Raw genomic sequence first — 72,089 nt, forward strand, 5'->3', positions numbered from 1 at the left:
TTTCTTTGGATGGTGCGTTATTTCCTGTTTCTTTTCTTTCTTTTTCTTTGTAATCTTTCATTTCACATTGTACATTTAAATATATTCATGTCTTAACTCTGGGAGTAATTAGTTCCTGATGCAGTCTATTCCTTAAGTTTGTATCCAGATACTGATAGAAGAGAGATTTATTTGATATTTGAGTACCAGGAACTAACAAAAGCAAAGCAATACAGAGTGTGCCTCTTAATTTTAAGAAAGGGCAATTTGCAATTTTCCTGTAGAACTTTAAAGCATAAAGAGTGAATATTATGGTTATATTTGTGCAAGTCTATTTCTGGATTCTTTTCCATTCCATTTTCCTATGTGGCTATTCTTCACCAATACCATGCTTTGTTATTATTGTACATTTACTCATTTCATGAAGTCACATAATGTCTACTCTAAATTTGTTTTCTCCAGGATTGTGCTGTTTCTTCTAGGTCTTTTGCCTTTTCATATAAACTTGTGAATCAGTTTGGTGATGTACAAAAAATACTTTTCTGGGAATTTTTTTTGTGGTTACACTAAATCTATAAAAGAATTGACATCTTAACAATATTGCATCTCCAAGTCCATGAAACAGAATAGCTCTCCATTTCTTTGCATCTTCTTTGACTTTTTGTCTGAGAAGTTAGTTACCTTCATATAGACCCTGAATAGATTATGTTAGATTTATACCTAAGTACTTTATTGTCTATGGTACTATTATGAATGGTATTGAACTTTTAAATCAAATTCCTTTTAGTTGCTCATTAAATTAAAGCAATTGACTTTTGTATATTAATCATGTATCCATTTGATATTTCTATAATCACCTATTAGAAACATAGGCTCTAGTGTTTTTTAAATCATGGAGTATTCTCTACAGATAAACATGTTCTCTGCAAACAAAGATGGATTTATTTTTTTCCTTCTGGTCTGTATACTTTTTGTTGTCTTTTTGAATGACTAGGATATCCTGTATGGTGCTGAATAGGAGTAGTGTAATGGAACATCTTGACTTGTTCCTGATCTTAGGGGTAAAGCATCTAGTTTGTTACAATTAAGTATGATGTTAGCTGTAGGTTTTTTGTACATATTCTTGATTAATTTGTGGAAGTGACCCTAGTTTTCTGAGAGTTTAAATCATGAATGAGTTTTGGGATTTGTCAAATACCCCTTCTTCATCAAAGAATATGGTCATATGATTTTTCTTTATTAACTTATTGATGTGGTGGAATACATTAATTGATTTTGGAATAATAAATCAACCTTGCATATCTGAAATATAAACTTCTTGTTCTTCACTTATACAACTTCAGTAAAATGTTGGAATTGATTTGTTAATATTTTGTTGAGGATTTCTCCACCATTTTCATGTTATATATTTGTCTGTAGATATTGGTTTACTTTTATTTTAATATACCCATCTGGTTTTAGTATTCTGGCAATTCTGGCCTCATAGAAGGAATTAGGAATTGTTCTTTCTGATTCTATTCTCTGGAAGTCATTTTAGAGAATGGGTATCATTTTTTTCTAACTTTTAAATTATATTTGCCTTTTTAAAAAAGATACATAGATAAAAAACATAAGAGGTTCCCATATACCCCACCTCCCACACCACTCCTCCCACATCAACAACCTCTTTCATCATTGTGGCATATTCATTGTATTTGGTGAATACATTTTAGACCACTGCTGCACCGCATGGATTTTAGTTTACATTGCAGTTTACACTTTCCTCCAGTACATTCAGTGGGTTATGGCAGGATATATAATGTCTGGCATCTGTCCCTGCATTATCATTTAGGACAACTCCAAGTCTCCAAAATGTCCCCACATCATATCTCTTCTTCTCTCTCCCTAGCTGTGGCCACTGTCTCCACATCAGTGATACAGTTTCTTCATAGTGTAAATATTTTGTAGAATTCACCATGAAATTACCTGGGCCTGCTGTTTTATTTTTTTGGAAGGTTAACTATTGATTAAATTTCCTTAAATGGATATCAACCTGTTTATTTTAAATATTTCTCATTGTGTGAATTTTTGTAGATTCTTTCTTTCAAAGAATTCATACATTTCATTTAAGTTATCTAATTTATGGGAACAGAGTTACTACTAATATTCCTTATTATTCTTTTGATGTCCATGACATCAGTAGTAAGCTTTCTTTCATTACTTAGATTGGTAATTTTTGTCTTCTGTTTTTCATGGTTAGCCTGGCTAGAGGTTTATCAATTTTACTGGTTTCTTCAAAGAAGCAGTTTTTGCCTATTTTTATTTTCTCTATTGTTTTACTGTCTTCAATTTCATGTTCTACTTTAATTTTTACCATTTCATTTTTCTCCTTCATCTAGGCATAACTTGTCCTTATTTATCAAGTTTCCAAAGGATGAAGTTTAGATTATTGATTTTAGGTCTTTATTCTTTTCTAATATATGCATTTAGTACTATAAGCACTGCTTTTGCTGTGCCCCAGAATTATTAAATGATTTTCCACTTTCATTTAGTTAAAAAAAATGCTTTTAAATTACTCTTAAGACTTCTTTGGCCTGTGTGATATTTACTCATGTGTTATTTAATCTCCCAATATTTCAGCATGCTAAAGCTCTCTTTCTGTTATTAATTCTATCACCTAATAACACACTTTGTAAAGTTTATATTACTGTAAATTTGTTTGGGTTTCTTTTATGTCCCACATTCTTGTTTATACTGGTGAAATTTCCATGTGTGCTGGAGAAGAATGTGCATTCTGCTATTTTAGGATAATGTATACTACAATGGCAATTAGATCAAATAGATTGTATTGTTCTGCTCAACTACACCTTGCTGATTTTCTGCCTTATTAAAATTTTTTTAAAAAATATTTTAATGACTCAATTATTTTGAACATTGATTTTGAAGGGAAACCATTGAATCATGTGGAGGGTTAAATATAAACATTTATATAAACACATTTTAGGCGCCCCAGTTAGACATTTGCCTCCTTTCAATATTGTCTCAGAAAAAGAAATATCCCTATGATTTCTTTCCTGGGCTTGCTTCTACAGTTGTATTTTTTAAATTTTTCTTTTAATTTTTAAAGAAGCTTTATATTACATAAATGTTACATATAAAATATGAGATTCCCATATATTCCATCCTCTCCCTTCCCACGTTTTCCCAGGTTAATATCTTTCATTAGTGCGATACATTTGTTACCATTGAACACATACGAAGCATTGCTACTAACCATTGACTATAGTTTACATTATAGTTTATACTCTGCCCTGCACAATTTTACCAGTTATGACAAAATGTATAATGGCCTCTATCCGTCATTGCAATGTCATGTAGGACAATTCCAATGTCCCCAAAATGCCCCTATAGTACACCTTTTCTGCCCTCTCCATTACCTGAAAACCTCTGGTGGCCACTGCCTTTATATGAATAAGAGTTCTTCCATTGCTAGAAAATTAATAATACATTTATAATAGGATAATAATGTCTACTTTGGTACACTGTTCATTCCCAAATCTTGAGAATTTTGATGGTGATTCTCACTCTGTTTCTAATTGAGAGGGGATTAGATCCCATGGGGCAGATGGATGGAACACTCTCTGTTCCTTGGTATGGGCATTGTCCATCATCATCTCCATGTTAGTTGCCCTGGGTGAGCCGAATGAACTGGAGAGTAGGTATTGCAACTCTGCTAAGCTTCAGAGCTCAACTGGCACATGAATGGACCAAAGATTTAAGTCTCTGGGACATATATTTAACAAATATAGTGCTAATTATATGTTCAAATAAAAGGGGAAGAAGAGCCATGTGTAGGAAAATTATAATAGAATCTAACTCTATTACACTAGGGACCATAAATTCCAAAGTAAGGCCCACTTACAGGGTGACAAATTCCTGAGCTTGTATGGCGCTGCTTATATTGTCTATATGCCTCTAGAGTCCTCAGGAACACCCCTGCTTGAGGCACTGTTTACTGTGGCAGTCACTGAGATACTCCTGAGACATGCATAAGCATAACCTTTGGAATGACCTCCCAACTCACATTGAAATCTCTTGGCCATAAAAACTCATTTGTATTTAATATTTCCACCTTTTGGTCAAGGTCTTTCTCCAGATGCAATACTAGTTGGCACTTGGTAATAAACCCTCAGTGCCAGGGAGTCTCATCCCTGGAAGTCATGTCCAACACTGGGGAAATGGTAGTGCATTTATCTGGTTAGTTTGGGTTAGGGAGAGGTCACATTTTCACAAGGAGGCTTTCAGGGCACAATATGTAATATTAGACTAAGTTTCAATTTCACAAGCAAAGGTTCAAAATTACAATCACCTGGCCAACTAACAAGATGGGACAGAGTAAGGAGCTCCTGGGGTCAGCTCATGCTACAGGGCAGTTAGTAATCATCCAGAGTTATCTAAAGCATCTCTTTATTTTTTTTTATTTATTGACTTTGTAATAATATTACATTAAAAATATATATGTGAAGTCCCATTCAACCCCACCCCCCCACCCCACCTCTCCCCCCCCCCCAGCAACACTTATTCCCATCATCATGACACATCCATTGGATTTGGTAAGTACATCTTTGGGCACCTCAGATAACACCTGAAGAGTATCCTGCAACATCCTTAAAAGAGTGGAAGAAAGAGAATGCCAATCTGCAGAGAAGATCTGTGAGTTGAGCACTCCACACTGTAGAGGCTGGTACCCATATGCCATTGGTGGCACAAGCTGCCTTGGGAGCTATTCCATGGCTGGAAGTAGAAGCTCCACTTCCCAAAGAACAGGGGAAGAAAAGACAATTGGGAACCAACTTTAGCTACTAATTAGTAAATTCAGCTGGCTAAGATATAATCCAAAGAACAGCTAAAGTTTGAACCTGTACAAATCAGAAAGAGGCTGGTAGCTGCCATTTTAACTCTGCCCCTGGCATGAGGGGAAGCCAGGGTGATTGAAAACCACAGTGATGGTAGGGGCCAGCTTCTTACCACCCAGGTTGGATTGCAGGCCTAGCCTAGGCTTCAGCCCCACCTCTGGCAGAGAGGAAGATGGTGGACCTTCACCAGCCTCTCCAGGTAACTGCAGGTACATTTGACTGGCAAAGACTGAATAGTTGGAAGTCTACTGGGGCAACTGCAGTCATTTTGGATTGAGCAACATATATTACTGCCCACACCTGCAACTCCATCCCTGCCCTAGGCAGGGAGGAAGGGGAGTGAAGCTTCATCAGTCTCTCTGGGCAACTTCAGTCTAGGCCTCCATGACTTGGATTATTACTCAGAGCTGTGGCTCTGTCCCTACCCCTAGCAAAAGAGAAAGCTGGGAGAAGCATCCTTGGTCCCTGGCATAATGCAGGCAGCTTTAGCCTCCACAGCTTATAGCACCAACTACATCTTCACCTCCTCCTACGTGATAAGCAAAGGAAAGGGCAAGAAAGACCTAAACTAAAGAGAGAAACTGCACCCAGAATAAATACATCTAGTAAGTCAGATGTAAAGACACCAACAAAAAACTACAATCCATGACCAAGAAGCAGGAAGATATGGCCCAGTTAAAGGAATAAGATAACCCTCCAGGTGACATAAAGGAGTTGAGACAACTAATCATAGATGTCCAAATAAATCTCCTTAATAAATTCTATGAGATGGCTAAAGAGATAGAGGATATTAAGAGGATATTGGATGAGCTCTTTCTTGCTGGCTGTGTAGTAGGAGCCAAGGATGCAGTTGGCACTGCAAACTGTGAAGGCTCAAGCTGCCTGCATTGCCCCAGGGGCCAATGAAGCTACTCCCAGTTTTCTCCTTTGCTAGGGGTAGGGACAGAGGCACAGCTGTGTGTAATAATCCAAGTTGTTCAGGCCTAGACCATAGTTTCCCAGAGAGACTGATGAAGCTTCACCTCCCTTTCTTCCCTACCTGGGACAGGGATAGAGCTGTATGTGTGGGCAGCAATCTATGCCATGCAGGTCCAAAATGACTGAAGTTGCCTTTTAGATTTCTGACTATTGCCAGCCAAATATTCCTGCAGTTACCCAGAGAGGCTGGTGCAGGGCTCACCAGCTTCCCCCCTACTAGAAGTGTGATTGAAGCTTAGGCTGCAGGCCTATCTGGATGAAACAAATGGGTCTCTACCATCACTGTGATTTTCAGTCAGCCCAGCTTCACCTCGGGCTAGAGGCAGAGTCAAAATGGTGGCTACTGGCCTCTTTCCAACTTGAACAATTTCAAACTTTTCCTGTTCTTAGGGTTACACTTTAGCCAGCCAAATTTACTAATCAGTAGCTGAAGTCAGTGGCCAACCACCCTTCCCTCCTCTGTTTTTAGGAAATGGAGCTTCCAATTACAGTCACAGAACAGCTTCCAGGGCGGCTTGCTCTACCAGAGTAGGATGATCCACAGCATGGCCTGTATTTTCCTGGAGAGGCTGGTGCAGGTCCTGCCAGCTTCCTCACTGCCAGGTGGGGCTGGGACTTACGCTAGAGCTGCAGTCTGATCTGGATGGAAAGAAGCCAGTATCTACCAGCATTGTGATTTTTAGTCCATCCTACTTCCCCTTGTGCCCAGGGCAGAGTTAAGATGGTGGCTACCAGCCTTTTTCTGACTTGGACAGGTTCAAATTTTAGCTGTTCTTAGGATTACACTTTACCCTGCCCAATTTACTAATCAGTAGCTGAAATTGGTGCCCAACCATCTCTTTCTCCCCCGTTTCCAGTAAGTGGAACTTCCAATTCCATCTGCAGAATATCTCCTGAGGTGCCTTGTGCTACCATTGGAAGATGGGCTTTGGCTTCCATTGTGTGGAGTGTTCTATTTACTAATCTTCCTGCAGATGGGCAGTCTCATCCTTCCATTTCTTCAAGAATGTTGCAGGATGCTCTTCTGGTCTCCTGGAGCCCCCAAACAAGTGGTTTAGATAGCTCTGTGTGATTACTTACTGCACTGTAGCAGGTGCTGAACCTGGGAGCTCTTTAATCTGCTGCCATCTTACTGGATGTCCTCATGCAGCTTTTGGATGGCAAATTTTGTCTACTGCATCCTCTGATTTCCAACATTCTGAACCTGGTGCACCTGTTCCTTTTATTCACCCCACTGATGAGCTAAGGATAGCCTGCCTTACTGACTTGGAGTGGCTAATGCCATCAGAAGGGAGTGGAAATCTTTCCTCCTTGGGAAAAGAGAGGGTGTGCTCAGTGATGAGACAGCTTCAGATTAGCAAGTTTGAATTGCCAGGCACAGTTCTGAATATCCTGCCCAGAAGGCATTCTTTCCCATATATTGCATCATCACCACCCACCAAGACACGTTTCCAGGGAACTCATTCCACCTAACATTTGAGCAGAAAGGTTTGCTGAAGATTGTCATCTGCTGGCAGGCCAGGAAAGTGCACCTCTGGGAATAATAATTACACCCTTTGGAATCTCCTGTGATTCTGTGATTCTGGACTTTTGTTAATATATTCTATCAATTTTCCATGGTCTGTGAAGACGTTGAACTCACCTTCATTTTTTTTGTGAGGCACTGAGGAATCAACCCATGGCATTCAATCACTGAGATACCTCTGCTTCTCAAAGAAAGTTTGTTTTCTTTGATTTGTGTGTTTTCTTTATTTTTAGGAGCTACTGGGGATCAAACCTGGGATCTCATACATGGGAAGCAGGTGCACAACCACTTGAGCTACATCTGCTCCCTTTACCCTCGTTTTTGAAGGACAGTTTTGCCAGATACAGAATTCTTGGCTGGTAGTTTTTCTCTTTCAGTACCTTAAATACCTCTTCTTGCTTCCATGGTTTCAGATGAGAGGTCAGCACTTAATCATATCGAGGTTGACTTGTATGTAATGCTTTGCTTTTCTCTTGCTTCCAGAACCCTTTCTTTTTCTCTGATATTTGTCATTCTGAATATGTGTCTACAGGTAGGTCTATTTGTATGTATTCTGCTTGGGGTATGTTTTCCTTCTTGGATATTGATATTTATCTCTTTCATAAGGGATGGGAAGGTTTTGGTCATTATTTTACCCAATGTTCTTTCTACTCCATTCTTCTCTCCTTCTGGGACACCAATAATGCATATGTTTGTGCTTCTCACATTGTCATGCAATTCGCCAAGACCCTGCTCCATTTGTTCTACTCTCTTCTCTTTCTGTTCTCTTGTCTTTTCCAGTTCAGTTATTCTGTCTTTGAAATACTAATTCTGTTTTCAAGCAACTCAAATATGCCATGTGCTTCTAGTGTATTTTTAACCTCATCCATCATGTCTTTCATTCCCATAAGGCCTGTTACTTTTCTTTACAGGCCTTCAAATTGTTTTTATATTCACCCATTGTCTTCTTAATATCCTTTATCATTTTTGAAATATTTTCTTTCAATCTTTGAGTTGGTTTAGGATAGTTCTGTGATTATCATTAATTGTCTTAAATCCAGTTTCTCTTCAGGGTACTTAGTTTATATTTAGCCATCACTTCCTGTTTCCTAGAATGGCTTGTAATTTTTGGCTGATGTCTAGACATCTGAATATGTTGGTGAATTTATGCTGATGGCCAATTTCTCTCTCATGTCTGTTGTTTTTATTCACAGCTCTTCTTAGATATTAGGTTCAACTTATTTTAAGACTTTAAAAATACCCAGCTTATGTTATCAAAATTGGGGCAAGGACATAATAAAGTGGCACAGATATTCTCCCAGGAATTAGGTTATAGGGAGACACAAAAGCAGTTTTTGTCCATGCAATTTTCAGACTGGCCAGCAGATGGCTTTGGTCAGCACACCTTTCCAAGAAGGTGTATCTCTCTCCATTTTCCTGTGTTTTGGTCTGGCCAGAGCCAAGATTCGAAGAGGGCTGTGCTGGCCAAATTCACTGAAGAGAAGCCCTTTCCCTTTCCTCTTGTAACAGCTGATGTTGAGGAAGACTTCTGTTCCCCTCTCAGTTGACTGCAGTTAGCTAGTGGTTTTACCCCCACTTAATATCTTGGGGGTGGGGAAGGGGAGTCCTTCCCAGCCACCATGAGGGTTTGATAACACATTTGTTATTTCAGGTTCTTCATTGCTCTGTCCCTAACCTCTTGGGAATGGTGTAGCACTGTTCTCTTCTGCTGACCACCAAAGCAGTTCCCTCAGACAGTTTTTGGCTCTTTCTCCATTGTTTTTATGTGAGTCAGGTCCTGCCTGCCTACTCTGATGCTATATTCCCATAACTCCTTTAATGTATTTTTAATTTCATCCATTGTCTTTGATCTACATAACCTATGTTATTTTTGTATTCAAGCTTTCAATTTCTTCTTTATGCTCACCCAGTGTTTCTTAATGTCTTTTTTCCCTTTATCAATAGTTTTCTTCAACTCCGTGAGTTGATTCAGGAGATTTGTTTGACCATCTTTGATTCATTGTCTGAACTACTTTGTCTCAACTGGCATTTTGATTGGTACCTTTTTCAGGGTCATACCTTCCGTTTTCTTAGTATGAATTATAATTTTTTACTGATTTCTAGGCATCTGATTAAGATGGTGAGTTTACTCTGATGATCCATTCATTTTGCTTGGCTAGGGCTTTATTTCTCTGTGGCTTTGTGTTACAGCTCTTCTCTGATTATTTCAACTTATTCTAGCTCTTTAGAATTTCTGCTATTTAACTTATCAAAATAGGACCAGGAACTCACTAATTGGGTATAGTCAGTTTCTAAGGGCCTTGGGGGGCGGGTACAGTGAAGAAACCTGAAAGCCCATTTAGTATCTCCTGTAAAAGGAAAACACAAGAGCAAAAGACTTGAAGAGTGTACAAATGAAGATTACTAAGAATGGTAAATTAAAGGTTAAAAAGACAAGCAATAATACAATATGAAACAGAAACCAAAGAACCTAATGGATGAAGAAAGTAATGCCTATACATTAATAACATTGACTGTTAATGACTCGAATTCCCCAATCAAAAGGCATAGAATGATAGAATGGATTAAAAAAATATATCAGCCTCTTTCATCAGGGTGGCACATTCATTGCATTTGATGAGTACATTTTGGAGCACTGCTACACTGCATGGATTATAGTTTACATTGTGATTTACCCTTTCCCCCAGTCCAGTCAGTGGGTTATGGCAGGATATATAATGTCCTGCATCTGTCCCTGCAATATCATTCAGGACAACTCCAAGTCCTGAAAATGTCCCCACATCACACCTCTTCTTCCCTCTCCCTGTCCTCAGCAACTCCCATGGCCAATTTTTCCACATTAAAGTTACAATGTCTTGCTTTGCTTGAGTCACAATAATTCTCTAAAAGAATATCAGTAAGTACACTCTAATCCATATTTTATTCTTCCATCCTGAGGACCCTGAGATGGCGATGTTCACTCCACCTCTAAATTGAGAGGGAGCTTAGATCCCACATGGCTGATGGATGAGATTCTTCTGCTTACAGCTGTAGATTCTCTTTGTTCCCTGGTGTGGTTGTTGAGCATCCTCAACTCCCTGTTAGCTGACCTGGGTAAGTCAATAATGATTTTGTGCAATCTACTCATGTGCAATCTGAGGTGGAAATCAGGGGGAAAAAATCCATTTATAATAGTGACTTAAAAATTAAAATATTTAGGAAGGAACTTAACCAAGGATATAAAGGACCTCTATTTAGAAAACTCAAAACATTACTGAAAGATACAGACAAGAATAAATGAAAGAACATTCCATGTTCATTGACTGGGACACTAAATATCATTAAGATGTCAATTCCCTGGCGTGACAGAGTTCGACTCAGGTTAGATTTGTCTACATATGTAACTTCTGTCCCCTTTATTTAAACTTATGTTTGGTGCTGGAGTTGGTAGGTGTACATACAAGAGTCTTGAATATCTGGGCATTCCAAGTACCAGTTGGGTCCTGAGCTTCAGTAGAGTTGCAACACCTACTCTCCAGTTCATTGGACTCACCCAGGACTACTAAGAAGGAGGTGAGGATGAACAACCACCACACCAAGAACCGAGAGGGTCTACAACTGCAAGCAAGAGACTCCCATCCATCAGCCAGATAGGACTAAATTCACCCCCTCAATTGGAGGTGGAGTGTGCATCACCATTCCAGAATCCTCAGAACTGGGAAATAAGATAAGGGCTAGAGTGGACTTACTGGTATTCTACTGTAGACATTGTGATTCTAGCATTAGAGGAAATCATATCATTGATGTGGAGACAGTGGCCACTGGAGGTGCTGAAGTCAGGGAGAGGGACAAAGAGGTATAATACATGGGCAATTTTAGGACTCTGAATTGTCCTGAGTGACATTGCAATAGTAGAAACAGGTCATTGTATACACGGCCATAACCTACAGAATTGAGTGGGATAGAGTGTAAACTACAATGTAAGCTATCATTCATGATTGGTGGCAATTTTCAAAAATGTGTTCATCAATTGCAATGAATGTACTACTCTAAGAAAGAAGTTGTTGAGGTGGGAAAGGGTGGGAGGCGTTGGGAGTGGAGCATATGTGAATCCCTTATACTTTTCATGTACATTTTTTATAGTCTAAGTATCTTTTAAAAATAAATAAAAATATTTTTAAAAGATGTCCGTTCTACCCAGATTGATTTACAGATTCAATGCAATCCCAAGAAAAACCCCAACTACTTTTTTTCAAAAACGAATTATCAAATTTATTTGAAAGGGTAAGGGGCCCTGAATAGCCACAAATGTCTTAAAAAAGAAGAACAAAGTTGGAATAATCTCACTTCCTGACTTTAAAGCATATTATTTAGCCACAATGGTTTAAAAACAAACAAACAAACAATAATACTGGCAAAAAGACAGACAGATTGACCAATGGAACCAAATCAAGAACTCAGAAATAGACCCTCACATCTACACTCAAGTGATTTTTGACAAGACTGTCAAGCCCTCCCAACTGTGCCAGAATAGTTTATTCAACAAATGGTGCTGGGAGAATTGGTTATCTGTATCCAAAAGAAAGAAAGAGTACGTCTATCTCACACCATGTACAAAAATTAACTAAAAATGAATTGAGGATCTAAAGATAAAAGTGTCAACCTTAAAATTCCTAGGAGAAATGTAGAAACACATCTTCAAGGTCTTGTCTTAAATGGTAGTTTCTTAAACCTTATACCCAAAGCATGAGCAACAAAAGAACAATTAGATAAAAGGGACCTCATTAAAATGAAATACTTTTGTGCCTCGAAGTAATTTTTCAAAAGCGTGAAATGGCAGCTTACTTAATGGGAGAAAATATTTGGCAATCACATATCAGCAAGTGTTTAATATTCCTAATATATAAAGAAATCATACAACTCAATGAAAAGACAATCTCCCCAATTAAAAATGGGCAAACATCTTGAAAAAAAAGAGTGAAGAAAAAGACAAATGGTGAAGAAACACATGAAAATATGTTCAATATCACCAGCAATTAGGGATATTGAAATTAAAAATACAATGAGATATCATTTCACACCTATTAGACTGACCACTATTAAAAAGTCATAAGATGAGATGGGGAGGCATTTTAAGGACTTGGAGTTGTCCTGGGTGGTGCTTCACGGACAACTACGGGACATTGTACATCCCCCCAGGGCCCACTGGATGGAACGTGGGAGAGTGTGGGCTATGATGTGGACCATTGACTATGAGGTGCAGCGAAGCCCAGAGATGTACTTACCAGGTGCAATGGATGTGTCATGATGGTTGGAGAGTGTTGCTGTGGGGGGAGTGGGGGGTGGGGGCGGTGGGGTTAAATGGGACTTCATATTTTTTGAATGTAATATTTTTTTTAAAAATGAATAAAAAATTAAAAATAATAAAATAAAAAGTCATAAAACTGTAAATGTTGGAGAGGATGTGGAAGATAGGGATGCTTATTCACTGTTGATGAGCTTTGGAAGACTATTTGGCACTTCATTACTAGGTATATACCAAGAAGAATTGAGAACAGTGACATGAATAGACATCTGCACACTGATTTTCATAGCAGCATTATTCATGATTGTCAAAAGTCAGAAACAACCCACACGTCCATGAACAGAGGAATGGATAAACAAATTGTGGTGCATACACATGATGGAATATTATGCAGCAGTAAGAATAAATGAAGTAGTGAAGCATATGATGACATGAGTGAACTTTGAGGACATTCTGTTCAGTGAAGCAAGCCAGACACAAAATGACAAATACTGCATCATTGCATTATTATGAACTAAATATATTATGTAAACTCAAGGTATTAATAATTAGAATATAGGGCATGAAAAAATAGAATGAGAGTAGAGAATGGAAAGCTGAGGGTTAATCTATAAGGAACTGGTTAAAAGATGATTTACGAATATTTGTAAATGAATGAAAATGGGTAAAGCACATCATGGTGTTTGTGACTAGCAGAGCTGTTATTTGAGTATGATAGAGGTTGAAAGGGAAAGTCTAAAGACATGAATATTACTAGAAGGAAACCTAAAAAATGAAACATAAGTCTGTATAACATAGTGAAACCTCATGTAAAATACGATTATGAGTGATATTGCATATATAAGACTGTTTTACGAATATAAATACAAATAGAGTGAAGAGAAGGAAACAGAATAACAGCTATGTATGGAAGGGGAAGCACGGAGCAATTGAGAGCTGGTGAGTTTTATTTGTTTGGTTTGTTGGTTTTGGCATTTTATTATTATCATTATTACTGGAATAAGGAAGATGGCCTAAAATTATTGAAGTGATGAATGCACAACTATGGGATTATACCAAATGCCTTTGATTGTACACTTTGGATTTATGCTTTACTATTATGTATCAACAAAATTTATTTTTAAAAATAAAGTAGAAATAGTGAAAAAATGCATTAGAGGCATACAACAACAGGTTTGAAATGGCAGTAGAAAGAAAAATCCTATTAGAAGACAAAGCAGCTGAAATTGACATTACAGAACACATAGATAAGGGAATGGGAAAATTCATCACGACCTCAGGGAATTGAATCATAGCATGAAGCACACCAAAATACGTGTATTAGTCAGTCAAAAGGGTGCTGGTGCAAAGTACCAGAACTCTGTTGGTTTTTATAAAGTTCATTTATTTGGAGTAGAAGTTTACAGTCACAAGGCCATAAAGAGTAAGTTACTTCCCTTACTTCTTTTGGCATGTGTTGGAGACAGATGGCTGCTGATCTCTTTGAGAGTACAGCCTTTCTCTTCCTCTGACGGTTCTGTGGTCTCAGCTTCTTCCAGTCTCAGCTGTAGGCTGGGATAAGGGTTGCCTCTCTGCCTGGAGCTTGTTTCTCTCTGGGCTCAGCTGCAGCTGTAGGCTATCAGGCTCATCTCTCTTCCAGAGGACTCTGCTTTGTCTATGGAGTTGTCTCTACTTCTCTGGTTCTTCTCCTGTGTGTCTACTTCCATGTGAGAGTCTGTTTTATCAGCCCAAATAGGCTAGGACTCAGTGCCGAGTTTCTCCCTAGTGATGTGGCTGGATCAAAGCCCTGATCTTAACATAATTTAATCAGACATTTCAGCTGAATTTAATACATTCAAAGGATATCATGCCTAAAGAAACAGATCAGTTTACAAATATAATATGTCTTTGGAATTCATAAATAATATCGAACTGCCACAATATATGTCACAGGAGTTCCAGATGGAGAAGAAAAGGGGAAAGAGACAGAATATTTGAGGAAATAATGGCTGAAAATTACCCAAACACTTATGAAACTCATATCCCAGAAGCTCAATGTACTCCAAATAGTATAAATTCCAATAGACATACTCTGAGAAACATACTATTAGGAAAGCCAAATTCCGGGGTAAGGGGTGAATTCTGAAAGAAGCAAGAGAAAAGTGATCCATTACATACAAGGATGTTCTGTAAGACTTAGTGTGTAAGACTTAGTGTGTAATTCCCAACAGAAACCATGAAGCCAAGAAGACAGTGGAATGATATATTTAACACTGAAAGAGAAAAACTGTGATCCAATAATATCTTATCCAGCAAAATTGTCCTTCAAAAAGAAGGATGAGTTTAAAATATTCACAGAGAAAAAGAAACTAATAGAATTCATGAACAAGAGACTGGCTTTACAAGAAATACAAAAGGGATTTCTGCAGCTTTAAAAGAAAAGACAGGAGAGAGGCTTGGAGGGAAGTGCAGGAATGAAGATTTTTAGAAAGGGAAACCAAAAGGGTAAAAACACAGACAAAAATAAGATATGACATCAGAAAGCCAAAGGATAAAAGAGTAAAAGAAAGTACTGCCTAGAGAGTAAGAGCATTGAACATTAAGGGATTAAACACCCCAATTTAAAAAAAACAGGTGACAGAAAGGAAAAAAAATATGTGAGCCATCCATACGTTGTCTGTGAGAGACTCACATTAGACCCATGGATACAAAATGACTGAAAGTGAAAAGTTGAAAAGCTATTTCATGCAAACAATAACCAAAAATACTTATAGCAATATCAGAAAAAAAAACCCACTTTAAATGCAAAAAGGTTATAAGTGATGCAGAAGGCAATTATATATTAATAAAAAGGGCAACCCACCAGGAAGAAATACCAATCACAAATATCTATGAACCTAACCAGAATGCTCCAAAATATGTGAGGCAAATCCTGGCAAAATTGAAGGGAGAAATAGATATCATTAGAAAAAGCATTGGAGACTTCAATAGGTGGAGACTTCAATAAATCATAACAACAGATAGAAAAACTAAATGGAGTTTCAACAAGGGAACACAGAAATTGTACAAAATGATAAACAACCTAGACCTAACAATATTCTGTGCATATAAAGAATGTTGCACCCCAAATTAACTGGATATACATTCTCCTCAGGTGCTCATGGACCTTTCTCCAGGATAGACCACATGTTGGGTCACAAAACAGGTCTCAATAAATTTAAACATATTGAAATCATATAAAAGCGCCTTCTCTGATCTTAATGGAATGAAGATGGAAATCAATAATAGACAGGAAAGTGGTGAATTCACACATGTATGGAGGCTAAATAACATACTCTTGAAGAATCAGCAGACCAAAGAAGGAATTACAAGAGAAATTAGTGTATAGCTTTCTTGAGAGGAATGAAAACTAGAATATAACCTATCAAAACTTAGCAGATAGAGTGAAGGCAGTGCCTAAAAGTCTGTATTAAAAGGCAGGCCCTAAATGCCTATATTGTAAGGGAAGAAAGAACTAAAATCAAAGTACCAACTGTTCACATGGAGGAACTAGAAAGAGAACAGCAAACTAATCCCAAAATGAGAAGAAGGAAAGAAATGAAGATTAGAGCTGAAATAAATGAAATTAAGGACTAAAAAACGATAGAGAAAATGAACAAAACTAAAACCAGGTTTTTTGAGAAGATCAATAAAATTGACAAACCTAAGCTAGACTGACAAAGGGAAAAAGAGAAATGGTGCAAATAAGTAAAAGAAAGGGTGAACATTACTGACACCAAAGAAATATAAAAGATTATAAGAGGGTAAGCGTCTGTGGTTCAATCAGTTGGGCTCCTGTCTCCCATATGGGAGGCCGTGGGTTCACGTCTCAGGGCCTCCTTGTGAAGGCAGGCTTGCCCATATGCTACAGAGAGCTGCCCAGCCTGCAAGCACCTTGGAGCACTGCCTGGCCCTCAGAAGCCATGGAGTGCCACCTGGCCTGCAAGCACCTTGGAGAGCCGACTCAGCAAGGTGATGCAACAAAAAAAAGGGAGAAAGCAAAAACAAAAACAAAAACCGAAGAGCATACATCAAATGGACACAGAGAGCAGACAGCAAGCCAGCCACAAGGGGGGAGGGGAAATAAAATAAATAGAGACAGAGAAGAACGCACAGTGAGTAGACACAGAGAACAGATAGCACACAAAAAAGCCAGAAGGAAGGGAATTTTAAAAGAAAGATCATAAGAAGATATGGAAAATTTATGCCAAAAATTAGACAACCTAGGTAAAATTGACAAATTCCTAGAAATGCATAAACAACCTACATTGATTATAGAAAAAATACAAGGCTTCAACAAACCATTCCCAAGTAAGGAGATTAAAACAGCCATCAAAACACTCCCAACATTATGGGGGGAGGAGTGGGGTGAGAGGGGTGAGGAGTATATGGGGACCTCGTATTTTTTAAATGTAACATTTTTAAAAATAAAGACAAAAAGAAAAAACACTCCTAACAAAAAGATCTCGAAGACCTGGCATTATGTTTGGTTTCTTAAACCTTACACCAAAACCTCAAGCAACAAAAGAAAACATGGATAAATGGGACCTTCTCAAATATTAGCACTTTTGTGATTCAAAGGACTTTGTCAAGGAGTCCTTTGAAAAAGCAGCCTACTCAAAAGGAGAAAATATTTGGAAACCACATATCCAATAAGGGTTTGATTTCCATTCTATACGAAGAGTTCATACAACTCGACAACAAAGGAGTAAGCAATCCAATTTTAAAAATGGTCAAAAGACTTAAATAGACATTTCTCCAAAGAAGAAATACAAATGGCCAAAAACCACATGAAAAAATGTTCATTATCATTAGCTATTAGGGAAATGCAAATCACCACATAGAATGTCCATTAGTAAAAGCAACTACAACAACAACAACAAAAACAGAAAGCAGCAAGTGCTAAAGAGGATGTGGAGAAATAGGAACACTTCTTCACTGTGGGTGGAAATTTAAAATGTTGCTGCCTCTGTGGAAGACAGTTTTGCTTTCCTCAGGAAACTAAATATAGAATTGCCATATGATCCAGCAATTCCTCTACTAGGAATATAGCCAGAACAACTGAAAACTGTGATGCAGATATTTGCACACCAATGTTCGGAGCAGCATTATTCACAATTGCCAAAAATGGAAACTACCTAAGAGACCATCAACCAATAAATGGATAAACAAAATGCTATATATATATATATATACACACACACAATGGAATACTATGCTGTAGTAAGAAGAAATGAAACTGGGACAAATAGGACAATGTGGATGAATCTGGAAGACATTATGCTAAGTGAAATAAGGCAGACACAAAAGTACAAATACTGCATGGACTGACTAATATGAACTAAATATGAAGAATAAACACACGAAGTTAAAAGAGTATAGGTTATTAGGAGATAAGAGGAGGGCTGAGAAAGGGTACTAATGCTTAATGAAGGTAGAAGTTTTAATTAACCTGAATGCAAAAGTGTGGAAATGGATAGAGTTGATGGCAACACAATATAATGAGTAAAACTAAAGCAGATGTTTATAAATGGGATTGCGTATGAAAAGGGAAGCCTAGACACTTCCGGCAAGATGGTGGCTGAGTGAGCTTGCCTTGCCGTCTCTCCTGGGAAGAGGCAGCTGGGCACCGCTGGAGGTTCTCCGGGACCAGGCTTTTTCAGGATTTTTTCAGGGCAGGAAGTGTCTGGACATCGATTTGGTGGGAAGGTAACGGAAAGGACTGGTCTATAAGATATAAGATATAATTTGGGACTTTTCAGGAGGGGGAGGCAAGATGGCAGCTGAGTGAACTTCCCGGTTACTAGCTCCTGGGGGGAATCGGCTGGGAGGCGTCGGAGACTCTTTGGGACCGGCTGTTTCGGGATTTTTCCTGGTCCGGAGGTGTCTGGACATCGATTTGGAGGGAAGGTAACAGAGAGGATCCATCTGTGAAATATACACGGAGATCCCAGCTACGTGTGGAGGACTCCCTCCTTGGGTAGGCGGAGCCGAGGCAGCTAGCACCGCGGCGGGTGGCGGGCGGGAGAGCCGAGCCGCGCTGTGCCGCGGCGGGCGGCGGGCGAAGGAGACAAGCTTTTTCAGGATTTTTTCAGGGCAGGAAGTGTCTGGACATCGATTTGGTGGGAAGGTAATGGAAAGGACTGGTCTATAAGATATAATTTGGGACTTTTCAGGAGGGGGAGGCAAGATGGCGGCTGAGTGAACTTCCCGGTTACTAGCTCCTGGGGGGAATCGGCTGGGAGGCGTCGGAGACTCTTTGGGACCGGCTGTTTCGGGATTTTTCCTGGTCCGGAGGTGTCTGGACATCGATTTGGAGGGAAGGTAACAGAGAGGATCCATCTGTGAAATATACACGGAGATCCCAGCTCCGTGTGGAGGACTCCCTCCTTGGGTAGGCGGAGCCGAGGCAGCTAGCACCGCGGCGGGTGGCGGGCGGGAGAGCCGAGCCGTGCTGAGCCGCGGCGGCGGGCGGTGGGCGGGGAAGCCGAGTCCGGCCGAGCCCGGCTGAGCCGCAGCGGGCGGGGGGGCCCAAGCCCAGCCACGCCGCCCCGGGCGGCGGGCGGGAAAGCCGAGCTCAGCCGAGCCCAGCCAAGCCGCGGCGGGCGGCGGGCGGGGGACCGGAGCCCAGCTGAGCCCAGCCGAGCCTGGCGGCGGGGTTTCTGTTCTTTGTTTTTTTTTTTTTTTATTTTATTTTTATTTTTTATTTTTTGTTGTTGTTGTTGTTCTTGTTGTTCTTTTTTTTTTTTTCAATCCTCTCTTTCTTGTCCCCAATATTCTTCTTATACTATTTTACCTTAACAATACAATAGGTCCTACAGGAAATACCTCACATTTGCTGGGTTTCCTCACCCTCCACTGCCGCATTGCTCTGTGAATAGATTTAGCCTATCTACACTATCCCCTTTCCCCTACAACTTGATATCCTCCACCATCTGCTATCTCTCCTATATTCCATCTCCCTTTCTTTGATCCACGAAGTGTCTAACTCTTAATTTCTAATACCTTTGTTTAGTTTTCCATCTGGTATTCGTCCCTGAAACTATTACCTTTCTTTTCTCTTTCCCTCTCTCACGAAAACAATAGCCTCTTAGTACGTACCACATTCCTCCCATATTCAGTCATCTACCTCATTATAGGTACTTTCCTACTACTATAACTCTACACAATTTACATGATCTAACCTCCATCCTCCCAGAACTCATATTGTTGCTTTGTAAACATATATCACCAATACTACTTCACACTTTTTCCTTCCTTACACAATTGACTTTCCCCAGCACTAATACTTTCCTTTAAAGTGAGCTTAACTAGCAATAAGAAGAACAAAGTGACAAAGAGAAGATATAACACTTACGCAAAAACAACAGCTAATTAATCTCCAAGACTAGACAAAGAAGCTAAGGAACTGATTAAACCCGTCAAGAAAAAATGTTGACAAGACAGCAACAAAAATCTACAAACCAAACCAGTAATCCGGAAAACATGGCTGAATCCAATCAACAAACTGAATATCAGGAAGGGGGGCAGGACTTCGCACAAGCAATGAAAGATCTCAGAACATTTATCACCGACAAATTTGATGAAGTAATGAAAGAGGTTAACAGCGTGAAGACAACACTTGGAGGGGAAATTGCAGACATGCGCAAAAAAATAACAGATATGATGGAAATGAACACCACGATTCAAGAAATCAAAAATACACTTGCAGCAAATATCAGCAGACTAGAAGAGGCAGAGCAGAGAATTAGTGATGTGGAAGACAGTGCATTGGAAATCAAACAGATAGTAGAAGTGGACAATAAAAAGGTAGAAAAAATCCAGATAGGACTTAGGGACCTGAATGATAAGGCAAAACGCTCAAACATACGTATTATAGGCATTCCAGAAGGAGAAGAGAAGGGAAAGGGGTCAGAAGGAGTGTTGCAGGAAATAATGAATGAAAACTTCCCAAATCTACTGAAAGAGACAGATGTACATATCCAAGAAGCACAGCGCACTCCACTGGTCATAAACCCCAACAGGCCCACCCCAAGACATATACTTGTCAAATTATCCAATGCTCAAGACAAAGAAAAAATTCTAAAAGCAGCAAGAGAAAAGAAAACCATCACATACAAGGGAAACTCCATAAGATTAAGTGCTGATTTCTCATCTGAAACGATGGAGGCAAGAAGGCAGTGGTATGATATAGTCAAGGTACTAAAGGAAAAAAATCTCCAACCAAGAATACTCTATCCAGCTAAACTAGCATTCAAAAATGATGGAGAGTTCAAAATATTCACAGATAAACAGAAACTAAAAGAGTATATCAACAAGAAACCTCCCCTTCAAGAAATTCTTAAGGGAATTCTGCAGGAAGAAAGGAAAAAACAGGACAGTCAGAGATGGAGGAGAGTGTAAAAGCAACAAGAAAGACAAAAATAGAAGGGGAAAATAAAATAATACAAACAAAATATAACAAACACAAATCCAACCAAAATATGGCTACCATAAATAACTCTCTAAACGTAATAACACTGAATGTCACGGATTAAACTCACCTATCAAAAGATTCAGACTGGGACACTGGATAAGGAAATACGACCCATCTATATGCTGCCTACAAGAGACACATCTTAGACCCAGAGACTCATGGAGGTTGAAAGTGAATGGCTGGAAAACAATCATACAAGCAAACAACAACCAAAAAAAGGCAGGAGTAGCTATATTAATATCAGACAAAATAGACTTTAAATGCGAAACAATTGTGAGAGACAAAGAAGGATACTATATTTTAGTGAAAGGGACAATTTGTCAAGAAGATCGAACAATCATAAATATTTATGCTCCTAACAAGGGCGCCTCTAAATATGTGAGGCAAACGCTGGAAAAACTAAGTGAAAGAATAGATGCATCTACAATTATAGTGGGGGATTTTAATACACCACTATCAACTCTGGACAGAACATCTCAAAAGAGAATCACTAAAGAAACAAAACATTTGAACAGTATATTAGAAGAGCTGGATCTAATAGACATATATAGATCATTACACCCAAACACAGCAGGATATACATTTTTCTCAAGCGCACATGGAATATTCTCCAAGATTGACCATATGCTAGGCCACAAAGAAAGGCTTAATGAATTCAGAAAGATCGAAATCATACAAAACAATATCTCTGACCACAGTGGAGTCAAGCTGGAAATTTGCAAGGGACAGAGACCCAGACTTCACACGACAATTTGGAAATTAAACAGCACACTCTTAGAAAAACAGTGGGTCAAAGAGGAAATCTCAAAAGAAATCAATGACTACCTTGAAACAAATGATAATGATAACACAACATACCAAAATTTATGGGATGCAGCAAAAGCGGTACTGAGAGGGAAATTTATAGCCATAAATTCATATATCAAAAAAGAAGAAAGAGCAGAAATTGAAGAATTAACTGCACATTTGAAGGAATTAGAAAAACAACAACAAAGTAACCCAACAGGAAGAAGAAGGAAGGAAATAACAAAGATAAGAGCAGAACTAAATGAAATAGAAAATAAGAAAGCACTTGAAAAAATAAACAAGACCAAGAGCTGGTTTTTTGAGAAGATCAACAAAATTGACAAACCTTTAGCGAGACTAACAAAGAAAAAAAGAGAAAAGATGCAAATACACAAAATAAGAAATGAGAAAGGTGATATCACCACTGACCCCACAGAAATAAAGACTATCATAAGAGGATACTTTGAAAAACTATATTCCAACAAAAATGACAATTTAGAGGAAATGGACAAATTCCTAGAAATACATAAGCAGCCCATACTGACGAAAGAAGAAATTGATGATCTTAACAAACCAATCACAAGCAAAGAGATAGAATCAGTCATTAAAAATCTCCCAACTAAGAAGAGCCCAGGGCCAGACGGCTTCACAGGTGAATTCTACAAAACATTCCGGAAAGAACTAACACCAATCCTGTTGAAACTATTCCAAAAAATCGAAACAGAAGGAACACTGCCTAATTCCTTCTATGATGCCAACATTACCCTAGTACCAAAGCCAAACAAAGACACCACAAGAAAGGAAAATTACAGACCAATTTCTCTAATGAACCTAGACGCAAAAATACTTAACAAAATACTTGCTAATCGTATTCAACAACACATTAAACGAATTATACACCATGACCAAGTGGGATTTATCCCAGGTATGCAAGGATGGTTCAACATAAGAAAATCAATCAATGTAATACACCATATAAACAGATTGAGAGAAAAAAACCACATGATTATATCTATAGATGCAGAAAAGGCATTTGACAAAATACAGCACCCCTTCCTGATAAAAACACTCCAAAAGATCGGAATACAAGGAAACTTTTTGAACATGATAAAGAGTATATATGAAAAACCTAAAGCCAACATTGTTTACAATGGCGAAGTCCTGAAATCCTTCCCTCTAAAATCAGGAACAAGACAAGGATGCCCATTGTCTCCGCTCCTATTTAACATTGTCTTGGAAGTACTGGCTCGAGCACTGAGACAAGAACCAGATAAAAAAGGCATTCAAATTGGAAGGGAAGAAGTCAAAATTTCATTATTTGCAGATGACATGATCCTATATATAGAAAACCCTGAGAGATCTTCAACAAAGCTCCTAGAACTCATAAATGAGTTTAGCAAAGTCGCAGGTTATAAGATCAATGCGCAAAAATCAGTAGCATTTCTATACACCAATAATGAGCAAGATCAGGAGGAAATCAAGAAACAAATACCATTCACAATAGTAAATAAAAAAATCAAATACTTAGGAATAAATTTAACTAAAGAGGTAAAAAACTTATACATCGAGAACTATACAAGATTGTTCAAGGAAATCAAAGAAGACCTAAATAAATGGAAGAATATTCCCTGTTCATGGATAGGAAGACTGAATATTATTAAGATGTCTATACTACCAAAACTGATCTACACATTCAATGCAATCCCAATAAAAATCAACACAGCCTTCTTTAAGGAACTAGAAAAACTAACTATGAAATTTATTTGGAATAAAAAGAGGCCCCGAATAGCCAAAGACATATTGAAAAAGAAAAACGAAATAGGAGGAATCACACTTCCTGACTTCAAAACATACTACAAAGCTACAGTAGTGAAAACAGCATGGTACTGGCATAAGGAGAGACACACAGACCAATGGAATCGAAATGAAAGTTCAGATATAGAACCTCATGTATATAGCCATATAATATTTGATAAAGCCACCAAACCCTCTCAACTGGGAGAGAATGGCCTATTCAACAAATGGTGCCTGGAGAACTGGATAGCCATATGTAGAAGAATGAAAGAGGATTACCATCTCACACCTTATACAAAGATCAACTCAAGATGGATCAAAGACCTAAATATAAGAGCCAAGACCATAAAGACCTTAGAAAGCAGTGTAGGGAAACATCTACAGGACCTTGTAATAGGAAATGGCTTCATGAATCTCACACCAAAAGCACGAGCAGCAAAAGAACAAATAGATAAATGGGACTACCTCAAAATTAAAGCCTTCTGCACCTCAAAGGAGTTTGTCAAGAAAGTAAAAAGGGAACCCACACAATGGGAGAAAATATTTGGCAACCATATATCTGATAAGAGACTTATAACTTGCATATATAAAGAACTCATATATCTCGAAAACAAAAAGATAAACAACCCATTTAAAAAATGGGAAAAAGATTTAAACATACACTTCTCCAAAGAAGAAATACAAATGGCTAAAAAGCACATGAAAAAATGCTCCAAATCCCTAGCTATCAGGGAAATGCAAATCAAAACTACAATGAGATACCATCTTACTCCCATAAGATTGGCAGCCATGAAAAAAACAGTAGAATACAAATGCTGGAGAGGATGTGAAGAAAGGGGAACACTCATCCATTGCTGGTGGGAATGCGGAAGGATCCAACCATTCTGGAGGACAGTTTGGCAGTTTCTCAAAAAATTATCCATAGATTTGCCATATGACCCAGCAATACCACTGCTGGGTATATAACCATCAGATCTGAAAACAAGGACACAAACCGATATATGTACACCAATGTTCATAGCAGCATTGTTCACCATCGCCAAAAGTTGGAATCAATCCAAAAGTCCATCAACAGATGAGTGGATCAATAAAATGTGGTATATACACACAATGGAATACTACTCAGCTGTAAGAACCAATACACTACAATCACACGTGATAACATGGATGAACCTTGAGAATCTTATGTTAAGTGAAGCAACCCAGGCATTGAAGGACAAATACTATATGACCTCAATGATATGAAATAAGTTAACTGCCTTAGAGAGCTAGAGTCTGGAAAAGTGGCTTACTGGAAATCGGGGGGTGGAGGAAGGATGTGAGTTAATGTCTGTAGGGGTGGAATCTGTGATGAGCTGGGGGTAAGTATGAGCACAAAGAAGGGACAAAATGGGGGCAAGGGGTTACCTTCGGGTGGGGTTTTCTGGGTTTGAGGGGGGCTGGGGATGGGAAGAGGGGTAATATGGTCCAAGAAATAGGTGGGAGGGAGGGGCAACATACAAACATGGGAGAGTGCCAGAAGTTCATTGAGAACTAAATGTTGAGTAAAACGTATCAAAGTATAAATAGGAGGGTCACCTGGTTAGGACGCTCAGGGGGTATGGTCTGATGCGGGACGGACTCCGGAGGGAATAGCTGAAGGCTCATTTTGCCAAGGTGGGTTCTACCATTGGGTGGGGTGGACCCATATCCTGGGGAAGACTAATGCCGTCGAATAGAGAGAACTGTATCTCTCGTGAGAAAGGACGGCTCCCAGGGCATTAGATTGGCAGGCGTTGTGGGCCCTAAGGGGAGGGGAAAATGGACGTGCAATGGATAGAACAAAGGTAAATAAGGGGGCAAAAGAGGAGTTATGTGAGAGTACACGAGGATGAATATAAAACAGCTAATATTACACCAAAAACATATAGGGGACGACAGACTAATAATGAAAACCATAAGACAAAACATAGGATAACTAAAAAATTTAGAAAACTGTACAACCTAAAGTATGGACCACATAGTAAGCACAAATGTTACCTTGTTTGAAAACTATAGTTTCGGAATCTGTACATCAGTTTCAGGAAATATGATATGAATAAGTTAAAAAGATTATTGCTGTGGAAGGGAAAAGGTTTTATGGTGGATCTGGGGAAATACTGGATATTGTATATATGAATTTTGGTGATCTAAGACTCTTCTGAAGCTGACATTATGTTGGGATTCACTTTACGGGAAGTTTTGGATCACAGAGTGGTTCAACAATGGCAGCGGAGGAATACTGATATGGGATGTTATTGACAGGATATATATGGTTGACAGGGAGTTATACAGGGCATATGCCCAGGGTATATGGTAATGTCTATATATACTCATAGTGGAAACAATTAAAAACAACAGCTGGGGGGGTACTGAGCTCCTGGCCGGGGGGTCACTGTTGTGGGCCCTGGGAGAGCAGCGGCAATCCTCCAGGTGCAACGGCAAGAACCAGGAAGGAAGGAGGGCCCAACAGTGGGCTCTTGATACTAATGGCTACACTTTTGAGCCTATGCACCTGCAATAAGAACAAGGCCTAGAGTAGTATTGTGCCTGGGGGTTTCCTCCTGACAGCCTTCATGTTACTCAAATGTGGCCACTCTCACAGCCAAACTCAGCGTGTAGATGTGATGCATTCCCCCCAGTGTGGGACACGACACCCGGGGATGAGCCTCCCTGGCACCGAGGGATCACTACCACATACCAGCTGAAGAAGCAACTAGAAAATGACCTTGAATTAAAGATTCAATGCGGAACAGCAGAATATACCTGTCTACATATAATAACATGACTTCGGGAAGCGGTTTGACCTAATGTAAGGGGGAAATGGAAAGGAGAAATGAGATTATAAGGCTGTGAGTCTCTAAAAAAGAGTCTGGAGGTTGTCAGAAGGAATACCCCTATGTACAACTGAACAGAGTCTAAGAGACAGATAAGGTAGATACAACCCCAGGTATTGGTTCTTTTGAGGGTAAAGAGACCCACGGGTTCTATGGTCATGGCAGAAGGGGTTCACTGCCATGACAGATGGCCCTTCTTTGGAGCTGGTGTTTCTGCTTGATGGAAATGGACTCAGAGGGGATCTCTTTTCACAATACTTGCATGCTACTTAATTGGAATTGTAGTTGGTGCTGAGTTTAAGATATATGTAGGGGATTTGAATCTCTGGACTGATAATATGACACCCAGGCCCAGAGCCTCAACAGACTTCAGCTCCTACACTTTGACTTATTGGACTTACTCCACTCAGCTAACATGGAGTTGAAGAAGGTCAACCACCACAACATGGAGCCTAGAGTGTCTACAACTAGAAGCGGGAAGAGTGCATCCAGTACCCATGTGGAATCTAAGCCCTCACTTGACATAGGTGTGCAATGGACACAACCAATCCAATGTCCACAGAGGAAATGTGAAATGGGCGTGGGAACGGTAGCCATGGGGGCTGCTGGGTGTGGGGAATGGGAGGAAGAGATGAGATGTGGAGGCGTTTTCGGGATGTGGAGTTGTCCTGGATAGTGCTTCACGGACAATTACGGGACACTGTAGATCCCCCCAGGGCCCACTGGATGGAACGTGAGAGAGTCTGGGCTATGATGTGGACCATTGACTATGGGGTGCAGTGATGCTCAGAGATGAACTTACCAGGTGCAATGGATGTATCACGATGATGGGAGAGAGTGTTGCTGTGGGGGGAGTGGGGGACGGGGGCAGTGGGGTTGAATGGGACCTCATATATATTTTTTAATGTAATTAAAAAATAATTAAAAAAAAAGAAAAAAAGAAAAGGGAAGTCTAGGATGTAAGTGTCAATTGAAAGAAATCTATAGAAGAATCTAGGGACTGAATAACATAGTGAACACAGAGGTGGAATAGAAGTGTGGTTAATAGTATAAATAAAAGAATGTTCTTCTATAAACTAGAAAAAATACACATCACTATTGCAAGGTGGTAAGAATGTGGAAAAACATGGGGAAATATAATTACTGTAACATATGGACAGTACTTAATTACAATACTGTAATATTCTTGCATCAATGTCAAAGACATATTGTGTTAATAATACAGGGTATGGAAAAATATACCAAATGTATGCTATAGACTATAGTTAGTGGCAATAGTCTGATCATATTATCTCATAATCTGTAACAAAGTATTTCAAAACAGTGTACTTTGTTGGTCAAGGGGAGTTGTATGGAAATTCCACATATGTGCATGATGGTTTTGTAAGTTCACAACTTCTCTAATAAGAATATATTTTAGGGAAGAATATATGGCTCAAGCAGTCAGTTGCCCACCTACCACATGGGAGGTCCTGGGTTCAGTTCCTAGTGTCTCCTAAAGAAGATAAGCAAGAGAGCAAACTGACATGATGGGCTGGCATGATGGGCTAGTGTAGTAAGCTGACACAGTAAGATGATGCAATAAGATTATGAAACGAAGACACACAATGAAGAAGCACAATGAGAGACACAACAATCAGGAAGCTGAGGTGATTCAAGCAATTAGTCACCTCCCTCCCACATGGGATGGTCCCAGGTTTGCTTCCTGGTACCTCCTAAAAAAAAAAGATGCGCACACAATGAATAGACACAGAGACCAGACAGTAATTGCAAAAACAAGGGGAGGGGGAGAAATAAATAAATAAAATAAATCTTTAAAAAAAGAATGCATTTTTAAAAATGATTTAAAAATCTCCCAGCAAAGAAAAGTTCAGGATCAGATGGCTTCACTGGTGAATTCTACCGAGCATTTCCAGAAGAATAACACCAATCTTTCTCAAACTCTTTCAAAAAATTGATGAAGAGGGAAAATTACCTAACCCTTTTTATGAAGCCACCCAAATACTAAAACCAGATAAAGATACTACAAGAATAGGACATTACAGACCAGTCTCACTAATGAAAGTAAATGCAAAATCTATCAACAAAATACTTGAAAATTGAATGCAAGAGGATATTAGAAGAATTATACAACACAATCAAGTGACTTTCATTCCTGGTGTTCAACAGTTTTTCAACAAAGAAAATTAATTAACATAATATACCACATTGGTGGCAGACTTGGCCCAGTGGTTAGGGCATCCGTCTACCACATGGGAGGTCCGCGGTTCAAACCCCGGGCCTCCTTGGCCCGTGTGGAGCTGGCCATGCGCAGTGCTGATGTGTGCAAGGAGTGCAGTGCCACACAGGGGTGTCGCCCGCGTAGGGGAGCCCCACGTGCAAGGAGTGCGCCCCATAAGGAGAGCCGCCCAGTGCAAAAGAAAGTGCAGCCTGCCTAAGAATGGTGCTGCCCACATGGAGAGCTGACACAACAAGATGACGCAACAAAAAGAAACAGGTTCCCGTCACACTGACAACAACAGAAGTGGACAAAGAAGATGCAGCAAATAGACACAAACACAGAGAACAGACAACCAGGGTGGGGGGGGAGGGGAAGGGGAGAGAAATAAATAAACAAAATCTTTTAAAAAAAAAAAAAATATATATATATATATACCACGTTAAGAAAGGGAAAGAAAAAGTCCCATGATCACTTCAATTGATTCTGAAAAGGCATTTGGCAAAATTAAGCATCCTTTCTTGATAAAAAAACACTTTGAAAGATAGGCATAGAAGGAAACTTTCTCAACATGATAAAGAGCATATATGAAAATCCCACAAACAACACCTTACTTAATGGAGTAAGGTTGAAATCTAGCCCTGTAAGATAAAGAACAAAACATGGAGGCCCACTCTCATTACTATGGATTGTGCTAGAAGTTATACATAGGGCAATGGGGCAAGAAAAATAAATAAAAGGTATCCAAATTGGAAAATAAGAAGTAAAACTCTCACTATGTGCAGATGACATGATTCTATATTAGAAAACTCCAAAATATCTATGACAAAGCTACTAGAGATAATAAATGAGTTCATTAAACTGGCAACATACAGTATCAACAAATAACAATCAGTAGTGATTTTATACCCCATAAATGAACAATCTGAAGAGGAAATTTTTTTAAAAATCTATTTACAATAGCAACAAAAACCAGCATATATCAAGGAAATAATTTAACCAGGAATGTATAAGAACTGTACTCAGAAAACTAGGAAATGGTGCTAAAAGTAATCAAAGAAGATCCAAACAAAGGGATGGACACTCTGCCTCATGAATTGGAAGACTAAATATTGTTAAGATGTCAATTCTACCCAAATTGATTTATAGATTCAAAACAATCCCAATAAAAATTGCAACAGCCTACTTTATAGAAAAAGAAAAGTCAATTACTGAATTTATTTGAAAGCAAATGGGGCTCTGAATCCCTAAAAACATCCTTAAAAGAAAAGTGAAGTTGGAGGCTTCACACTTTCTGACCTTAAAGCATATTACTTAGCTACAGTGGTCAAAACAGCATGGTATTGGCAGAAAGATAGACACATTGATCAATTCAATTGAATTGAAAATTCATAAAAAGATTCTCACGTCTACTGTTAACTGATTTTTGACAAGCCTACTAAGTCCACTTTACTGGGACATAAGAGTCTCTTCAACAAATGGTGCTGGGAAAACTGGACATCCATAATGAAAAGAAGGAAAGGGAACTCCTGTATCTCTCCCTATACAAGAATAAATGCAAAATGGATTGAAGAGGAGTGGGTGTAGCTCAGTTGTTGAGTGCCTGCTTCACATACGAGATCCTGGATTCAATTCCTGGTACCTCCTGAAAAAAAAAAGATCAAATACATTAACTAACATAAAAGCTAGGACCATAAAACTCCTAGAAGATATTGTAGGCAAGCAGCTTCAAGGTTTGGTAGTAGAAGGTGGGTTCTTAGACGTCACACCTAAAGTACAAACAATGAAAGAAAAAATAGATAAATGGGACCCATCAAAATCACACTTTTGCACCTCAAAAACCTATCAAGAGAGTGAAAATGCATCCTACTAAATGGGAGAAAATATTTGGAAATTACATATCTGATAATGGTTTAATTTCCATGTTATATAAAGAGATCTTACAACTCAATAATATAAAAACAAGCAATCTAATTAAAAAATGACCAAAGACTTGAATAGACAGTTTTCCAAAGATGTGATACAAATGGCAAAAAACACATGAAAAGATATTCAACATCACTAGCTATTAGGATAATGAGAACTACAATGAGCTATCATTTCACCCCTCTTTGAAATGTCACTATTAAAACACAGGGAAGTCATCCCTGAAAAAATGTCTACAGATACTCTGGAGGATGATAAAGACTGGAGGACTCCACAAATGCTGAATTGGATAAAGGGGAAAATAACAGATCCAGTACCTTAAACCTGAAAGTGAACATGCATTGTTAAAGTAACTTGTAGTTTGTAGAGGTATGTGGATAATTATAATACTTCAGGAGACTTCTGGGAAGATGGTGTACTAGAAAGACAAGGGACTCTCTTCTCCAGAAAAATAGCTAAAGGACAGGCTGAAATAGCCTAGTAAAAGATCTTCTAGGGTTTAGGACACCAGGCAAAGGTTGGACTCCATCCAGAGAAGAGAGGAACAAAGGAAAATTGTGACTATAGAACAACCCCCAGATATTGGTTCCTTTGAAGGCTAAAGAGACCCATGAGAGTTATGGCCATGGCCGATGGGGTTAACTACCAGGGCAGATGGCCCCTCTTTGGAAATGGTGGTTATGTGTGATGAATCTGGACTCAGATGGGATCTCCCTTCATAAGACTTTCATGCTAATGTGCTGGAGGTGCAGTTAACGTTGGGATTTAAGATATATTTAGGGGATTTGAATCTCTGGACTGACAATGTGATAGCCAGGTCCTGAACCTCAACAGACTCCAGCACCTACAATCTGATTTATTGGACTTACCGCACTCAGCTAAGATGGAGTTGAAGAAGGACAATCACCACACCATGGAGCCTAGAGTGATTACAACTGAAAATGGGAGGATTGCATCCAGCATCCATGTGGAATTTGAGCCTCCTCTTGACATAGAGGTGCAATGGACACAACCAATCCAATGTCCACATAGAAGAGGTGGTATTGGATTGAGAAAAGTGGACATGGTGGGTGATGGGTATGGGGAAAGGCAGGAAGAGATGAGAGGTGGAGGTGTCTTTGGGACATGGAGCTGCCCTGGATGGTGCTTCAGAGGCAATCACCGGACATTGTAAATCCTCACAGGGCCCACTGGATGGAATGGGGGAGAGTATGGGCCATGATGTGGACCATTGACTATGAGGTGCAGAGGTGCCCAAAGACGTACTTACCAAATCCAATGGATGTGTCATGATGATGGGAACGAGTGTTGTTGGGGGGGGAGAGGGGGGGTGGGGGAGAGGGGTTGAATGGGACCTCACATATATATTTTTGATGTAATATTATTACAAAGTCAATAAAAAAAAAAAAAAGAACTGTGAGTTGAAACCAGCAGCTGCTGCTGACACAGCACCACTCCCCACACTAAAGGACTTTAGAATTCTTGGGAGTCTGGGCCTGCAACTACAGACAAAGGGGGCTCCAAGGATCTACCATCCCAGGAAAGAGGAAAGAAGGGACATAGACTAAGGTTGACTCAGCTCCTGACCCACAAGTTTGGTCTGCTATGTCCCAGGAGCCCTTCCAGGCTGGGTGTGACCACACACTGGTTTGACCTGGAAGCCAGGAAAGGACTGGAAAAATCTGACCCGCGCAACCTCCCTCTCATCTAACTGGAACTAATTGTTGAGGAAGCCCCAGGGAAAGGGAGAGAGAGGGACACAGCCTAAGGCTGACAGCTTTTGACTCACTAATTTGGTCTACTGTGTCCCAGGAGCCCTTCCAGGCCAGGTGGGGCTGCACCACTATTTGCCTTGGGATCCAGCAAGGCCCTAAGATATACAACCTTCCCAATCTCCTCTTTTACTAACAGGACTGATTGTTGAGGACTCAGAGGGAAGTGGAAATATTTCCAACCAAGAAAAGGGAGGGGGCTGTCAGAGAAGGCTGGAAAACTGTCTCAGAGGAAGTTTAAACTACAAGGCTCATAGCCTCCAGACAGGAAATCTTATCACATTGATCTGGTCTGTGTTGCAACAAATATACTCTGACCAGGCATTAAACTGAGAGCTGCCAAAGAGCATCACCTGCTGGCAGACCAAGGAAGTATACCCAAGAAAATTAAAAATAAGTAGGAGAGGCTCTTCCTGGCCTCTATAGCCCCCCTCCCCAAGGCCCTAGGGAGTGACTCTATAACCAATTACTGGGTCCAGTGACCAGTTTTGAGCAGCCAGCAGATCCATCCTAACAATCCATGTCAAGCCAAGAAACAAAGAGCATTGGTAGCACACAGCTTACTGCCACTAAACCCTTACAAAAGAAAGAAATCGAGCATCTGAGTAAGCTACATTATAATCACATGTCTAGATATTAGCAAAAAATTATGAGCCATATTTAAAAAAATAGACAAAATGGCCCAAGAAAAGAAATATATTCAAAGCCCCAGATGCCGCTGACAACAAAGCCTCAGAAGAGAGGCAGAATTTGAGAGAACTAATCAACAAGATGCACACAAATTTCCAAAATCAAATTAATGACTTGAAAGGCAATATGGTCAAAGAGATAAATTACATCAAGAAGACATTGAGTAAGTGCAAAGAAGAATTTAAATCCTAAACAGAAAACTAACAGTGCTCATGGGAATGAAAGACACAATAGATGAGCTCAGAAACTCATTTGAGTTTGCCTCTATACTCAAAATTATAGAAGAAAGAATAAGTGATATTGAAGACAGAACAGCTAAAATTGAAGATAGAAAAGAACAGAGAGAAAAGAATGGAAAAAAATTGAGTAGGGGCTTAGAGAGTTGAATGACAACACAAAACACAACAACACACATGTCATGGTAGTTCCAGAAGAAGAGAAGGGAAAAGGGGCAGAAAGAGTATTTGAGGAAATCATAGCTGAAAATTTCCCAGTTCTCAAAAAAGAAATGAACTTACATGTCCAAGAAGCACACCATATCCCAATCAGAATAAATCTGAATAGACCTACTCCAAGACACATACTACTCAGAATGTCAAATGTCAAAAATAAAGAGAAAATTCTCAGAGCAGCAGGTGAGAAGCAAACCATCACATACAAGAGACGTCCAGGAGGACTTAGTGCAGGTTTCTCTTCAGAAACCATGGAGGTGAGAAGACAGTGGTATGATATAATTAGGATATGGAAAGAGAAAAACTGCCAACCAAGAATTCTTTATCCAGCAAAATTGTCCTTCAAATATGAAGGTGAGTGTAAAATATTCACAAACAAACAGACACTAATAGAGATTGCAAAACAGAGTCCACCTTTGCAGGAAATATTAAAGGAAACCTTAGAACCTGAAAGAAAAAGACAGGAGAGAAAGGCTTGGAGGAGAATATAGAAGAAATAATACCAAAAAGGATAACCTAAAGAGTAAAAAGAGAAACAAAAATAAGATATGACATTTGAAAAGCAAAAATAACATGGAGGAAGTAAATAGTGCATTTACAGTATTATGAATGAATGTGAATGAATTATACTTTCCAATCAAAAGAAACAGCCTGACAGAATGGATAAAAAACAAACAAGCCATGAGCCATCCATATGTTGCTTACAAGAAACTCACCTTAGACCCAAGTATACAAACCAGGTGAAAGTAAGAGGTTGGTAAAAGATAGTCCATGTGAATAGTATCCAGAAAAGAGGAGGGGTAGCTATACTAATATCAGACAAAACAGACTTTAAATGTGAAAGTTATAAGAGATACTGAAGGCCATTATATATTAGTAAAAGGAACAATCCACAAGGAAAATATAAGTCATAAGTACATATGCACCTAACCAGGGTGCCCCAAAATACATGAGACAAACTCTGGGAAAACTGAAGGGAAAAACAAACATCTCTACAATAATTTTTGGAGATTTCAACACCCCACTCACATCATTAGATAGAATAACTAGACAGAAGATCAACAAGGAAACAGAGAACTTGAACAATATAATAAATGAGTTAGACGTAACAGATATACAGAATACTGCATCCAAATTAAGCAGGTTATACATTCTTCTCAAGTGCCCATAGATCTTTCTCCAGGATAGACCACATGGTAGGGCACAATGGAGCTCTCAATGAATATAAGAAGACTGAAATTATATGAAGTACCCCCTCAAATCATAATGGAGAAAAACTGGAAATCAATAATAGACAGGAAAAAAGTAAATTTGCAAATGTGTGGAGGCTGAACAACACATTTCTAAATAAACAGTGGTTATCAAAGAAGAAATTGAAAGTGAGATCAGTAATTATATTGAGAAAAATGAAAATGAGAACACAGAATATCAAAACTTATGGGACACAGCAAAGGTCATCTTGAGAGTGAAACTGATAGCCCTAAATGCCTATATTAAAAAAGAAGAGGGAAGCGGACTTGGCCCAGTGGTTAGGGCATCCGTCTACCACATGGGAGGTCCACAGTTCAAACCCTGGGCCTCCTTGACCGGTGTGGAGCTGGCCCACGTGTAGTGCTGATGTGCGCAAGGAGTGCCCTGCCACGCAGGGTTGCTCCCCATGTAGGGGAGCCCCATGCGCAAGGAGTGGGCCCCATAAGGAGAGCTGCCCAGCACGAAAGAAAGTGCAGCCTGCCCAGGAATGGTGCTGCCCACACGGAGAGCTGACACAGCAAGATGACGCAACAAAAAGAAACACAGATTCCTATGCCGCTAACAAAAACAGAAGCAGACAAAGAAGACAACGCAGCAAAAGAGACACAGAGAACAGACAACCAGGGTGGAGGGGGGCGGGGGGAGGAGAAATAAATAAATAAATCTTAAAAAAAAACAGAAAAAGCTAAACTAAAAGATTTAACTGAACAACTAGAGCTAGAGAAACTAGAAAAAGAACAGCGAATGAATACCAAAGCAAGCAGAAGGAACGAAATTAGAAATATGAGAACAGAAATAAATGAAATTGAGAACAACAACAAAAAAAGCAATAGAGAAAATCAACAAAACCAAAAGCTGGCTCTTTGAGAAGATCAATAAAATTGACAACCCCCTAGCTGGACTAACAAAGAAAAAGGGGAGAAGATGCAAATAAATACAATCAGAAATGAAAGGGGGGAATTTACAACTGACCCCATAGAAATTAAAAGAATCGTAAAAGGATATTATGAGAAACTGTATGCCAACAAACTAGACAACATAGATGTAATGGACAAATTCCAGAAATGCACAACCAACCTATAATGACACTACAGGAAATACAACAACTTCAAAAACCAATCACATTTAAGGAGATTGAATCTGTCATCAAAAATCTCCCAGCAAAGAAGAGTCCAGGACCAGATGGCTTCACAGGTGGATTCTACCAAGTATTTCAAAAAGAATTAACACCAATCCTGTTGAAACTCCTCCAAAAAATTGAAAAGAAGTGAAAATTACACAACACTTTTTAAGAAGCCAACATCACCCTAATACCAAAGCCAGAAAAATGATACTACAAGAAAAGAAAATTACAGACCAATCTCTCTAATGAACATAGATGCAAAAATTCTCAACAAAATACTTGCAAGTCAAATCCAACAGCATATCAAAAGACATACACATCACAAACAAGTGGAATTAAGTCGTGGTATGCAAGGCTGATTCAAAATAAGAAAATCAATCAGTATAATGCACCACATTAACAAATTGAAGGAAAAAAAACCACATGATAATCTCAATAGATGCAGAAAAGGCTTTGGCAAAATCCAGCATCCTCTTTTGATAAAAACAATTCAAAAGATAAGAATAGGAGGAAAATTCCTCAATATGATAAGAGCCATATATGAAAAACCCACAGCCAACATCATACTCAGTGGGGAAAGATTGAAAGGTTTCCCTCTAAGGTTGGGAACAAGACAAGGATGCACACTGTCACCACTGTTATTCAATATTGTACTAGATGTTCTAGCCAGGGCAATTAGACAAGAAATAAAATTAAAGGCATCTAGATAGGAAAAGAGGAAGCAAAACTCTCACTGTTTGCAGATGACATGATCCTGTACTTAGAAAGCCATCAAATATCCATGACAAAGCTACCTGATTTAATGAATGAGTTCACCAAAGTGGCAGGATGCAAGATCAATATGCAAAAATCAGTAATGTTTTTGTACACTAGTACTGAACAAGCTGAGGAGGAAATCAGAGGAAAATTCCATTTTCCATAGCAAAAAAAAGGGACTCATATACCTAGGAATTAATTTAACCAAAGAAGTACAGGACTTATATGCAGAAAATTACAAAACAGTGCTAAAAGAAATTTTAAAAGACCTATACAAATGGAAAGACATTCCGTGTTCATGGATTAGAATAAATATCATGAAGATGTTAATCTTACCCAAACTGATTTATAGATTCAATGCAATACAAATAAAAATCCCAACAGCTTACTTTACAAAATTAGAAAAGGCAATTACCAAATTAATTTGGAAGGGAAAGAGCACCCAAATAGGCAAAAGCATTCTAAAAAAGAAGAGCAACATGGGAGGAATTTCACTGCCTGACATTGAAACATATTACAAAGCTACAGTGGTCCAAACATCATGGTACTGGCATAAAGATAGACACATTGATTAGTGGAATAGAATTGAGAACCCAGAAATAAACCCTCACCTATATAGTCAACTGGTATTTGACAAATCTACCAAGTTAATGTTAATGGGACAAAACAGTCTCTTCAACAAATGGTGCTGGGAGAACTGTATATCTATAACCAAAAGAATGAAAGAAGACCCTTACCTCACTCCCTATCCAAGAATCAACTCAAAATGGATCAAAGACCTAAACATAAAATCCAGAACCATAAAAATACTACTAGAAGAAAATGTAGGGAAACATCTTCAAGACATTGTTGTAGGTAGTGGTTCCTTGACCCTTACACCCAAAGCATGTGCAAAAGAAAAAATAGATAAATGGGACCTCTTCAAAATTAAAAACATTTGCACCTCACAGGACTTTGTCAAAAGGGTGAAAAGGCAGCCAACTCAAAGGGAGAAAATATTTGGAAATCACTTATCTGATAAGGGTTTAACAACCACGATATATAAAGAGATGTTACAACTCAACAATAAAAAGAAACAACCCAATTAAAAAATGGCAAAAGACTTGAATAGACATTTGTCCAAAGAAGAAATACAAATGGCAAAATAACACATGAAGAAATGCACAAAACCACTAATGATTAGGGAAATGCAAATAAAAAGTACAAGGAGATATTATTTCATACCTATCAGAATGGCCACTATTAAAAAGAGAACCAGTTATTCTTTATTTCTGTGGGGTCAGTGGTGATATCCTCTTTCTCATTTCTTATTTTGTACATTTACATATTCTATTTTTTCATTAGTCTAGCTAAGGGTTTGTCAATTTTATTGATCTTCTCAAAGAACCAGCTCTTTGTTTTATTTTTTCTACCATTTTCTTATTTTCTATCTCATTTAGTTTGGCTCTGATCTTTGTTATTTATTTCTTTCTTCTTCCTTTGGGGTTAGTTTGTTGTTTTTCTACTATTTCTTCCAAGCATTCGGTTAGGTTTTCAAATTTAGCTCTTTCTTCTTTTTTGATGTATGAATTTATGGCTATGAATTTCCCTCTCATTACAGCTTTTGCTGCATCCCATAAGTTTGGATATGTTGTGTTATCATTTGCATTAGTTTCAAGGTAGTTACTGATTTCTTTTGAGATTTCCTCCTTAACCCACTGTTTGTCTAAGAGTGTATTGTTTAACTTCCATATCTTGGAACCAAGAGTGCCTATAACTGCAAGGAGAATTGCAGCCATCAACCATGTGGAATCTAAGTCCCTCTTAGTATAGAGGTGGAGTGGACATCACCATCCCAGGATCCTCAGAATGGAGGAATAAAATATGGATTAGAGTGGACTTACTTGTATTCTACTATAGAATGATTGTGACTAGTAATGGAAGAAATTGTAACATTGATATGGATAAAGTGGCCATGGTAATTGCTGAGGGCAGGAAGAGGGAAGAAGAGATCTGATGTGGGGGCATTTTTGGGACTTGGAGTTATCCAAAATGATATTGCAGGGACAGATGCTGAACATTATATATCCTGCCAAAACCCACTGAATGTACTGGGGGAAGATGTAAACTACAATGTAAACTATAATCCATGCGGTGCAGCAGTGCTCCAAAATGTATTCACCAAATGCAGTGAATGTGCCACAATGATGAAAGAGGTTGTTGATGTGAGAGGAGTGGGGAGGGGAGGGTGTAGGTTATATGGGAACCTCTTATATTTTTTAAGGTAACATTTTTTCTGACCCATATATTTTCAAAAAAATACAATTAAAAAACAAATAAAAATTTTTTAGAAAGAGAACTACAAGTGTTGGAGAGGATGTAGGGAGATATGAACACTTATTCACTGTTGGTGGGAATGCAGAATGGTACAGCCACTGTGGAGGACTGTTTGGCAATTCCTAAAGAAGTTGAATATAGAGTTGCCCTGTGACCCTGCAATACCTCTACTGGGTATATACCCAGAAGAACTGAGAGCAGTGACCTGAACAGACATCTGCACACCAATGTTCATAGCGACATTATTCACAATTGCCAAAAGTTGGAAACAAGCCAGGTGTCCATCAACAGATGAATGGATAAACAAACTGTGGTCTAATTACACAATGGAATATTACGCAGTTGTAAGAAGAAATGAAGTCATAAAGCATACAACAACATGGATGAACCTGGAGGACATTATGTTGAGCAAAGCAAGCCAGACACAAAAGGACAAATACTATATGACTGAACTACTATGAACCAAATATGTTATGAAACATATTGTATGACTCAAGAAAAACTTATAGGTATCCAGTACATTTAATTGAGAAATGTATGTTTTTATTCATGTGTTTTCTTTTTAATTTTTAATTGTTTATATTTTCAACTATTAAATGTACTAAATAAAGTAAAAAAAAAAAGAATACAGCCCAGACTGACCTAATTACTAAATTGTCCATTAGAGAGTGCGATGCCACTGCTACTACCATGGGCTAAGGATGACTTCGCAATCTACTATTTATGTCTTAATAACACCTAAAAAATGAGGTCTAAATGTTTATCGGGTAGATAAATGGAAAAGGAAAAGAGAAAACAGTTTCAAATCCTTCCCTAAGCCCTCTATCCTCTCTATGCTTGTCCCAGAAAAGTCTAAACTTCCAGAGGTCCTAACCTGCTTCTTCTTCGTTACTGTTGTAGGCTTACACACAGCAGTGTTAATGGCTTTTCCTGAAACATGGTTGTCTATTCCATTCACTGTTTCCCATCCCAGAAAGAGAGGACCACTGAGTTCAATACATTGTCATTTATTTATTTTTCCTTCTTCATTGTGCAGAACATGAACTTTGGAGTAAGACAAACCTGAATGTCCATCCCCAACTCACCACCTTCTAGCTCTCTAATTCATCATATTGATTTCAGGTTTATACCTTTAATTCTGGGAATATAAGTCTGAGATACTGCGATTTAAGTTTCAGGAAAAGTGTTCCCTTCTCCATGGGTCTGGGAATTGTTACATCCATTATTTGAAACTGTAAACTCAGTTTTTGGTGGTGATGGGGAGTAGGGTTGGGGGGAGACCTTCCCAGGTAATTTAGAGTCAACCTGCCAAGGGAACTAGTCTAGCAATGGAACCTAGAAAAGGTTTGACCTATGCAGCTGTAAACTCTGTTTTTGGTATTATGTTTCTCTCACATAATCTGGTAATTTTCAATAAAATCTCATTAAAAGTTATAGCCTGGTCTTTGGTGTGTTATAATAATTTAGGGAAAGTAAGGGCACTTTCTTGGGGTTAAAAGGTACAAGGGTATGAGCAGGAATCCCTTTCCTGATGCCAGATTGGTGGTGTCCTTGTTCACCAGTTGAAAGCTCCTGTGCACAGAGGAGCAGCAACCTCATGAGGGTCACAGGCTGCTGAGGTATGGTAACTTGCTGAGGATCCAGAGAAGACAGGAGGATCTTTCTGGAAAACAGGCAAGGCTTACTTTTAGCTCATACATTATAATTGTGTGAACTATTAAAAGGGCACACCCTCTGAATTGGTGCCTGATCCCCAGCCTTAATGTTTGGTTAGTAGAAAGTTTGTGTGGGAATTAGGAAAGCAAACAAAGAACTGGCCAATCCTGCCCTGCTCCAGGATCACTGCACTTGTTCATGGCAGAAGCAGCACAAATTCCATGATGGCCCTAAGCACTAGCCTAGAAAATTCTGGGAAATAACAAGGTACCTGTATGGTGTATGACTTACAAAAAAGGGTCATGAATTTTGAGAAATATTCAGGTGGTTTGGGCTCACCTGTGCCATACTAGTTTGCATATATTTACACAAGCAAAGAAAGGCTGGACTTGAATATATTTTTAATCTCCAAATTTGGTTATGTATGGTTAGAGGTATCACATGTCATTTTTTTTTTGACAGATATCACAATGCCTTTATTTCTGTCACAAAGTGCTAATAGCCAGGTAGATTTAGGTGAATAATGTTTTTTGTTTTATTTTCTCTCTTTCTTTATTTTTTTTAATGTTACATTCAAAAAATATAAGAGGTTCCCACATACTCCCCACCCCTCTTACTCCACTCCTCCCAAATCAACAACCTCTTTCATCATCATGGGACATTCATTGCATTTGGTGAATATATTTTGGAGCACTGCTGCACCACATGGATAATGGTTTACATTGTAGTTTACCCTCTTCCCCAGCCCACCCAGTGGGCCATGGCAGGACATACATCTGTCCTTGCAGTATCACACAGGACAATTCCAAGTCCTGAAAATGGCCTCACATATCTCCCTACCCTCAGCAGCTACCATGGCCACTTTCTCCACATCAATGCTACGATTTCTTCCATTACTATATTCCATCACAACAGTTCCATAGTAGAATATCAGTAAGTCCACTCTAATCCATACTCTATTCCTCCATCCTGTGGACCCTGGGACGGTTATGTCCACTCCATGTCATTTTTTGACTCATATATTCTTTTTGGAATTTGCCAAATTTTCTGAAATTAAGGTGAATTAATTTTGTAATCAGAAAAAGAATGTTAGTATCATTTTGTAAAAGGATAAAGCGTGGGTCCCCTCTGGAACCTAAGTATATGTCTGCCACTCAGGTTCAAAGTTTTCTGGGCATGTGTGGCATACTGGTGGAGTTACAGGTCTTTTTGCATGTGAAACTGGGGTGCCTCCAAGGAAATAAATCAATATGGGAAGAGCACATTTGACAACAAGTTTAGCTCTAGAACAAAATCTGGGATTTTGGAGGAATAAAACCTAGGTTCTCTCTGGGTTGTGGATTTGTCTTGGCTGACCAGCCTTTTCTCTACATAAATCAAAGAGAGAGGGGGGTCCTACCAGTAAATTATGAAAATTGGTTTTTCTTTCAAATTTTATTACAGAAAAAATTTCAAGCATATATAAAAGTATAGAGAATAGTATAATGAACTCCCAAATATCCATCACACAGATTCAACAATTATCAATTCATACAAAATCTGGTTTCATCTATGCTCTCACTTGCCCCACCCTTAGATTATTTTGAAGAAAATAGCAGCAGCTCATCATTTCATCTGACAGTCCTCAGTACACTTCTCTAAAGGATAAGAAATTTTTAAAAACATAACCACAATATTATATCACAAACAACAAAAACAATAATAATTTGGGAAGATCTTTTTCAAATTCTGAAAGATTTGGAGGCATAATCAGTGCATTTTACTGGGGATGGGTACAATACTAAAATGGAGCCCACATTTTTTTTGTTCTAATGGCTTTTTAATAACACAAAAGCACTATCATATCAAAGCCATTTTAGGACTTTGTAGGATGCTGAGAAAGAGTGCTGACATCACACACCCCATGAAAAAAATTCCTTAAAATTTCCTCTAAATATGTTTTTCATTTTCTTAAAAGCTCCCTCCTGGAGGCAGTTGACCCAAATTCTCTCTTTTTAAATCCTTCATTTCCTGTTCCTCACTTACAGCAGCCTCCTTCTCCCATGCCTTTACCAAGTCACAAAAATTTAGCTCTCTTACTCTGCCCTTTGCTTGCATTCACACATAGAAAACTACCAGGTGGGTAGTTCAGCATTAGCTGAGCATATTAGAAAAGGGGCTGAGAACTGTGGTCAAATGAATCAGTAAGAGAAGCAAAAGAAATCCAGGCAAACTAAATGACATAATTAACTTAGAAATTGCCTACACTGCAATCTTTGTTGGCACAAGCATCAAATAATAGTGTACCCTGAATACATAAAATGGAAAAACAATGTTTTCTTCAAGGAGATGTTAAGATAACATGTAAGAAGTGGTTAGGACATTGCAAAAAATTAAATTTAATATTTGTATATAGTTTTAAATTTTATTTTTATAAAAACTCACAATATTATCTTGTGTTCATTGTTTTCGTTTTTACAGTTATCTTTATAGCAAGTGATATATTTGGAATAAAATTTTAAGTAAATTAACAATAATATAAAAGCAGTAAATTTGTTATGAAAAGGACTGATTCTACAAAATGGTGCCCTAAGTCATGGGGTAAACTTACAGCTGTGCTAACCACTAGGGGGTATGACATAGAAATACAAATAATAACTCTTGTCCTCACACATCTTACAACTGCCTTGAAATGTTTCTGAAACAACAAGCCACACACATGGTGTCTAGATGGAATATACTCTACTAGCACCAGATTGGAAGAAGACTGTTTTCCCATACAGTGATTACAAAATATTAATTGAATCAAAGAAACTTCAGTGATACCAATCATATTTCAAGTAGTGTCTCAGGTGCAGGATACTCACAGAGATTGAGGAAACATGGTCCTCACTCGTAGGGATATCATAGTCTAATGGAGAAGGCAGACACATCATTAAAACACAACAAAAGGCTATTGTTGCTGAATTAAGCATCTTTTCACATAAAACAGGACAACAACCAGAGCAAAAAGAGTCAGTGTAATAGTCAGGGAAGGAGTGTCCCAAGATGTAGGAGGAAAACCAGGTGAGCTGTCTCCTTGGGAACATGGAAACGCTCACCTGTACTTGACAATTCCACTGATCACTGGATTCACATCAATGGTTCTTTCAAAGAAATTCTGAACATTTTTGCTGTTCATCTGGAAAGACAAACCAACATATAATTAGCAAGCTTATACTAATTTCACAGTTATTCCAATTTAAAATTTTACTGATGGCCTACTATATGCTAATCAAACACTTTGCACTTGGAAAGCCTTCACCAAATTATCTAATGCAGATGCAAGTCTAGATTAACAGTTGAGGGAGTAACTAGCCAATATATATTATGAAACGAAAACATCAGGAAAGTACTTATGCTAGAAGTTTTGTGAAAGGGGAATGGACATCTGACACACACAAAATAAATCCTAACTTCCAGGTACTGGACTCTAGGCTTGCAGAAATAATTCAGACTGGTTCCCACCCAACAAAGAATTCACATTCTTGTGGCACATAGCCATACAAATAGATAATTACAATAAATTGTGTGAATCATGACACAAAAGACAGTTTCTTAACCCAGGTGGTCAGGAAAGGCTTCTCACAGTGAGATGGTTCATGAAGTATTTATTTTTATTATAGCCAATGAAAGATTTTTTTAAAAGATTAATAAATCACTAAGCAATAATTAGAACCAGTTCTCAACCTTAGGTCTGTCTGATCTCAAATTCCCAGTGTAGTTTCTATCGCATCAGGCAATCTCTCATAATAATATCAGTCACTATCGTGGCTTTACTTCTTTTATTGCTATTTGCCCATAAATGTTTAAAATTTGCTAAACGTAATATAGTAATATAGTAGTTCATCAGGAAACAACAATCCAGAAGCTATTGATAAAACTCTTTATGGTAGTGTCTGGTCGCAGTCTCCCCCACAAGAGAAGCTTAGGGTTAAAAATTCTGCCCAGTCATGAGGCCAGACTTTCACCTAACTTTTCCAAGATAACAGCTGTTTCCGAGGAACTATTCTCTCTTAAGACTGGAAACCACTTAGAGAGCAGAAACAGAAGGGCAGCTCCAGCTTCCAAGCCCTTACTATTGAGTTAAGGACCCCATTTTCCCTGGAAGGAGCCTCCAGTGTGAGTGTCACTTTCAAGACAATTGCTCCTGCCTATATATTTCTAAATATAAACAAATTGGCCTTAACTATTCCTCTTAAATGAAATCATGCAAGATAATTAAAAACCTTTATACCAACTGTCTCAAATGAATCTATGCAAAAAAATAAAGCAAATGAATTATTTTATAACAACTTTATCCTTTCAGTTTGCTTCTTTTAGATATGGACAACAGATTTTATATATCTATATCTACATCCACACATATGATTTCTTGAAAAAAATTATTCTTGGTTGCAGAGACAGTAACAATTTTGTATACAGTGTATCTATATTAACTTCTTTCTAATGTTTCTTCTCTAGCCATTAACTGGAATAAAGCACTTGACCAATTGAAAATATCAGCTGTTTATAAAATATCCAGAAATTATCTTTCTCATGTCTGCAAACGTCAATTATCTGTAGAGAAAACTGTTTTTCCTTTTTTTGTCAAGGAGAGGGTTGAAAAACTTAGCTGTGCCCTTTTTAGTGCCATCACCAAACATGCTCTTAGAAAGTGAAAACCCCAACAGTATATTAATCTGGAGCACTGAGGTGTTAGAAATTTTCTATATACACCTTCTGGTCATGTGTTTTAGCCTGAAACTCTTGATTTTAAGTCTTTGGGGGGAAAAAAAGTTTCTTCTTAGGATTCTTAATTATTTTGACTGGACTAAGTCCCAGAGAATATTTCACAAGAACCACTTATATTAACCTAACAGTAACCTTAACAAATAGCATTACACAATCTAAATGTTTTGGGAGGGAAAAGGAAAAAAAAATATTTGTGGCTAACAATTCTTAAGAGTTGGTTAACATGAATATTGTGCATTTTTGCCTTTAAGAAGCAAATAAGATGCTGTACTATAACAAATAAGGATATTAAATGCAAGGTAAGCTTCCCAAATACTTGTACATCAGATCAGGTGGAAGAAGTTTTATTTACAAAAAGGCCCATAAAGTAAGAATCTAGTATATGTGCTGTGTTAATGTTGATGTAGAATTTAGGAATCTTCTTGAATAAGTAGGTTCTCAGGAAAAATATTTTGGTCTTGAGACTGTTTTAATAGAAAAAATAAATTTGTTTGGAATTAAAAATGCTTCAAAAATTCAAAATATATCACTTTTAGAAATAGAAAAATACTCAATAACTGTATTTAGACTATATAATTAAGATTTTAAAACTGTCATCGGCTTTTAAAAGTCACTCGTTTTCTACTTTATTCTTTTCTTTAACAGACTTAATGCAGAAATACATTTTGTGAACTAAAACTTATATTGTCTTTAGCTGGATTTAAGTGTACAAAAAGATTTGTATTCAAAACAACGGCACAATATTTCCTTTAAAAGTACAACAGCACCCACGTTTTGGCAGCAATAGTATAAAATATTAGCAATTTGTAGAATCACAACATAAATCAAATGAAGAAAAATACTTGAATGCTGTTTAAATGTAAAACACACACAATACACAAGGGGGCAGCAAAAATATATATTCAATATATAAAGTTCAAAAACAGACAACTTTTCCATGGGATTAGAAAGCAGGTGGGCAAGGTAGTGACTGGGATGTTGCATGAGTTAGGCTTTTGGGTTAAAAGTAATGTTCAATTTCTTGAACTGGATGTTCTTACATGTGTGCTCAGTATTTAAAAAATCATTAAGTTTTATGGTAAGTATTTGTGTAGTGCTCTGGACATATGTTGCATATCAGTCAAACATTTAATTTTTTTAACACGCAACATTATTACATTGCTAGCCTTAACTGTTTTAAAACAAATCATTTTGAGTAATTTAATGCTTGAAATTACCATTATTTTCCACTTTGTACTCATTATTTACTAGTAGAATGATTTCAAAATGGTTAAGTGTTATATAAGGAATGACCTTTCCTCTCCAATACCCTCTTCACAAAGTTGGCCTTCCCTCTAATTTCTGACATGGCTGGGAGAATAGAGGGAGCTCCGGAAGGGAGACCTATGTATTTTTAAATGGGAAACCTGGTTTTAAACAAGTTTCAAGGCACATGTAAGAGTTCTTAGTTTGGCACCCAGATAAGTTTGTCTTGACATAAAACAGTTATCTACACTATTTTTAAAAGTTAGTCCAGGTGTCTTGAGAGTTTAAGAAATTTCTTTTCACAGCTGAATATCAAGAAAGCAATCTCACTCAATAATAATGTAATCACTATACAAGATTCCATTCCTGTGATTACTGGTAGCCAGAGAAATTCAACTGAATGCCATTAAATTCAAACATGTGAATTAATTTTCTGTCAAAAACTAGTTCATAGTTCTTCTAGAGTACTGGAAAAGAAGTAACAGGAGTTGGAAGTTGCGCATGCTACAGCGTGTTTCATGAACACAGTTTTCATGATAAGATGTGTATACCTGAATGTGTTTGGCTAACAATAGCTCCACGAGAAGTACCTACTCTATCAGGTAACACTTTGCTAAGCTACACTTGAGCTAAAGGGGAAATGGTCATTTCAAGCAAAGAGTGAATAAATCATTAATTGCATTATTTTTGAAAATCAAATGATCTGCATATGAATAAACAAAAAAAAATTCCAAAAAGCACAAATTAGATCCCATTTCCCAGGATAAAACTGTCCAGAGCAGAAAGAGGTAAAATGCCTTTAAGGATTTATTATTTTTTTAAATTCGAAACTGATCATTTAAACCAATTTCTACCACCAAAGGGCTTGCTGTCTCGGGCTAATGACATGAATAAGAAAACAAGTTGGGGGACAGATTACCAAGCTGACCAGATTTTAAAGGCCTCCACTACAAAATAAAAAACGCACACACACTCAACACCCCCATAAATATGTGAAATGTAAAACAAAACACAACGTGCAAGCACACACACAGGGTGAGTAGTTAAGGCACTGTAAAAAAAATGCCATGTGGTTTTGGTTTACCGAAATATTTTACAGTGCTACCAAGAAGGGATTTTCAAAACATCTGAAAAACGTGCGAACTGTCTGAAAGCACTGCCTGGCAATTGAGACAGTTTGCAATCGTGATTCAGGGATTTCTCAAGGAAACAAAAGAAGCTTCCCTCCACCCAGCAAGACCGCACGTGGTATCAGAGGTGCTCCAGGAATTATCTGTTTTAAGGTAGGGGAGAAATCATTAGTCTGTGCAGGATCGGTACATACTAGGGATCGCTATCTGGCAGGGACCGGGCCATGGAGTTTCCATGGGCTGGAGAACCGCCCAGCTTTAGTTTTTCCAGATATTCGGCATGCACGGGCTTGTGGCACTGGAGAACCTTGATCGCATCTTCGATCTTGAACCACTCTCGCTTCCTTCCAATGCTAACCGAATCTTCCCAATCCTCCAGGATCTCAGTGACCGTCAGTACATACACATACGTTCTGTGCTTGCGATCTTGGTTCTGTTCGAATATGCCCAGGAGGCGGCCTAACTTGCCCCTGACTCCCGCCTCTTCGTACACCTCTCGGACTGCTGCACCGTCCGGCTCCTCCTCGGGCTCCATGCCCCCGCCCGGCACGATCCAGCGGTCCGGGTACCGACTGCTACTCACTAACAGCACCTCATCCTCCTGCTCGCTCCGGAAGCACAGGCACGCCGCCCGCTTCTTGAAACCCTCCGGGTCGTAGGTCCGCGTCTGGTTTGGCTTACACTTCATCCTCCAGGCCGACTCCTCCTACGGCTGCTGCTCGGGTCGCCGCCGCCACAAACCGAAGTGCTGGGAAGGGAAAGGGTCGAAGCCTGGAGCGGGGAGGAAGAGTAGCCTGGCGTGTGAGCCCAGGGGAACCGAGGGAAAGATAGGGCGGGGGCGGAACGGCGCGAGCTACGTCAGTCAGTCAGTCAGTCGGGAAGGCAGTTGGTCTGTCCAGCGCGGTGCTGGGGACTGAGGAGGGAAATGAGGATCCCTAGGGCCCAGACGCCAGGGTAGAGGCGTCGCCGCCGCCGCCGCTGCAGCCGCAGCCGTGCCCCCCACCCCCACCCCCGGGAATCCGTAACCCTCTAACGAGCCCACCCGCTTCTCTCGCCAGCGAATCCCGCACTCTCTCAGTTGGGCCGGGTGGGGGATGAGAAAGGAGAGGTAGAATCACGTGCGCGTTCGCGTTCCCATTCACGGGCGCGTTCGCGTGCGAGGGCGAGGGCTGGGGCGAGGGTCTCCATGCTTGCCGCTTGCAAAGCTTCAAGCGGACTGCTCAGGCGTCTCTTACCTCTGGGGCTAGGAATCTCCTTTACACGCAGTTAAATACTCAGCGTAGTGTGATTTTGGTCAAGATTGTTGCAGCGTGTGTCTTAGAGTTAAACGGGGCGATGGTGCGGCTGGACGTTTCTCCTCACCCTCTTAGCCAAGTTGTAGGCAACACACGCGAAATCATTTTACACACAGAAAGGTCAATACCATCATCATCTTCACCCATAATGTACAGCACTAATTCATTTTTATGAAGGCTAGGTTTTGTCACAATGGTCAAACGGTATTCGTGGCAAAACAATGTCTAATCTTTGCTGAGTCACTTCATTTATGGACTCCTGATCTTAGCCATACCAAGTATCTGGACACAGCTCCAAACTAAACATTTTTCTTAAACCCCTGGTTACCTTACTTAATCTTAATTCCTCAGTTTCCTCGTCAGTAAATTCCTAGTCTACTTGTTTAGGCCGCGTTCACTTTGACTGATAGATAAACCTAACAACTGGAGAACCACCTGAAGCAGAGTTTTATTAAACCCCAAGAATCTCCACCTTCAATGCACTCCACCCGTTTCTATCTTTCACACTGATAAACACTGGGTAGGGTTTTGGAAAACAGACCTATGGAAATTCCTTCATATTTTCATGTTGATTTTTAATAAGTGTATTCTTGGGAAACACCTAGGAAACACTGTAAAAATTAAATTCATTTTAATGGTAGAATAAAATATTAAAATTTAAGGTATCAGTAACTTTACTATATACCAACAACCATGGAGAAAATATAATGGGTGGAATGATGTCCTTCACTTTAGCAGTATGAACCACCACAAAAAAGAAAAATAAAACAGAGAGTGATACAAAAAAGTGTCTAGGACTTGGTAGTAGAAAACAATTTTGTTTTATTTTATTCAAAGCTTTTGAAGAAGACTTGAATAAAACGAAGAGCAGTCTAGCAAAGCCAGGAGACTGGACTGATGTCTGGGATAGGGAAGAAACCATCAAAATGGACATACCCAGACCCAGCCACATCCCAGGTCTGCTTCCCATTTACCAGGTACTATCCCCTTGTTTCACCAGAGGAGCAATTTTGTAATCTATTCGGTCACTTCTGCATCAGTTTATACATATTCATATTTATTGAAAAGGAGAGAAATAGGAACAGTATAATATGGAAAAAGGTATTGGCTGGCCTAGTACTGGCAAAGTCATAGCATGCTTCTGGCTAAGAAGATCCACAACTTACAGCTTTAATGCAATTGCATTGAAATTTTCAAATTAGTTTTATTTTCAGAACTTTATAAATGAGTTTTACCATATACCTATTAGAGCAATAGAGCGATAATAGCTGTTACTTTTTTGAAAGAATAAAAACAATTTTCAAGAGCATAGCCATTTCACCATTAGCCAATTGCTAGACATGTGAGTGAAGCCATCCTAGACCATCCAGCCCCACTTAGCTGATAGGATGCTCACCACAGATGCATAAGTGAGCCTAGCTGAATAAAGCAAAACCATGCACCTAAGCCCAGCTGATCTAGTTGACCTGAAGAATTTTGACCACAGTAAATGATTGTTGTTAAATGTCACTGAATTTAGGGGTGGTTTGTTATGCAGCAAAAAAAACAGCTGAAGCACCTGTCAACTGCCATCCATTAAAATCCAAACAAAAGTAATTAGAGAAGGAGAAATATTTTTATAGTAGAAATTTAACCTCTTTTTAAAGAGGTTGACATTTAACTTACCCTGGGGTCAGAAGGAAAGGGATGAGATTATGGTTACTAATATTTATTAAGTCCTGCCTATGTGCCAAACCTGTGTTAAATCTTTTCTCTTATTAAATACTCAGAGCATTTCATCAAGGCAGTTATTATTTTCATATTTTATAGAAAAGAAAATCAAGGTGTAGAATGGAGTTCGAATTTGAGTTCAAATTTTCATGTCTCCTATTCTGTGCACTCACACTTCCACCATCTCTTTTCTAAAGAAATATTTTATCAAGGGAAATGACTTGTTATGATGTTGTTTGATGATGTTCAGAGTTCACTTCTTAGGTAAGGTCATCACTTGTTAAGAAGCACTGAGATCAGTGAGATATTTTCTGTATTCTTCTTCTACACAATATAGTGAAAAGAGCACTTGAGTGCCTATCTCATTTACACCAATTAATAACTATGTCACCTTGATGCATTACTTAATAATTTAGAGCTTAAACTTTCCCTGCAATCATAAAATAGAATGAAATGGCACAGAAGATATTTTATTTTTCCATCACTCGAGGCAACGAATTGGATAAAATTTGCACCTTCACAACTGACTCAATGATGTTCATTATGGATTACTATGTCATTTTTGTATTAATGGATATATATATATCGTGCATCCAGTGTTGAAGGAAGTAAGGAAAAAATCTGGCCGTCATTCATTTAAGTGGCTCATGTCAAAATAACCACGACAGAAGTCACATCAGAGAAAATTTTAACTTTTTTCTGGTACATGAGTAGTTTCTGTAGAACTTTTGGATGCTAAAGTCGGAAAGAACTACCGGGCCAAACACCGTCATTTTTTACAGGGAGAGACCAAGACCTTGTTCAACTCTTTTCAGTAAACACTTACTGACACCTACTATATTCTAGACATGGTGCAGAGCATTTATGAAACAGAATGATAAATCAGACAGGGTGCCTGCCTGCCCTTTAGGAGTTCACAATCTACTTGTACATATACATGATCAGATAATTCTGCTGACCGTTACTGTTGATCTGCTTTGTTTTATGCAGGTTATATATATTCAACGACTAACCTAAAAAGCAATTATCAATATCACTCAGTAAAGATTAAGAATTGTATCTTTTAAGAAAAAATTTAAAAAGTGTATTTTAAAAAATCTTCAGGATTGGGGAATGAACGATGAACTTAATGTTATTCTACTGTGTAGACTTATTTCTATTCTAGCAATGGAAGAACTTTCATCATTCATGTGAGGCAGTGGTTTATATTTTTGACCCTAATATTTCTCATCTGAAAAAATGGAATTAATAGACCTTCATTAACCTCACCTTCCTTGAAAAGGTTTTTCTGATCATGTGTTCACCCACCACTTACGCTGAGATTCAATTATCCTCCTCTGTTTCTCTACGCTCCCTTGACTTAATTCTGTCATAGCTTCAATCATAATAGTTCTGCAATGATCTGTCTGCATGTTTATGAGAAATTTGAGGGCTGGGACTTAACCTGAAACATATCTGTTCTGCCTGAGTGAGCATAGTGCTTGGAAGTTGGTGTACATCAAAGATTAAAAATATATTAATTGAATGAAATACTGTGGTACAAGCTACATGGAGCATAAAGGATATTTGTTCTTCTACCTGTTCATTGGTAATTATCAATAACAAATGAAAAATGGGTAAATATAGAACAGCTCCATACATGTCTTTCACCTAGGAAGGAGTATGGCCTGTGTATTTCAAATCAACCTCCATGTGTTTCTGAATTCCTTGCTTCCTTATATGCCTTGGACACTATGCTTTTCCCTCAATCACATATTTGGGTCCATGGTGATGTGGGAGGAGTGTGGGGGTGGTAGGGAGTAAGGGTGTATGGGAATCTTTCATATTTTTTAATGTAACATTTTGTGTGATCTATGTATCTTTAAAAAAGATAATAAAAAATAAATTAATAAATAGACATGTATATATACATACATAATACAGTAAAAGCTTTTCAGAGACAAAGTGATTGAAACATGAAATATACCACCAAGGAATTTTGTTATTTAATAGATGGATCAATGAATTAATATGGGACTGCTAATTATGTCATTTTGTGAGGAACGGTACAGATGTGCACAAAGTCAATATGTGAACCCGGAAGGCTTTGCTGTGCTGGGGAGTTCCCAAGCCCTGAGTGGGCTGTTTCGGGGGCTTGTAGGGTGGGAGGGGTCTGGATTTCAATTTGGTGACACAGCGACAGAGGAGATTCTTGTGAGAGGTGGAATTTTGGGATTCTGACACGGAGATCAGAGGTTGTGGGCAGGACCCCTCCCCCTAGGGCTGGGGCCCAGCTGCGGGGATCCCTGAAGACTGTGTTGTGCTGCCGAACTCCCAGGGCCCTGTTAAACGGATGCGTGGTTTCCAGGTCTGTGTCCCCTAAACCCTGGTGGTTCATGCTCCAGAGACTCACACACATTGAGTCTGTAATATCACAGACTTCCCATCCCTGAATCCTCAGCACACTGAGGTCCAGGTCCTTGATTACCCTAAGCCTCGGCGTTTGTGTTCGTTTGTTTGTTTGTTTGTTTGTCTTCGTCGCTAATATTGCATTGTCTCCTGGTTTTTCCTCCCGTTTTATCCCCCAAGGTCCTTTCTCATTTAATTAGGTTTTTTTTCTCTTTTTCTTTTTCTTGCTTGTTTCCCCCCCTTTTCTTTGCCCACTCCTTTTTTTCTTTCTTTTCTCTCTTTTTCTTCTTATTTTATTTTATTTTCTTTATATACTAGGTGCTGCAGGGAGCGCTTCACACTTGCTGTGTTTCCTCATCCTCCATTTCTTCTTTTCTGTGTGTATTGATTTTGGCCACCTACATTATCCCCTTTCCCCTACATCTTTCTATCCTCCATCATCTAGTGTTTCTCTTACATTCCACCTCCCTTTCTTTGGCCCCCAAATTGTCTGGCTTTTAATTTCTAATACCTTTGTTCTGTTTTCTGTCTTTTATCCACTCTTGATATTATTGTCTTTCTTTTCTCTTTCCCTCTCTCATGAAAACACTGGATTTTAATTCACACTATATTCCTCCCCATATTCTGTTGACTGTCTCATTATAGGTACTCTACTTACTGCTATAACTCTACACAACTTACATGAGTCTAATATCCATTCTCCCAGATCTCACATTGTTGCTCTGTTAACATTTATTACCAATACTACTTTATACATTTTCTTTTCTTACACATTTTGCTTTCCCTGGCCCTAATATTTTCCTTCAAAGGGAACTTAGCCAACAACAACAAAATGGAGTAAGAAGAACAAAGTGATAAAGAGAAGACATAACACTTATGCATGAACAAAAACTAATTAATTGCCTAGACTAGACAAAGAAGCTAAGGAACTGATTAAACCTTCAAGATAAAATGATGGCCAGACAGCAACAAAAATCGACAAACCAAACCAATAATCAGAAAAACATGGCTGAATCCAATGAACAAACTAAAAACCAGGAAAGGGAGCAGAACATCAGACAAGTAATTAAAGATCTCAAAACATATATTAGAGAAAAACTTAATGAAGTAAAGGAAGAGATTAACAATATGAAGAAAACACTTGGACAGGAAATTGCAGACATACGCACAAAGATAACAGATATGATGGTGATGAACACCACAGTTCAAGAAATCAAAAATACACTCTCAGCAAACAGCAGCAGATTAGAAGAGACAGAGGAGAGAATTAGCACAGTACATCTGAAATCAAACAGATAGCAGAACTGATCGATAAAAAGATAGAAAAAAATCCAGCTAGGACTTAGGGGCATGAATGAAAATGCAAAATGCACAAGCATACGTATTATAGGAATCCCAGAAGAAGAAGAGAAGGGAAAGGAGGAAGAAGGGGTGTTGAAGGAAATAATGGCTGAAAACTTCCCAAATCTACTGAGAGAGATGGATGTACACATCCAGGAATCACAACGCACCCCAAACACCATAAATCCGAACAGGCCCACCCCAAGATATATACTTGTCAAATTATCCAATGCTCAAGACAAAGAGAAAATTCTTAAAGCTGCAAGAGAAAAGAAAACCATCACATACAAGGGAGGCTCCATAAGATTAAGTGCTGAAAGTGCTGAATCCTAGCCACTAGACCACCAGGGAGGTTATTGGTGTGGAAAAAGTGGCCATGGTGGCTGCTGGGTGTGGGGAATGGGAGGAACGGATGAGATGTGGAGGTGTTTTTGGGACTTGGAGTTGTCTTCGGTGGTGCTGCAGGGACAATTACTGGACATTGTAGGTCCTCCCATGGCCCACTGGATGGAACCTGGGAGAGTGTGGGCTATGATATGGACCACTGACCATGAGGTTCAGCGATGCTCAGAGATATATTCACCAAATGCAATGAATGTGTCATGATGATGGAGGAGAATGTTGCTATGGGGGGAGTAGTGGGGTGAGGGGGGTGGGGGTACATGGGGACCTCATATTTTTAATGTAATATTAAAAAATGAATTAAAAATAATAAATAAATAGATTTTTAAAAAAAGATTAAGTGCTGATTTCTCATCTGAAACCATGGAGGCAAGAAGGCAGTGGTATGATATAGTCAAGGTACTAAAAGAAAATAATTCCAACCAAGAATACTATACCTAGCTAACCTACCATTCAAAAATGATGGAGAGTTCAAAATATTCACAGAAAAACAGAAATTAAAAGAGTATGTCAACAAGAACCCTGCCCTTCAAGAAACACTAAAGGGAGCTCTGCAGGAAGAAAGAAAAAAACAGGAGAGGCAGAGTTGGAGGAGAGTTTAAGAGCAAAAAAAAAGACAAAAAGAGAAAGGAAAAAACCAAACAAAATATGACAAACACTGTCCATTCAAAATATGGCTAACATAAATAATTCCTTGAAAGTAATAACACTGAATGTCAATGGATTAAACTCACCTATCAAAATATTCAGACTGGGACATCGGATAAGGAAATATGACCCATCGATATGCTGTCTACAAGAAACACATCTTAGACCTAGGGATTCATGAAGGCTGAAAGGGAATGGTTGGGAAACAACCTTACAAGCAAACAATAACCAAAAAAAAAAAAACAAAAAACAAAAAACAAAACAGGAGTAGCTATATTAATATCAGACAAAATGAACTTTAAATGTGAAACGATTGTGAGAGACAAAGAAGGATACTACATACTAGTGAAAGGGACAATCTCTCAAGAAGAACAAACAACCATAAATATTTATGCTCCTAACAAGGGTGCCTCCAAATATGTGAGGCAAACACTGGAAAAACTAAGTGAAAGAATAGGTACCTCTACAATTAGAGTGGGAGATTTTAATACACCACTATCAACTTTGGACAGAACATCACAAAAGAGAATCAATAAAGGAATATACTTTGAACAGTATATTAAAGGAGCTGGATCTAATAGATATATACATATCATTACACCCAAATACAGCAGGATATACATTTTTCTCAAGTGCACATGGATCATTCTCCAAGATAGGCCATATGCTAGGCCACAAAGAAAGGCTTAATGAATTCAGAAAGATCGAAATCATACAAAATAATATCTCTGACCACAGTGGAGTGAATCTGGAAATCTGCAAGGGCCAGAAGCCCAGATTTCACACCAAGATATGGAAATTAAACAGCATACTCTTAGAAAAACAGTGGGTCAAAGAGGAACTCTCAAAAGAAATCAATAACTTCCTTGAAACAAATGATAATGATAACACAACATACCAAAACTTATGGGATGCAGCAAAAGCAGTACTGAGATGGAAATTTATAGCCATAAATTCATACATCAAAAAAGAAGAAAGAGCAAAAATTGAAGAACTAACTGCATATTTGGAGGAATTAGTAAAAAAACAACAAAGTAATCCCACAGGAAGAAGAAAGGAAGAAATAACAAAGATAAGAGCAGAACTACAAATAAAATAGAAAAAAAGCACTTGAAAAGATAAACAAGACAAAGAGCTGGTTCTTTGAGAAGATCAATAAAACCCTTAGTGAGACTAACAAAGAGAAAAAGAGAGAAGACGCAAATACACAAAATAAGAAATGAGAAAGGAGATATCACCAAGGACCCCACAGAAATAAAGACTATCATAAGAGGATACTTTGAAAAACTATATTCCAACAAAAATGACAATTCAGAGGAAATGGACAAATTCCTAGAAACACATAAGCAGCCTATATTGATGAAAGAAGAAATTGATGATCTCAACAAACCAATCACAAGTAAAGAGATAGAATCAGTCATTAAAAACCTCCCAAATAGGAAGAACCCAAGACCAGATGGCTTCACAGGTGAATTGTACAAAACATTCCAGAACGAACTAACACCAATCCTGCTAATACTCTTCCAAAAAATCGAGGCAGAAGGAACATTACCAAACTCATTCTATGATGCCAACATTACCCTAGTACCAAAACCAAACAAAGACACCACAAGAAAGGAAAATTACAGACCAATTTCTCTAATGAACCTAGACACAAAAATACTCAGAAAAATACTTGCTAACCGTATTCAAAAACATATTAAATGAATTATACACCAAGACCAAGTGGGACTCATTCCAGGTATGCAAGGATGTTTCAAAAGAAGAAAATCAATGTAATACACTACATTAACAGATTGAAGGAAAAAATCACATGATTATATCTATAGATGAGGAAAAAGCATTTGACAAAATACAGCAACCTTTCTTGATAAAAACACTCCAAAAGATTGGAATACAAAGAAATTTTTCAAATATGATAAACAGTATATATGAAAAAACCACAGCCAACATCGTTTACAATGCTGAAATCCTAAAATCCTTCCCTCTTAGAAGTACTTGCTCGAAGAGATGAGAGGTGGAGGCGTCTTTTGGACATGGAGCTGCCCTGGATGGTGTTTCAGGGGCAATCACCAGACATTGTAAATCCTCACAGGGCCCACTGGATGGAATGGGGGAGAGTATGGGCCATGATGTGGACCGTTGACCATGAGGTGCAGAGGTGCCCAAAGATGTACTTACCAAATGCAATGGATGTGTCATGATGATGGGAATGAGTGTTGCTGGGGGGGGGGGGAGAGGTGGGGTGGGGGTGGTGGGGTTGAATGGGACCTCATATATATATATATTTTTAATGTAATATTATTACAAAGTCAATTAAAAAATAAATAAAATAAAATAAAATTTGAATAATAAAAAAAAAGTACTTGCTCGAGCACTGAGGCAAGAACCAGATATAAAAGGCATTCAAATTGGAAAGGAAGAAGTCAAAATTTCATTATTTGCAGATGACATGATCCTATACATACAAAACCCTGAGAGGTCTACAACAAACTTCTAGAACTCATAAATGAGTTTAGTAAAGTCGTAGATTATAAGATCAATGCACAAAAATCAGTAGCATTTCTGTACACCAATAATGAGCAAGCTCAGGAGGAACACAAGAAACAAATACCAATTACAATAGTCAATAAAAAAATCAAATACCCAGGAATAAATTTAACTAAAGATGTAAAAAACTTATGCACAGAGAACTACACAAGTCTGTTCAAGGAAATCAAAGACCTAAATAAATGGAAGAATATTCCCTGTTCATGGATGGGAAGACTAAATATTATTAAGATGTCTATCCTACCAAAACTGATCTACACATTCCATGCAATCCCAACAAAAATCAACACAGCATTCTTTAAGGAACTAGAAAAACTATGAAATTTATTTGGAAAGGAAAAAGGCCCCAAATAGCCAAAGACATATTGAAAAAGAAAAATGAAATTGGAGGAATTACATTACCTGACTTCAAAACATACTACAAAGCTACAGTAGTGAAAACAGCATGGTATTGGCATAAGGAGAGACACACAAACCAATGGAAACAAATTGAGAGTTCTGATATAGATCCTCATATATATAGCCATATAATATTTGATAAAGCCACCAAACCCTCTCAACTGGGAGAGAATGGCCTATTCAACAAATGGTGCCTGGAGAACTGGATATCCATATGTCAAAGAATGAAAGAGGATTACCATCTCACACCTTATACAAAAATCAACTCAAGATGGATCAAAGACCTAAATATAAGAGCCAAGACCATAAAATCATTGGAAAGCAATGTAGGGAAGCATATACAAGAACTTGTAATAGGAAATGGCTTCATGACCTTCACACCAAAAACACGATCAGCAAAAGAACAAATAGATCAATGGGAACTCCTCAAAATTAAAGCCTTCTGCACCTCAAAGGAGTTTGTCAAGGAAGTGAAAAGGGAGCCTACACGATGGGAGAAAATATTTGGTAACCATATATCGGATAGGAGAATTATAATTTGCGTATATAAAGAACTCCTATATCTTGAAAATAAAAAGATAAACAACCCATTTAAAAAATGGGAAAAAGATTTAAATAGACACTTGTCCAAAGAAGAAATACAAATGGCTAAAAAGCACATGAAAAATGCTCCAAATCTCTAGTTATCAGGGAAATGCAAATCAAAACTACAATGAAATATCATCTTACTCCCATAAGATTGGCAGCTATGAAAAAAAAAAACCCGAAGAATACAAATGCTGGAGAGGATGTGGAGGAATGGGAACACTCATCCACTGCTGGTGGGAATACAGAAAGGTCCAATCATTCTGGAGGACAGTTTGGCGATTTCTCAAAATACTAACCATAGATCTGCCATATGACCCAGCAATTCCACTGCTGGTTATATACCCAGCAGAACTGAAAACAAGGACTCAAATTGATATATGCACAATGTTCATAGCAGCATTGTTCGCTATAGCCAAATTTGGAATCAACCCAAATGCCCATCAACAGATGAATGGATAAATAAAATGTGGTATATACATACAATGGAATACTACTCAGCTTTAAGAAAAAATACACTACAAACACACGTGATAACATGAATGAATCTTGAGAACTTTATGTTGAGTGAAGCAACCCAGGCATTGAAGGACAAATACTACATGACCTCAATGATATGAAATATGTAAACCAAGCTGCCCCAGAGAGCTAGAGACTGGATGATAGACTTACAGGAAATCGGGGGGTAGAAGAAGGATGTAAGCTGACATCTACATGGGTGAAATCTATGATAAGCTGGAGGTAAGTATGTGTACATGGAAGGGGTAAAATTGGGGCATAGGGTTACCTTTGGGTGGGGCTTTGCAGGCTTGAGGGGGGCTAGGGATGGGAGGATGGGTAATATTGCCCAAGAAATTGGGGGGGGGGGTGGGGCAACACACGAACATAGGAGATTGTCAGGTGTTCATTGAGAGCATAATGCTGAGAAAACCTTTTCAAAAATATAATAAGGAAAGTTACCTGTTTAAGATACTTAAACGAGATAATCTGACACAGGACAGACTCCTAGGGAATATGTGAATGCTCATTTTGCCAGAGTGGGCTATACCATTGGATAGAGACCCATATAATGAAAGTGAAGGTGTACCCACATCCTGGGGAGGACTGAGTTCATCAAATAGAGGCAACTGTATCTCTCAAGAGAAATGGTGGCTCCCAGGGCATTAGGGCAGTTGAGCATGTCAAGCCCTCAACACTGTTGCAAGTATCTCTGAACATGACTCTTCAAGAAAAGAAGATTGACTGTCACTGTGGGCCCCAAGGGGAGGGGGAAATAGATATTCAATAGATGGGATCAATGTAACTGTGTGCCAACAGACATGTTCCCCAAGATTATGCAAGGATGTATATAAGACATGTAAAATTACACCAAAAATATATAGGGGCTGATAGGTTAAAATGTAAATCATAATGTAAAACATAAGTTAACTAAAAATTTAGAAAATTGTATAGTCTAAAATATAAACCACAATGTAAACACAAATGTTACCTTTTTCAAAGCTATTGTCTCAATATCTGTACATCAGTTTCAGTAAATATGGTATGAATATATTAAAAGATTATTGCTCTGGAAGGGAAAGGTTTTATGTTGGATATGTGGGAGTACTATACATTGTATATATGAATTACTGTGATCTAAGACTTGTGAATATAAGCTTAATAATTAGAAAAAAGAAAAGAAAATGATAGGATGTAGAATTTTTCCAAATTAATATTTATTCTATATCTAACCTTTAATCTCATTGCTATATTCCATTTTACTATTAAGGGAACTTGGCAATATATTGGGCTTGATTTTTCAGGAAGTTTTGGATCACAGAGAGGTTCAGCAAGGGCAGCGGAGGAATACTAGTGTGGGATGTTATTGACAGAGGACACGTGGTTGGCAAGGAGTTCTACAGGGCATATATTCAGGGTACATAAAAATGTTTGGATATTTTAATAGTGGAAACAATAAAAAACAACAAGTGATGGAGTGCTGAGATCCCAGCCAGGGGAGCTCTATTACAGTCACTAAAGGAACAGCAACAATCCCCCAAGTGCAATGGCAAAGCCCAAATAAGAATGAAGGTCCAACTATGAGCCTATGATACTAATGGCTATGCTTGTCAGCCTGTGAACCTGAAATAAGAACAAGGCCTAGAGCAGCAGTGTGCCTAAGAGTTACCTCCTTAGAGCCTCCGTGTTGCTCAAATGTAGCCAGTCTCAAAGCCAAACTCAGCATGTAAATTCGTTGCCAGCATGGGACATGACTCCCGGGGATGAGTCTCATTGGGGCCGAGGGGTCACTACCAAGTACCAGCTGATGATATAACTAGAAAATGACCTTGAATAAAAGGTTCGACTCAGACCAGGAGAATCTCTCTGTCTACATATAATGACAGAAGCTAAAAATGCTTTTTGACCTAAATCAAGGGGGAAATGGAAAGGACAAAAGAGTTTATATGGCTATGAGTCTCTAAAAAAGAGCCGGGAGGTTATCAGAGGGGTTGCCCTTATGCACACCTGAGCAGAGTCCCAAAGACAGATAAAGTATATACAACCCCAGGTATTGGTTCTTCTGAGGGCTGCAGAGACCCACAGCTTCTATGGTCATGGCAGATGGAGTTCACTGTCATGTCAGTTGGCCCTTCTTTCAACTTGGTTTCTCTGTGTGATGGAGCTGAACTCAGATGTGATCTCTTTTCACAAGCCTTTCCTGTTACTTTACTGGAATTGTAGTAGGTGCTGGGGTTTAAGATATACCCAGGGGATCTAAATCTCTGGACTGACCTTATGATAGCCAGGACCTGAGCCTCAATAGACTTCAGCTCCTACACTCTGTTTTATTTGACCTACTCCACTCAGCTAACATGGAGTTGAAGAATGTCAACCACCACACCATGGAGCCTAGAGTGCCTACAACTGAAAGCAGGAGGATTACATCCAGCATCCATATGGAATCTAAGCCCCCTCTTGACATTGATGTGGAATGGACACAACCATTCCAAGGTCCACAGGATGGAGGAATAGAATATGGATTAGAGTGGACATACTGATATTCTATTCATGAACTATTGTGGTTAGTAATTGAAGAAATTGTGGCATTGGTGTGGAAAAAGTGGCCATGGTGGCTGCTGGGTGTGGGGAATGGGAGGAAGAGATGAGAGGTGGAGGCATTTTCGGGACTTGCAATTGTACTGGGTGGTGCTACAGGGACAATTACCGGACATTGTAGGTCCTCATGGCCCACTGGATGGAATGTGGGAGAGTGTGGGCTATGATGTGGACCATTGACCATGAGGTGCAGCGATGCTCAGAGATGTATTCACCAAATGCAATTAATGTGTCATGATGATGGAGGAGAATGTTGCTATGGGGGGAGTAGTGGGGTGAGGGGGGGTGGGGGGTACATGGGTTCCTCATATTTTGAATGTAATATTTTTAAAAATGAATTAAAAATAAATAAAAATAAAAAATAAAAAACAGATAGGGACTATAATTAGTAGTAAGATTTTGACAATATTCTTTCATAATTTGTAACAAACATCTCACAGGAATACAAGGTATTGGTGGAGGGTTGATGTATGGAACCCCTTTATAATGTTATGTATATTTTCTTTGTAAGTTCACAACTTTCACTATACACTTATTGTTTATGTATGTTCATATATAAATGATATAAAGATAATATAATAATAGGGAGAATGGGGGCTAGTAGTAATATTTTGACAATGCTCTTTAATCCTTAGTTAAAAAGTTTTAACAACAGTGTAAGGTATTAGTGGTAAGGTGAGGTATGAGAATTCTGTAAGATATTATATATGTTTGTTTTGTAAGTTCATAACTATTGTTGTATACTTATTGTTCATGTATGTTTTTGTATGAATGATATACTTCAATACATTTTTAAAAAGTAAAAAAGTAAAGTCAGTAGACCATAGATATGAGTGTCTATTTCTTTTTTTTAATTCATTTTTTAAAAAATATTACATTCAAAAAATATGAAGTCCCCATTCACCCCCACTGCCCCCACCCCACCACTCCTCCCACAGCATCACTCTCCCCCATCCTCATGACACATCCACTGCATTTGGTGAGTACATCTCTGGGCATCGCTGCACCTCATGGTCAATGGTCCACCTCATAGCATAGTCTCCCACGTTCCATCCAGTGGGCCATGGGAGGATCTACAATGTCTCGTAATTGTCCCTGCAGCACTACCTAGGACAACACCAAGTCCTGAAAATGCCTCCACATCTCATCTCCTCCCATTCCCCACACCCAGCAGCCACCACGGCCACTTTTTCCACACCAATGCCACATTTTCTCGATTACTAATCACAATAGTTCATGAATAGAATATCATTAAGTCCACTCTAATCCTTACTGTATTTGAGGGTCTATTTCTGAACTCTTAATTCCATTGATCAGTATATATATATATATACTTGTTCCAGTACCATGTTGCTTTGACACTGTAGCTTTGTAATAGGTTTAAAGTCAGGAAGCTTGAATCCTCCAACTTTGTTCTTTTGCAAGATGGTTTTGACTATTTTGGGCCCCTTATCCTTCCAAATAAATATAATGATTGATATTTTCATTTCTGCAAAGTTGACTTTTGGAATTTTGATAGAGATTGCATTGGATCTGCAAATTACTTTGGGTAGACTTGACATGTTGACAATATTTAGTCTTTCAATCCATGAGCATGGAATGTCCTTCCATTTATTGAGAACTCTTTGATTTATTTTAGCAGGATTTTGTAGATTTCTGTGTGTAAGTCTTTTACATCCTTGGTTAAATTTATTGTAAGATATTTGATTCATTTTATTCTTATTGAAGTGTTTTTTTTCTTGATTTCATCTTCCAATTGTTTATTGCTTTCATATAAAAGCACTACGTAATTTTGGAGGTTGTTCTTGTAATCCACCATTTCACACAATTTATTTATTAGCTCCAAAACCTTGTTGTGGATTTTTCAGGATTTTCTGTAAATATGATTATATAAACTGTAAATAGGGCAAGATTCACTTCATCCTTTGCAATCTGAATGTTGTTTGTTTCTTTCTCTTGCTGAATTGCTCTGGTAAGAATTTCCATTACAGTATTGATTAACAGTGGACATCCTTGTCTTGTAACAAATCTTAGAGAGAAAGCTTTTAGTTTCACCACTGAATATGATGTTAGCATTGGGCTTTTCATATATGCCTTTTATCATGCTGACAAAGATCCCTTCTATTCTTATTTTTTAACAAATCAATTTTATTGATACATATTAATAAAGCATAAATCCATCCAAAGTGTACAATCAATAGTATTCAGCATAGTCATACATGTGTGCTTCATCAATTCAATCATTTCTAGAGAATTTTCATTATCCCAGTAATAATAATAAACAAAAACCAGCCAACCAAACAAAATTTTTCACCTCTCAGTACCTATATGCCCTCCTGCCATGTATAGCTGCTGTTCTGTTTACCTCTCATTTATTTGTATTTATTTTTTTTATTTTTATTTTTTATTGAAATATATCATTTCTACATGGACACACAAAACAGTAAGTGTATAGTAAAGATTATGAACTTATAAAATAAACATACATAACATCACACAAGGGTCTTGTACATCACCCCTCCACCAACTCTTTGCATTGGTGTGAAACAGTTGTTATGAACTATACAAAAGTATCATCAAAATATTTCTACCAACTATAGTCCTCATCTTACATTTGGTGTATTTTTCCCCCAACCCATACTATTTTTTTTAATATATTTTTGTTACAGATATTGTGAACTTGCAAAACAATCATACAGATGTATAGATTTCCCATACAACTCCACACCCTGATGGAACATTTGTTACAGATTATGAGATAATATCATCAGACTACCACCACCAATCATGGTCCATAGCATACATTTGACACACTTTTTCCATACATTATGGTGCTATTTTTAAGATAAAAGTTGAGGCATTTGGAATGGGGGTTAAGGAGTGAACTTGGGTCTATGAACCCAGGTTTCTGCTTCTGTAAAATGGGAATGAGCACAGTGTGTGGGGATAAAATGAGTCGGCCCACACAAATCAGTGTACACACCACCATGGCTCACAGCCAAGTGTTAGCTTGCCTGCTCACAAGTGTCCACCAAGATATCTTTTTTTAAAAATTATTTATTTTTAAAAATTACATTCAAAAAATATGAGGTCCCATTCAACCCCACCGCCCCCACCCCCCACTCCCCCCACAGCAACACTCTCTCCCGTCATCGTGACACATCCATTGCACCTGGTAAGTACATCTCTGAGTATCACTGCACCCCTAGTCAATGGTCCACATCATAGCCCACACTCTCCCACGTTCCATCCAGTGGGCCCTGGGGGGATCTACAGTGTCCCATAATTGTCCATGAAGCACCACCCAGGACATCTCCTCGTCCCGAAAATGCCTCCACATCTCATCTCTTCCTCCCATTCCCCAAACCCAGCAGCCACTACGGCTACCCTTCCCACACCCATTCCACATTTTCTCTGTGGACATTGGATTGGTTGTGTCCATTGCACATCTATGTCAAGTAGGGGCTTAGATTCCACATGGATACTGGATGCACTCCTCCTGCTTTCAGTTGTAGACACTCTAGGCTCCATGGTGTGGTGGTTGACCTTCTTCAACTCGATGTTAGCTGAGTGGGGTAAGTCCAATAAATCAAAGTGTGGGAGCTGAAGTCTGTTGAGCCTCTGGGCCTGGGTGTCATATTATCAGTCCAGAGATTCAAATCCCCTAAATATATCTAAAACCCCAGCACCAACTACAATTCCATTAAAGTAGGATGCAAGTCTTGTGAAAAGAGATCCCCTCTGAGTCCAATTCCATCACGCAGAAACACCAGCTCCAGAGAAGGGCCATCTGCCATGGCAGTGAACCCCATCTGCCATGATCATAGAACCCGTGGGTCTCTTTATTCCTCAAAAGAACCAATACCTGGGGTTGTATCTACTTTATCTGTCTCTCAGACTCTGCTCATTTGTGCATAAGGGCATTCCTTCTGACAACCTCCAGACTCTTTTTTAGAGACTCATAGCCTTATATTCTCATTTCTCCTTTCCATTTCCCCCTTCCATTAGGTCAAACAGCATTTTGAAGTCATGCTATTATATGTAGACAGGGATATTCTGCTGATCCGTGTTGAACCTTTAATTCAAGGTCCTTTTCTAGTTGCATCTTCAGCTGATATGTGGTAGTGATCCCTTGGTGCCAGGGAGGCTCATCCCCGGGTGTCATGTCCCACGCTGGGGGGACTGCACTGCATTTATATGCTGAGTTTGGCTGTGAGAGTGGCCGCATTTGAGTAACATGAAGGCTGTCAGAAGGAAACTCCCAGGCACAGTGCTACTCTAGGCCTTATACTTATTGGAGGTGTATAGGCTCAAAAGCATAGCCATAAGTATGAGGAGCCCACTGTTGGGCCCTCCTTCCTTCCTGGTTCTTGCCGTTGCAGCTGGGGAACTGCCGCTGCTCCCCCAGGGTCCACGACAGTGACCCCCCGGCCAGGGGCCCAGTACCCCCCCCAGCTATTGTTTTTAATTGTTTCCACTATGAGTGTATCTAGACATTACTATATACCCTGGACATATGCCCTGTATAACTCCCTGTCAACCATATATATCCTGTCAATAACATCCTATATCAGTATTCCTCCGCTGCCATTGTTGAACCACTCTGTGATCCAAAACTTCCTGTAAAGTCAATCCCAGCATAATGTCAGCTTCACAAGAGTCTTAGATCACCGAAATTCATATATACAATATACAGTACTTTCCCAGATTCACCATAAAACCTTTTCCCTTCCACAGCGACAATCTCTTAACTTGTTCATATCATATTTCCTGAAACTGATGTACAGATTCTGAGACAATAGCTTTCAAATAAGATGACATCTGTGCTTACTATGTGGTCCATACTTTAGGTTGTACAGTTTTCTAAATTTTTTAGTTATCCTATGTTTTGCCTTATGGTTTACATCATTAGTCTGTCATCCCCTATATGTTTTTGGAGTAATATTACATGTTTTATATTCATCTTCGTGTATTCTCACAAAACTCCTCTCTTGCCCCCATATTTACCTTGTTTCCATCCATTCCACATACATTTTCCCCTCCCCTTGGGGCCCACAACGTCAGCCAATCTCCCTTTCCCGAGAAGCCATGTCCAGAGATACTTGCAGCAGTATTCAGGGCCTGACTTTCTCAACTGCCCTAATGCCCTGGGAGCCATCCTTTCTCTCGAGAGATACAGTTCTCTCTATTTGATGGCATTAGTCCTCCCCAGGATGTGGGTCCACCCCAGCTCTCACTTCTTGGGTCTCTTCCCAATGGTACAACCCACCTTGGCAAAATGAGCCTTCAGCTATTCGCCCAGAGTCCGTCCCGCATCAGCCCATACCCCCTGAGCATCCTAAACAGGTAACCTCCTACTTACACTTTGATACGATTTTCTCAACATTTTGTTCTCAACTAACACCTGACACTCTCCCATGTTCGTATGTTGCCCCTCCCTCCCCCCGATTTTTGGACAATATTACCCCTCTGCCCATCCCCAGCCCCCCTCAAACCCACAAAGCCCCACCCGAAGGTAACCCCTTGCCCCCATTTTGTGCCTTCTTTGTGCTCATACTTATCGCCAGCTCATCACAGATTCCACCCCTCCAGACGTTAACTCACATCCTTCCTCCACCCCCCGATTTCCTGTAAGCCTCTTTTCCGGTGTCTAGCTCTCTGAGGCAGTTTGCTTATTTCATATCATTGAGGTCATGTAGTATTTGTTCTTCAATGGCTGGGTTGCTTCACTCAACATAAGATTCTCAAGGTTCATCCATGTTATCACGTGTGATTGTAGTGTATTTGTTCTAACAGCCGAGTAGTATTCCATTGTGTGTATATACCACATTTTATTGATCCACTCATCTATTGATGGACATTTGGATTGATTCCAACTTTTGGCGATAGTAAACAATGCTGCTATGAACATTGGTATACATATATCTGTTTGTGTCCTTGTTTTCAGTTCTGATGGGTATATACCCAGCAGTGGTATTGCTGGGTCATATGGCAAATCTATGGTTAGCTTTTTGAGAAACTGCCAAACTGTCCTCCAGAATGGTTGGATCCTTCTGCATTCCCACCAGTAGTGGATGAGTGTTCCCCTTTCTTCACATCCTCTCCAGCATTTGTATTCTTCTGTTTTTTTCATAGCTGCCAATCTTATGGGAGTGAGGTGGTATCTCATTGTAGTTTTGATTTGCATTTCCCTGATAGCTAGAGATTTGGAGCATTTTTTCATGTGCTTTTTAGCCATTTGTATTTTTCTTTGGAGAATTGTCTGTTTAAATCTTTTTCCCATTTTTTAAATGGGTTGTTTATCTTTTTGTTTTCAAGATTTATGAGTTCTTTATATATGCAAGTTATAAGCCTCTTATCAGATATATGGTTGCCAAATATTTTATCCCATTGTGTGGGTTCCCTTTTTACTTTGTTGACAAACTCCTTTGAGGTGCAGAAGGCTTTAATTTTGAGGAAGTCCCATTTATCTATTTGTTCTTTTGCTGCTCGTGCTTTTGGTGTGAAATTCATGAAGCCATTTCCTATTACAAGGTCCTGTAGATGTTTCCCTACACTGCTTTCCAAGATCTTTATGGTCTTGGCTCTTATATTTAGGTCTTTGATCCATCTTGAGTTGATCTTTGTATAAGGTGTGAGATGGTAATCCTCTTTCATTCTTCTACATATGGCTATCCAGTTCTCCAGGCACCATTTGTTGAATAGGCCATTCTCTCCCAGTTGAGAGGGTTTGGTGGCTTTATCGAATATTATATGGCTGTATGCATGAGGTTCTATATCTGAACTTCCAATTCGATTCCATTGGTCTGTGTGTCTCTCCTTATGCCAATACCATGCTGTTTTCAATACTGTACCTTTGTAGTATGTTTTGAAGTCAGGAAGTGTGATTCCTCCTATTTCGTTTTTCTTTTTCAATATGTCTTTGGCTATTCGGGGCCTCTTTCCTTTCCAAATAAATTTCATAGTTAGTTTTTCTAGTTCCTTAAAGAAGGCTGTGTTGATTTTTATTGGGATTGCATTGAATGTGTAGATCAGTTTTGGTAGGATAGACATCTTAATATTCAGTCTTCCTATCCATGAACAAGGAATATTCTCCCATTTATTTAGGTCTTCTTTGATTTCCTTGAACAGTCTTGTATAGTTCTCGGTGTATAAGTTTTTTACCTCTTTAGTTAAATTTATTCCTAGGTATTTGATTTTTTTATTTACTATTGTGAATGGTATTTGTTTCTTTATTTCCTCCTGATCTTGCTCATTATTGGTGTACAGAAATGCTACTGATTTTTGCGCATTGATCTTATAACCTGCGACTTTGCTGAACTCATTTATGACTTCTAGAAGCTTTGTTGTAGATCTCTCAGGGTTTTGTATGTATAGGATCATGTCATCTGCAAATAATGAAATTTTGACTTCTTCCCTTCCAATTTGAATGCCTTTTATATCTGGTTCTTGCCTCAGTGCTCGTGCAAGTACTTCCAAGACAATGTTAAATAGTAGCGGAGACAATGGGCATCCTTGTTTTGTTCCTGAGTTTAGAGGAAAGGATTTCAGGATTTCGCCATTGTAAACAATGTTGGCTGTAGGTTTTTCATATATACTCTTTATCATGTTCAAAAAGTTTCCTTGTATTCCGATCTTTTGGAGTGTTTTTATCAAGAAGTGGGGCTGTATTTTGTCAAATGCCTTTTCTGCATCTATAGATATAATCATGTGATTTTTTTCCTTCAGTCTGTTTATATGGTGTATCACATTAATTGATTTTCTTATGTTGAACCATCCTTGCATACCTGGAATAAATCCCACTTGGTCATGGTGTATAATTCATTTAATGTATTGTTTAATACGATTAGCAAGTATTTTGTTAAGTATTTTTGTGTCTACGTTCATTAGAGAAATTGGTCTGTAATGTTCCTTTCTTGTGGTGTCTTTGTTTGGCTTTGGTACTAGGATAATGTTGGCCTCATAAAAGGAGTTCGGCAATGTTCCTTCTGTTTTGATTTTTTGGAATAGTTTCAACAGGATTGGTGTTAGTTCTTTCTGGAATGTTTTGTAGAATTCACCTGTGAAGCCGTCTGGCCCTGGGCTCTTCTTAGTTGGGAGATTTTTTTTTTCTTTTTTCTTTTCTTGACTTTGTAATAATATTACATTAAAAATATATATATATATATATGAGGTCCCATTCAACCCCACCACTCCCACCCCACCTCTCCCCCACCCCCAGCAACACTCATTCCCATCATCATGACACATCCATTGCACTAAGTAAGCACATCCCTGGGCACCTCTGCACCTCATGGGCAATGGTCCACATCATGGCCCATACTCTCCCCCATTCCATCCAGTGGGCCCTGTGAGGATTTACAATGTCCAGTGACTGCCCCTGAAGCACCATCCAGGGCAGCTCCATGTCCCAAAGACGCCTCCACTTCTCATCTCCTCCCGCCTTTCCCTATACCCATCAGCCACCATGTCCACTTTTCCCAATCCAATGCCACCTTTTCTATGTGGACACTGGATTGGTTGTGTCCATTGCACCTCTATGTCAAGAGGAGGCTCAGATTCCACATGGATGCTGGATGCAATCCTCCCACTTTCAGTTGTAATCACTCTAGGTTCCATGGTGTGGTGGTTGTCCCTCTTCAACTCCATCTTAGCTGAGTGTGGTGAGTCCATTGAATCAGACTGTAGGCGCTGGAGTCTGCTGAGGCTCAGGACCTGGCCATCACACTGTCAGTCCAGAGATTCAAATCCCCCAAATATATCCCAAACCAGTTGGGAGATTTTTAATGACTGATTCTATCTCTTTGCTTATGATTGGTTTGTTAAGATCCTCAATTTCTTCTTTTGTCAGTATGGGCTGCTTATGTGTTTCTAGGAATTTGTTCATTTCCTCTAAATTGTCATTTTTTTGGAATATAGTTTTTCAAAGTATCCTTTTATGATAGTCTTTATTTCTGTGGGATCAGTGGTGATATCACCTTTCTCATTTCTTATTTTGTGTATTTGCATCTTTTCTCTTTTTTTTCTTTGTTAGTCTCGCTAAAGGTTTGTCAATTTTGTTGATCTTCTCAAAAAACCAACTCTTGTTCTTGTTTATTTTTCCAAGTGCTTTCTTATTTTCCATTTCATTTAGTTCTGCTCTTATCTTTGTTATTTCCTTCCTTCTTCTTCCTGTTGGGTTACTTTGTTGTTGTTTTTCTAATTCCGTCAAAAGTGCAGTTCTTCAATTTTTGCTCTTTCTTCTGTTTTGATATGTGAATTTATGGCCATAAATTTCCCTCTCAGTACTGCTTTTGCTGCATCCCATAAATTTTGTATGTTGTGTTATCATTATCATTTGATTCAAGGTAGTCATTGATTTCTTTTGAGATTTCCTCTTTGACCCACTGTTTTTCTAAGAGTGTGCTGTTTAATTTCCAAATTGTGGTGTGAAGTCTGGGCCTCCGTCCCTTGCAAATTTGCAGCTTCACTCCACTGTGATCAGAGGTATTGTTTTGTATGATTTCGATCTTTCTGAATTCATTAAGCCTTTCTTTGTGGCCTAGCATATGGTCTATCTTGGAGAATGTTCCATGTGCGCTTCAGGAAAATGTATATCCTGCTGTGTTTGGGTGTAATGATCTATATATGTCTATTAGATCCAGCTCTTCTAGTATACTGTTCAAATGTTTTGTTTCTTTAGTGATTCTCTTTTGAAATGTTCTGTCCAGAATTGATAGTGGTGTATTAAAATCCCCCACTATAATTGTAGATGCATCTATTTTTTCACTCAGTTTTTCCAGCTTGTCTCTCACAAAT

At 38.7% G+C, this 72,089-nt stretch overlaps 1 protein-coding gene across 2 annotated transcripts; it reads right to left on the reverse strand.

The window, feature by feature from the left end:
* Positions 1-29,588: 29,588 nt before the first annotated feature.
* Positions 29,589-48,890, reverse strand: LOC101412567 (diphosphoinositol polyphosphate phosphohydrolase 3-beta). Of its 2 annotated transcripts, XR_009184341.1 has the most exons (3): positions 48,072-48,890; positions 43,831-43,910; positions 29,589-30,453 (listed from the first exon to the last, which is right to left on the reverse strand). XR_009184341.1 is itself a non-coding variant. In XM_004451262.4 (1 exon), the coding sequence occupies exon 1, from the start codon at positions 48,563-48,565 to the stop codon at positions 48,071-48,073; it is 495 nt and encodes a 164-aa protein (XP_004451319.1). In that variant the 5' UTR covers positions 48,566-48,665. The 2 variants fall into 2 exon arrangements, 1 of the variants encoding a protein (XP_004451319.1); XM_004451262.4 differs by lacking the exons at positions 29,589-30,453; positions 43,831-43,910 and having other exon boundaries at positions 48,071-48,665.
* Positions 48,891-72,089: the final 23,199 nt, after the last annotated feature.

The sequence above is a fragment of the Dasypus novemcinctus genome, chromosome X (assembly GCF_030445035.2).
Source record: "Dasypus novemcinctus isolate mDasNov1 chromosome X, mDasNov1.1.hap2, whole genome shotgun sequence".
In the NCBI taxonomy this organism is placed as follows: Eukaryota; Metazoa; Chordata; class Mammalia; order Cingulata; family Dasypodidae; genus Dasypus; species Dasypus novemcinctus.

Bases quoted from the DNA above. Each gene is read 5' to 3' on its own strand.
- LOC101412567 (XM_004451262.4), bottom strand. From the start codon at position 48,565: ATGAAGTGTAAGCCAAACCAGACGCGGACCTACGACCCGGAGGGTTTC.